The sequence below is a fragment of the Rhea americana genome, unplaced genomic scaffold (assembly GCF_003343005.1).
Source record: "Rhea americana isolate MKP2758 unplaced genomic scaffold, rheAme1 scaffold_97, whole genome shotgun sequence".
In the NCBI taxonomy this organism is placed as follows: domain Eukaryota; kingdom Metazoa; phylum Chordata; class Aves; order Rheiformes; family Rheidae; genus Rhea; species Rhea americana.
This window is the reverse complement of record NW_028187166.1, coordinates 3054929-3127017: the sequence shown is the minus strand read 5'-3', so window position 1 is coordinate 3127017 and position 72089 is coordinate 3054929. Positions and strand designations below refer to the sequence as shown.

The 72089-nt window shown below is 40.1% G+C and overlaps 2 protein-coding genes across 15 annotated transcripts in view; one reads left to right on the top strand and one right to left on the bottom strand.

The window, feature by feature from the left end:
- FNBP1 (formin binding protein 1) overlaps nucleotides 1-19817 on the bottom strand; it is a 99111-nt gene extending 79294 nt beyond the window's left edge. For all 14 annotated transcript variants that reach the window (XM_085325252.1, XM_085325260.1, XM_085325248.1 and 11 more), the window contains exon 1: nucleotides 19557-19817. In XM_085325252.1, coding sequence (XP_085181378.1) covers nucleotides 19557-19580 — 24 coding nt within the window. In that variant the 5' untranslated portion in view covers nucleotides 19581-19817. The remainder of the gene's footprint in view (nucleotides 1-19556) is intronic.
- Nucleotides 19818-25423: 5606 nt separating this feature from the next.
- Nucleotides 25424-67739, top strand: GPR107 (G protein-coupled receptor 107). The gene is made up of 18 exons (XM_085325381.1): nucleotides 25424-25562; nucleotides 30917-31042; nucleotides 31927-31977; nucleotides 32200-32288; nucleotides 33212-33378; nucleotides 35158-35192; nucleotides 35394-35450; nucleotides 36301-36411; nucleotides 37941-38074; nucleotides 38986-39061; nucleotides 40089-40162; nucleotides 40723-40840; nucleotides 41837-41967; nucleotides 44319-44362; nucleotides 52520-52569; nucleotides 53315-53398; nucleotides 54192-54316; nucleotides 61978-67739. The coding sequence occupies exons 1-18, from the start codon at nucleotides 25452-25454 to the stop codon at nucleotides 62072-62074; spliced, it is 1680 nt and encodes a 559-aa protein (XP_085181507.1). The 5' UTR covers nucleotides 25424-25451; the 3' UTR covers nucleotides 62075-67739.
- The last annotated feature ends 4350 nt before the right edge of the window (nucleotides 67740-72089 follow it).

Genomic DNA, 72089 nt, shown 5'->3' with positions numbered 1-72089 from the left:
TACCAAATAAACTACAGGCTGCAATACAAAAGAAGGTTTTCCCACACACATTTCACGTTTGCAATGGAGTCAATAGAATAGCATTCCTATAGCCAAGCCACGATGTTTTATGGATTATGATYGAGTCATCTGAGCTACTCATTCAASACAAGTTAAGATTCTAAGAAACATGAGAAAATTATAAGCATCTAAAAAGGTAAACTCCATTACGCTGAACAAACATTCATACAAACAATAAAAGATCACATGTCACTGAGCTTTGTAAAACAAGAGGAAGAAATAAACGGTTTCCATACTATAAACATGACATTGAAACAGAACTACACAGTTTTACAATGCAATTATCTCTACTATTCATAAATCTGAAATGCCAACTAACCCATTTGAAGCAAGTGACAGCAGCAGCAAAGATATTTCAGGTCTAAACAGCAGCCCCCTTTGTGTGCAATGCTGCCTATGCACCTAATAAAAAGAGTCCCTACTCTGAAGGAAAAATCCTCACTTTGACACCCTACTCTGAGCAGTCCCTACTCTCCAGTGGACTGCTTCACTAGACGAACCAGGCAGAAGCGGGAAACCGCAGCACAGCAGGTAAGACAAAGTGGTTTGCTGACAGTCACACAGATTCTGTAGAAAAGGCCACACTCTTGAGTCTCAATGGACAAAGTTCCAGTTCAGTATGTTAATGAAAATAAAACTACGRTTTCTAAAAAGTAAGTAGGGCATCTATTAACTGTAAAAGCCGCCCTAGCTTGGCCCTCTGCATTACCTCCAGCCTCTCAAAGTACGATAGCCAGAAAGTTTTATGGGAGCAAATCAACAATGAAATTCTCTTGTGACCAGTACAGAAGGACTTGACCTTAGCATCAGGAATAATAATTAATAATAATAATAAAGTTCCACTATCCTAAGTGAGCCATACAACATCCTTTCATCCTTCAGATAAGGATGACCTCCCTCCACAGGGATATTTTGCTCATATTCCAGACTCGCAATTCTAGCTGAGCAAAAAAATTCAGTTTGCTTGCTATTGTTGCATTTCCTAAAATAATCTTATGTTGTCAGGTTAGAAAACAAACCATGTGAATAGTTTATAACATGCTATAATAACAATAATGATAATATGATACAGACTCAGTGCCTTCACAATGCCTGAATAAATAAGCTTCTTCACAGCATCAGTGGGAATGATACCAGTATACAGCTTTTTAATACTAATAATATAGTTTTCAGARAGACATGAAAGAAGACATTCTAAATGATTTTAAGATAGTGCTCATCAGAGCTCATAGTAAAAGCCATATATTTCTGTCTCACCAATCTGATCATTTCTCTCCTCTGYCTCATCTCCTGGTACTGCACACTGGCCTAAGTCCAGTATTACTGAAATAAAGGACAGCACTAGAGTGTTTTTTAAAAAAAAATCTTAAATATCAAAGTAAATGCAGTTGCAACTGCTTTACATTCACTTCCCAATTTTGAACAGACTATCATTACTACTGATTCATAAATCTTGGACTGAAGGACTGATGCAACAGATAAAATCATGCTTTACCCATCTAGACAGCTTTCACTGCACTGTTTGGGCTCAATCTCTCAATAAAGACATCTATCTTAAGACTCCCCCCCCCCAAAAAAAAAAACACCACACTTTTGATTTAATATAAAAAGAGAAAGAATGATTTAGTTTCGCATCAGCTCCATTCTGGCATTTAAATACCAATTTACAAATTAAAATACTAGGTGAAGCAATGGAAAGTACATATTAAAATATCAGGTTGATTGTATTCAGTCTCACTAAAATGATGTTACATTAGTCAACCTAACTGTAAAGAGGRCTATGTTTTCAACATGAATCACAGACAATCCACTGAGATTAAATACATATTAAAAACACACAATAAATGTAATGCCACTGGCATTTAGGTAAAAAGCATTAATAGCAGTCTCATACAATAATAAGCCACACAATAAAATCTAGAGCACAATGAAACTCCAAGATCATTAATACTCCTAGGAAAAGATTCTTACTAACTTTGCGAAGCGTGGAATACACAACATTTTTCAAACACAAATCTCAAAATTCTTTCTAAAGCTGGCAAGGCTACAGCAGGCAGACAAGAATTTAAAACTCTTTTAAGGAGTTTAGAACTAACAAAGCTCTTGGTATTTTAGTGACATTGCAGACTCTTGTAACACTGAAGGCATTTAGAAGTGCTAGCAAATTAATATGCTGCACCAACTCATTTGGTGAACAATCTCATTCAGATCTTAAGCTGCTTGTCCTGTGTTCTGAATGTGTTAGCAGGCTGAAAAAATCTGAGGCACCACAAACGATTTCTGAAAGGGTGCTACAGTTTCTCAAGCGTAAAGCAGCTTGCTGTACTTTGGACTGATTGCAAGGACAATGATAAAAACCACAACCTCTTAAATACAAACAAAACCAAAGACCACCACATAAACCATGATGWTGTTAGTTAAAGTAATGACATGAACTAGGTAGGGTTCAATGTTAATTAAAGCTTCATAGTAAAAGCAATTGAGAGTTACTGATCAAGTTTTCAGTCAGTATCATAGCACAACATATTCTACAGAAATATTTATTAATGAAATGTTTTACTAAGACAATGTCACAGAAAAGAGTTACAACCACTGCAGCATCACTTGTACCTGCTGCTGTGCACAAAGMACATGTGGTAAAGTCTCATGAATAAAACTACACAGCTACACAGTCCTGGTTTCCACTCTTCTCATGTTCTAGTAAGATCAAGTAGATGACTATCACCCCCTCCTCCCCCAAACCAAAAAACAAACTACACACAAGAAATGGAATGCCAGCATTATAACGTGCTATTCATGTTTTCCTAACATAGCAATAACAAACCATAACATATCAAAAAGGATGGCAAACACAGCGTTGCTCTTTTCCAACCAGTATTGTGAGAGAAAATTTAACAAATGTTCACTTTACTTCCAGAAAGTAATGGATTCTCTATCTCCAAAAGTCTGTTTGGAACAAATAGTGCCCACAAATTATGTGCAAGCCTGTTACAAATTCACTTTTCCATAAGCCTGCTATTCAAAACAAGCAGCTGATAACATGGCAATAATGATGTATACAGCTGTTTCGCTTATAAAAAAAATACAGCAAATAGCTCAGGAGTAGACTGGCACCTTGCAAGAGAAGCATAAATTCAGGTCACCTTGTAGTTGTACTGTTCCAAAGGCAGAACAGGAAACAGCATCACGAGCAGCGTAAAATTTCAGTCACTTGGACTAATCGTTTTCCAAAGCAAGAGAAAATAACAGCCCATTTTCAGCACTACTCAACTAGAGTTGAGCTGTTGAGTCATGTGGTTCAACTAGAGGAGCCTGAGCACTGAAAGTTGGAGCTCTGCTTGTCCCATTCACCTGCAGAGGAAACAAACTGGCTTTCCGGTAATGTCCAAATGTGTATTCACAATGCAAGAGCCTATGAAGAGGGATGAARCAGTTTCCTACAATCCACTGTTTTTTAGCATGGTTGTGTAGGGTATGTCACAAGTATGCCTTTAAGGAGTAAATAATTAACTCTTTAAAATAAATAAATAWATAAAAATAAAAMCCAAAAAGCCCATACTCTATCCTCTATTAGGGGTGTGTGACTATTACCCACACGTAACTTYGAAAGTCTAGACCTGGACGGTTTTAGGTAGTTGCCATTACATATTGATATATTTCATTTTTTCAATGGTTCTTTATCTGAAGGGAATAAATTAATATATTGGATAAATAATTCTTTGAAATGCTTTAARTAATAGCATTAAGTAACACAGCCATTCTGCTACAAAGAAGCTGTCTGGGGAATCTATTTTCAATTGAAGACAATGCAATATAATAAATACGCTCTACTTTAACTTTGACTCAGCACAACAACTATTCACAAGCGTAGGATATTACAACAAGTTAGAACTTTTTAACAAATGTATTTGCAAGAGTATATTATTATTCTTCCCCAGACTGGAGGAGTTATCAGACAGATATGAGGTCTGAAACCTGCGTACCAGTTCCATATTTGTACGTGAAATGTGTTGCATCCTTCCAATCTTGCTCRTCTTTAACTCAGATCATACAGTCTGTAAGACAAGGCTCATCAATATTTGGATTACCCATTGCCTAGCACAACAAGAATGGGATCTCCAGCCACAACTACCATGATAACTCCCCCTAGGTTCATAACAAAAGGAAGTGGGACTTCTGGAATAGCACAACCCTTCAGCAAGTTCTCCTGCACAAAGCACATTTAACAGCTAAAAGGCTGTGCCAGAGACTATGGCAAGAATGCCTGACCTGCAGGCAGGTTCCAAATAAGAACTAATCACCTGCTCCACTTCCACGGCTTCTCCATGACACTCCTACTAGACTGCAAGTCCCATTGCTATCTTCCGTCGTGACAGAAAGTGCATCACTTGGATAACCAGAATAAAGGCACACTCAATAGAAAACAAGTGCCTGCCATAGGAACACTGTAAACATGCATCTCACTTGCAATCACAGTGCTGGCATGTGTGTCCCACTGTATTATTCAGCTCTCCGCATGCTTGCTTTTTTTGACCATGTGGTGGGTGCATATCCTATGAAGAGGCCAGATCTGCAAAATGCATAGTCATTGAATGACCAGAAATGATTTCACAAAGTAAGAAGAACTGCTGGCAGTTGCCATGAGCACTATGTAAATCCAATGACATGTTAAGAAAGGGATGGGAATACAGCATATTCAAATGCCTTGTCCGTGTGACCCACCAGGGACAAAAAGTTGAGCACCACTGAGCTAGGCAATACAAGTGAATATGCTTCTACAAGTTTGCACATGAATGTACGGCATGGAGAGGCCAATTTTAACAGCAAAATAAATCCTGCTTCAGCAATGTACTTATTAAAATAGGTGTCTAAACGCTACAAGCAATGACATCCTGTAAATTACACTGAGASGCACTGCTCAAAAGTCTTGCTAAATTCACTTCAAATTCATTTGCTATGGCAGTAAGGCTGTAATAGAGTATTTGGCATCATAGCAGAAGATATCAAAATCAAAGTGTTCTCACCTCTTGCATAAGAGGTGTCTAACTTTGAATACCACAGTTCATTTCAACAAACAAAACCTAAACAAAAAGGGAAAAAAAAACTTTAGTCTATTATACTGAAATGCTCCAAACCACAAATCAGCAACAGAAAAGACAACAACAAAARAAGTGACAATTTGCAATACTCACTTTCACTTATATATATAGCCTTCAAACTATAAAGGTGACTTGAGCTAACCTTTTGAGTAATGCAAAAGACACACACAAAAAAATAATGCCTTTGAGTATAAATAATCTACTGATGGAAAGCAAAACACAAGCGGGGGGATGACAATGGAAGACATTTAAAACAACTAGTCCTGCTGCAGAACACCAGAAAAAAGGAAATCTGTTCTCCCAGCGTTCAAGACTGAAGTGTAGGGCAAATACACATAGAATTGGAGGAGAACAGTTTCTTAATAAGGACACTGGACGCAAACGCTTTCGAAGAACATGCTTGAAATTAGGCTGAAGGTTCTGAACACTGCCCTGTCTGAACACTGCCCTGTCTTGCACAGATATTGATGCAAACAGAATGACAGATGTTCACAGAGCAGAGTCAGTATTACTAAATTAAGCACGATGATCTAAATTTCTAATTAACCTCAAAAAACACAAACAAAACAAAAAGCACAAAGACTCACAATGCAAACAGACAAAATAGATGCACAGGCTCTAAATAAAAAGCTTAGCCTTTCACTGTTTATCTGCCTTCAATAATTCAAATTACTCACGGGAATAAGGGCTAAAGAACAAGTTTCAGACCCCTTTTATGGTACAAAATTCAAGCTATTTCTAAAATAATAGATAAAACAGTAAAGGCAAGTAATCTAAGAAATGTTCTACAGAAGTGCAAATGTTTGGTGAAACAGCTATTTTGGTACTTATTATGATAAGGGCTTCATACTAGAAGTGACAGTTGTAGAAAAGTAAATAATAATCCCATGATTTTATCTTCTCTCTAAAATTAAAGTTATTCAAAATAACAATGGCTAAGATTCACTACACAAAATCCTAAAGGTAGATTTTTTTTCCRTGTCTTTGACAGCTTCTTTCCACCTTTATCATTCCTCTCCATTATGCTTTTCTATTTAGGCTGAAGAATAACGCCAATTTTAAACTCAAATGCTCCAAAACATAAACATGCAAGACAAAATATTAATCTTCAGAACGCTCATATCAGAAATGCTTAACCAGAAAGACATTTCAAGAAATAAGAGCGTCTATCATAGGCAAAAATGAATCAAGTCACTATCACAAGCATTTAGCAGTATCATCAGCCATTCAGAACAGTCATTCTCAGATTGAACTCCTCTGCAGGACCACTGACCAATGGCAACTCCAATCTCCATAAGTTGTGAAAGGAAAAGCCCATAGCCAAAGGGTGACAGCTACAACAAATCCACGTGACTTGTGGCACAACAGAGTCAAAGATCTCCAAAGCTTACGGTAGACTTACAGAATCCAACCTCGATATACAGCGGTTTTGTGGCAGAAAGTCTATCAATTCCTTGGTAATCCATTTCAATTCACTACTAAAATAAATAGAGTATGCCTTCCTCCTCTTCGCCTTTCATTCTTCCTCTTATCTATGCTTCACTTAATTCAGCTTTCATCCACTATATTTTGCTGCAACTTTGTTGTATTAAAGAGCACTCTGAACACAGGGGAAAAAGGRGAAAAAAAAAAAAAAAGCCTGTTTTCTGAAGAAAAATAAACAAGAACCTCCTGTCCAACCTTTGCCTTGCATGGATTAGAGTTACTGATCATACAGCAACCAGAGCATCTGGGCACTGTTCCCTGAATGTCCCATGACTCCCCAACTATTTTATAACCCAGAGATAGACCATTTGCTTGATGAACAGTTGAGTCATCCAAAAAATACGAAAGAGGATATTATATTGACTTGAATCTACCAGATGCTTTATCTGCCAAGCAGAGAAAGCAAGCTTGTCCCCTGAACCAGACTGATACAGGGGAGAGGAAAAAGAAGAAAACAAATGTTTACCCATGTATACAGAGGGCAAGGGGGAACAAAGAAAATTTCTCTTAACTTGACAAGAACATCCCCTCCCACAGCAAGGACAATGAGGTCCCTTCAGTGCTCTCAAATTGCCACAGTGACAGACCTATCTCTTAAAATAGCCTTTGGAGACCAATACATCTGGTCCAAAGGYTGACTTGAAACTGCTATTGCCCTCAGGCAAGAAAGGGAAAGTAAATAGCCTATTTTCTCACAAACTTTAAAGTTTAATCTATCTTTCCCTAAAACAGAATTTTTGACCGAATTCCATCTAGCYGGAATTTCACCTACCATAAACTGGTGGGCCATGAACATGTAGGGCCAAAGAAGTTTATTATGTTAGAATGCTTTAGTAGAACATCCCCAAACCAGAGGTCAATAGAAGACAAGCATGTATATATTTCTTCAAAGTGAAGCATCTGCCAATTTTCACCAAGGACATTATGTATGTCTTCACAGAAACTATTAATAAGAGTCACCCTCAATTATTTCAACTTTAATAAAGTCCTCAGGCCTTTTGGATATGTTTATTCTTTTATGGAAAGAATCTCAATATGCTGCAAGATGGAAAAATACTGCTTACCTGGTTTGTGCAAACTGAGGTGAAATGAGGCAAAGTGGCTAAGATCAAAGAGCAAGACAGAAGAAATAGCATATAGTCCCCCTCCCTTTTTTTTTCTTGTTTCCTTCTTTTTTTCTGAGTATTTGTATATGAATGATATTCATGATCAGCAGGAATACCCAATAAGGTTACGTGAATATTACAATTAAGTGCTYATATGCAAGAAATACATTGAATACAACTCAGCCGTATTGCTTTATTCCTCATGGAAGTTAATTCCTGGAAAAGCTAGATACAACTATGATTTTTTTATCCTTAAGAGACTCATTCATAATTGTAGACTCTAACTGCACACTGGCAGACACAACCTTAAAACTTTGGTTAATTAAATCATAATACAATATACATAGGGACCTAGACTTCCATAGTAGCAACTGTCATGTGCATTTCCTGGCTTTTCAAGAAGTTTAAATCTGCAAATTTAGTATTTGTGTCCTATCTATTTTTGGAAATGGAACACACATACAAAGGATAGAAAAAAAGTTATTAATGCAATGCCATGAATAGAACTATATACTTCATATATTTCTTTTCTTCCCTTAGAGAATCTGAGCATTAAGCACTGCAACACACAAAGATGATGTATTAGTCCCCTTCTGTAAGGGTGATTTGTGCCTATGGCTTCTTTCTTTGTTTTGGGTTCATTTTCTGATTATTTTTAAAATTCTCCTTATCCGGGAAAGCCTCTTGAAGTGCATTAGGGCTTACACACTAGTCCCAGACTGTTTAATTTAACCCTAATACCTTGAGGAAGCTTCAGAATGGATTGCTGCTATTCTGATTTAGGAATCAATCCCACCCCCAGCTGAGAAGGTTAGATGAACTTGCCCCCAGAGGGAAATCCATGTTGCTCCACTGATCAGCAATTTCCAAGCAGAGCACATTACAATGAACAAAAAAAAAAGTACTTAATTCTTATGTTCCAATTTTAAAATAGCATTCTGAATTTCTTCTACTTTGATTTTTTTTTTTTTTTTGAAACTTGCTCAACTCTTCCAGAAGCATGGCTTCTTCTCAAGTTTTTTACTACCCTGTCAATATTACAGGCTTTTTTCTGTTCCCAGCGGTTAACTTGCAAACAAACCACAAAGACACCATTACGCCAAGCCAATACCAGATTTGACATTCAAGTCAATGTAAATTTCTATGCCTATATGCATAAAACATCAACAAGTATACCACAAAAAAGTATTCTGATCTTTATGTAAATGGAATGCACTACTTTGCAACATTGTTCCTAAACATCAACTATTTCTATTGAACTACTAACAACCCCTCCCCAAAAATATTTTATGTTGTGAAGCATAGCGCAGATAAGGTTTGTTAGCCAGCACAACTTAACAGGCTCCTACAAAAATTAAATGGTGTCACTATATTTAAGCTTTCTATTCAGGACAAAGTATCTCCAAAGATCATCAACAAATACTCAGAACTCATCCAAAGATGCCTAAATTAGGTACACGTATTTCACAACAGCRTGCCTCTTGCAGAAATTGTCCTCCTCCAACCAGTACAACTTCCCTATTTCAAATCAATTATACTGAACCTCTAGAGGTTTTCAACAATTTTATATAATCATATGTAAGAGAAGTATTAGGATAAGGCAGACAAAAATCAGAGCAAARGCCAAAATGGGAAAGGAAAACAGTCCAGGGTCATCCAGACGATAAAGAGTTGGTGTTCGTAATTCCTACTGTGCTGTCCCAGGAACAGATGCATGCTTCTGGCCTTCCAGGATTGTTTGCTGGATTAGTTACTACTTTGCATCTCACAAGATTCATGGAGCCATACAGCCACAGGAACCTTACTTTGTCTTTAAATAGCTAGGTTCCAATCTTATCCCCCCCATTCCAAAAATAAGGCTGTAAATCCCCGGGGCACTGATTTAAATAGGAACCAAGTCACACATATCATGTGATATGCACTCTCATTACCTAAAGGATAGGCTGGTGCATTTGCCCAGCTTATAATTTTGGTTTTCAGGTAAAACATGCAGCAGTAATCTCTTCTCTATGTGTTGTATGGCTGGATCATCGGAAGTAGACTGCCCTCTACAAGGACCTTACATTCCCTTCTTGACCCGCTGATGACAGCAGCTTTGAGCAAAGCAACAATGAAATTACCAACCAATACATGCACTACTGAAGGGCTTGCTTAGAATTTTTCACATATCAAAAACTGAAGTAAAGCTTTGCTACAGAGTTTCTCAGCTATAATGATAGTTAAGAACATATGCCAGAAAGTACCCTCTGTGAAACACAGATCTGTCTCACTTTAAACAGCTGTAAGAAAACAAAGATTGCTGACCAGCACACAMAAAGCCCTTTCCTCTAACCCTTCTTTAGGCCTTTCCCATAACAATGCATGAGCAAGYGTATCTGACTGTTACGCTTGCAAGRGACAGGCAAGACAGGTGAAAATACATTTATGTAGTGCTATATCACAGTTCTCTGTTCATCCACTGCCAGTTTTCCTTTTACTACAGCAAAATCTTAGTTACATATTCTTTAATGAATGCCACTCCTATCATCCCCAAATGTGACAGATCAACAGTCCTCATGAGTGTACAAAATATTTCTCTTCCTCACTCAACCTTTGTTTGATAAAACACTTTCATTCACTTGCTGCTGCATGCCAATAATTTTTTCTTCTTTTTATAAATACAAGATAAATGTGTTAAAACAGCTTTTTTTGCATATGAGAAAATAGAGAGTGAAAAATACTATCTAAGTGCATTTTAAATCTATTTGCTAGACAATTCCTCAAAGCTTTGTGCACAGAATGAGTGGATTTAAAACAGCAGTGCACATGCTTCTGGATAAAGTTCTCATTTTGGGATCTGGTTAAATATTCTTCCACAGTGCGTAAAGATGCAAATTGCAACCACAGAAATCAATGTGTATACACTCAAACCAGTAAGTCAACTCTATTTAGGTATTACAGACAGAGAACAAGCTGCATAAAAATAGAAAGGCTACAAAGCCAAGCATGCAAAAGGACAGCCAGGTCCCTTCACTACTTGTCTCTTCTCTGTTTCTTATCTAATCTTCATCCTTTGCCCCACACTTCCTTCCGCTTGTGCACCCATTGCACTGCCTCTTGATCTCACCGTATTCTTGACTCAGCACTCCCAATGCCCTAATCCTATTGCACATCCCGTCTGCCAGCAAGTCACAATATCACCTAACTCTTCTGCTCTACCCAGAATCCAATCACCACATGCTTCCAGCTATGCTATCTCCTCACTACCCGTTCCCTGACCTTTTGGTCTAAACTCCCTTTCTCTTCCTGAATTCATTTCCACAATTTCCTTTGCTCAGTTAGTCCCAGTTTTCTCAYCCTCCCGGAGTTTACCACCAGGACCATGCCCCTTGCCAATGCCAGCTGTCTCTCCTCAAATGACTCCCCACTCCGATCATTCTTGGCACATCACTCCAATCTCAGGAAGGGATTCTAGACAACCAGTTCCACATCTCTGCAACCAGATCCCAGCCTAAGCTCTACTCCTCCTCCACCACATTGMGACTCCTGAATCAGTTAGTTCCCTCTCTGCTCTCAGCACCTCCTCCCCAGTTCATCACCCTTGGGTACACATAACAGGAGAAGAACCACTCCTAGTCTGTTCAGTTCCCTTACCCTTCCCTTGCTGGCCACTGCCACAGAAATATAATTGGCTGGATGGACCTTTAGTATGACTCAGTGCAACCATGCTTTTGGACTCCCTCTTCTTCTCCCCTGTGGTCCACTTTCTCCCAACGCTGGCCTGCACTATTTCTCTCTCACATAGCCCTGATCCTATTTCTGTGTAAATGTGTTCTAACCAGCTTCCTCCTCCACACAGCTGAGTGCCAGTAAAGTCATCTGTGGGAGCACAAGAGTTGTGCGACTCCACCCTGGCCTCAAGCAGCCATTATACAGAAAGTYTGCCTTCACTTTTGCAAGGACTAGACTGAAGCATGTTCAATTACTCCGTGGGTGACTATATAGCCTGGTCCCACACAAAAACCTCCAAGGCTGAAATGTACTCAGCACACACTGGTACTTCTGAGAATTTCATCACCAATGTCTCCACTGACTATGTGCAAAGCAGTATTTTTCCAAAGACTTACAAGTTTGCCTAATTTGGGCAGATYTTCTCAGGAACGGCAAAAAGCATATCCCTGTTCAAGAGCCATTGCCTGCCAAATTTCAAAACCTTGCTCCAATCAATGGGAGCACTATAGCCTTCCAGGAAGAGAGGCACCAGCATTCAGTGTGTACAAGACACCGCTCTTGATAACAGCTGAATAATCTTGACTACACTGAAATACAAAAGATGTGAGGCATGCACACAAAAAGGAAAACTTCAGCCTGAGCACTCCAACTTGAAAAAAAAAAAAGCTACAGAAAATAGCAAACTTCAATAAAAAGTGTTAAATTACTTTCATAATAAGACTACCATCTCTGACTAGAATACAGGTAGAGACAGAGAAAACTGTCCAAGGCACCCAATAAGCTATTTCTCAGAGTTGATGAGAGATGAGCAAAATATCCCAAAGTTCTGCTAATAAAAAGCAGTATTCGCAGTATCTCTGTAAAAAGACCATCATTCTCCTGTCCTATAGATAGTACTCTTATCTGTATATCCACAGACCCAGTAGAACGCAAGTAAAATTTTCAAATTATAAAATGAATGTTTTTTATCAGAGAAATTGTATCTGTTGCTCAGAGAAGAGCAACTGACCACCTTTCCCATTCAGATATATTAATACTACTAGCAGCGCTCATGCCCGCACCACTATTAAGTAAGGGCAGAATTTAACCTTATCTTAATATAGTATAGAACGCTGGAAAGAACCCCCTTTTACATTCCTATCATGTAAATTCTTAAAATTTTAAAACTTTCTTTTTATTTACATAGCAGAAACACACAAATACTAAGCAGAAATGTCCAAATTACACACATTTAATACAAAAAACCCAYCTGTGTTATTTCAGCAACAATAGCAATAATCCAATACAGCATTTCCTCAGGATTATGGACTGTCCAGATGACCATTTTAACTATACTACTCCATATTGTAAATAATCTAGAACTCTCATCTAGATTTTTTCCACCGCTGAACCMAAAGAGAAACCTTTGAAAAATGCCAACAAATCATTCTTAATAAACTTAATTAAGACATCAACCAGGTTAATAAGACCATGCAAACACCCAAAAAAGGGACTCATGCAAAAATCTCAGAGGGATCCAAACCACCCCAATATACCTGCTTGAGAAGCAGAAAGACTAACCCTGTCATATACCACATATACACGTATAGCATATAGGCACAACATATACAGTACTATTTCCTTTTTTGCACTTTACAGCCAAAACCATTGTTTGAAAATAACAATGATTGCAGTATGTTAAAGAGACAAAATCTCCTTTACTTTTGCCAATTTAACTACCTCATTGTAAAAAATAATGTAAAAAATAGAAAAGCAGACTTTCTGAGAAAGGAAAGAGGAGAAATTTCATCTGAAAAGCAAAAGATGTTGTTTGAAGGGGGAAGGTTTTTTAAAAATATTTATATGAATGCTAAGAAAACTCTCAGGGCARCTGGATTGATAGCTGGCTTAGATACATTTTATTTGAAATGCTGAAAGTGAATTTCCAAAAATTCATTAATAGGGTACCTTCCCAGTAATCAACAACAAAGACAAAAATGTAAAGCAGGTTGTTAGGCTACAGTGCAAAAATGGCTGCTGCTCTTCGTGTGGAGCATGGCTTTTGAAATTCTTTTTTAAAAGAATGTTTCACAACATGAGTAACACTAACTGGCTGCAAAGAGTCCAAGAAAGCATCATCTCATGTTTGACTACCTTCCCACATGGTTCACAGAAGTGGGGGATCTTGGGCAGCCACAATACAAATGGGAAGACTTTGTGACTGAAAAGGGAAAGAAGTACTCTGCAGTCTTGACTCATTCTGAAAGATCGTAAATCCCCTGCTCTTTAATGAATAGGTAGAAAACATAAGAATAGGCAAGTGACAGTATTACAGAAATCCTCTTTCTTAAAAGCATAGCAGACTGGTAAATTAAATTGCTCAGACATTCATACACTAAAGACCCCCTCAACTCCTTTAAAAACAAGAAGGGAATCTTTCTACTCAGTGTCTGGAATTACCAAGAGGGTGTACTCAGGGGACTCTCTCACATAACCTAKTTCTCTTACAACCCAGCTCCCACTTCAGGGAGCAACAGTGGAGTTCCCACACAACAGGTCCTCTTATTTATTTTTTTTTCCAGTTTTAAAAAATCAACTGCTTTAATGCTGTCATAGTCCTTTCCCTTAGCTTAAGTTCTAAAACACACATAGATACTTGTTGATACAGCCTGAAATACCACCCTGAGTTGGACAAATACATGAAGGTGTGCACTGCAGAATTAAGATACTGTATAATGATTTCTATAAATAATACACTCTCACTTAGTAGTAATGTGCATATACAGGTTGACCACTTAAAACAGTGTGCGATCCACTGCGGAATAAGAGCAAGAAGTTAGTGTCAGACGTTTTTGCTGCCTCAAAACCATCCAAACAACTATACAGTACTTAGCTAATGAAAAGTTTATTTTGCTTTGAAGTGCACATCTCTGGTATTCTGCATATGACTTTTACAAAGGGCCTCAGAATAAACTAGAAAGCCAAAATTATAARTGTGATGCATTTAACCCTGACCTCAATTTTTTTTTCAACCTCTCACTGTATTTGTTCTACAGGTAACTTACTCTGGGAGTACACTTCTGTGGTTGAAATTACAACCCCTTTGAAACACACAAAAATTTTAACACGCTGCCTAAATAGAAAACAAGATTCTACTAAATGCAGAGGAAAAGGAGTCAGGGATGCTAAATTCTGCCTCTAAGAGCTGTCTGAATGATGCCAAATAGGTTGTAACAATTTAGAGTCTGAGTCTGAGCTGGTATTAAAGCTCACTTTTTCAAAGGGCATTTGACATCACTTAGAAAAAGATTTTCTAGGTTGCAAATAGTTCATCCAATGATCTTTTCAAAATTAGGCGCATCACCTTAAAGAAAACCCTCTCACCACTCGTAATTCAGCATACAAAATTGAATACWTCTAATCTGTGTCCTCCTCACATCAGAGATCAGTTTCTTCTCCTTTCAGAGAAGAAACAGGTACCACCACAGGAATTGCATGTATGTTTGTCTACTGGAGCATACACATCATGGGGAGAGAAYGGACCAAAGATTTAATTTTATGTAATGAACTATAGTGGTGCATATAATAAAAGTAGATGTTGGCTTAAGAAAAGAATCAATACATCAAATCTAGATCCAGCTCTGTAGATTCTCTTATAAGGAAGAAGCTGACAAGAACAGAGCTTTCCTTGAAGATCACTTTTGACTACTGAGCCCAGATAACTACACTATGTAATACCATCAAGGGCAAAACCACCTATGTACTCTAGTTTCAAAACGCGAGTCATGACTATATGTAATACCCATACCTTCTAAGTATTATTAAAGAACAATGGTACATTCAAGCAAATTTAGGAAATTTAAGATTACAGCTGCTTAAAGGCAAATTCTGTTGGTGAAATAAAGATGTAAGTACTGAAAGAGGAAACRCTATCAGTTACAGATAGGAAGTAGGCTTTCAAGTTCTCTGTTGCACCAGTGTTTCACTGTCTGACAATGAGCACACAGTCAACAGAACATAGTCTACAATAATTTCATTTAATATTGTGAATTAAGGCATTACTAATATTGAAAATACTCTCTATATTTTTCCCGGTTTAGAAACAATTCACATTTATAAATGGAAATGAACTTCACATAACATACCCACAAAATGCATTCTTCATACTAAAGCATCTCTGAACACTCTACAAACACAAGGCATAGCCCTCAAAATACCAGTCACGTGGAGAGTTAGCCAGCTGCGCCCTTTACTTAAGGTGGCAGCTTAAGTCCTTCGCAAATACAGAATACTCACCTTCTAAACTGGTTGAAAGGACAGCTGGTTGCACACATCCAGTATTTTACAAAGCTCAAAGGAGATTTTGATTAAATCATGTTTTCCCCCCTCCTCAGCTCTTGACCTCTTCTTCATATTCAGAGTTAAACAAAACAAAAAAAACCACAGCATCTGCACCTCTGAAACATTCATAACAAAAAGATGAATCTCCCCACATTTAATCATTTTATTGATGCTGTATAATAGTGTTCGCCTGAAGAGCAAGTTTCTCCACAGAGAAAGGACCACTTAACCACAAATTTATATGTAGGTCCCTCAAAATGCACACAGTATGAAAAGTAATCACCAAGGAAGCTCATTTCTTTCTACACCAACTACATGGCCACAACCTTTTCTATTCAAGAGACAAAGACTCAAGTGCTGAGGTTAGTTTCAGCTTAGTTTGCTATGCAGTTCCTCCTACCACTTGTTTCACACTAAAGGACACTGGTAGGAAGTCCATGAAATCATACTTATGTTTTACTAGCTGAAGGACCATTCAGAACTGTTGATGTGCCATACTCATACCCATGTTTTTTCCTCATTACCTAATAGAGAAAAAAGTCAAGGAGATGCTTCTATAGTCTCCTGTCCCAAACGGATAGTTAACTGAAGTTTAGTAGGGTCTGTATATTAGTATACGTAACTTTTACCTACTACTTACATGAAGAGAAGCCTTTAGTAAACTACCAATTTCAAGCAGTATATTACTACCAATTTCAGGACTCAAATATGAAATACATATCTATAGATATTATTATCCTACCCATTAGTCCCTACAGCTGACAGCTACTCTTGAACTGGGGTGAAAAACAGAGAGAGTGAGTCCTATGACTGTACTTTCTCCTTCACTCACCACCTCTCCCTCTAGAGTGTTTCAAGTACAGTAGGCAGCAACACTTCTGCAGGGACTAGGCAAACTGCACAAACAGCATAGCACACAGAGCAGCCACTGCTATCCTGTACAACCCTTACATGCTTACATACAGGAGCAACCTTGCAAACAGACAGTTACACGAGACCTTCAGGTTTTGCTCTGTAACACTGGCTTACTTGAAGGCCTCAGATGATCTCATTATCCTGAGCATTTAACCTGATACTGGATATAAATGCAGCAACAGTATCTCTAATACATTTAGTTGTTTGGGTCCATTTATACTCACAGGGGTAATCCTCACATGAAACTCAGAATGGAAGTTGAGATTTTACTTGAATCACAGCAGGAACTTCAGATTCGCAAAGCAGAGAAACAGAATATGCTCACAACACAGCACACAGCTACAAATCTGTCCTGGGAACAGCTTACATATTGCTGAAGAGATTTTATTTCTTCTAAAGTGCAAGGCTTTCGGCAATCAGATTTTTTTTTGCAGGAATAAGCAGAAATCCTACATAAATCCACGTGTACTAATGTTCTGTATGTTTTAAAGAACAAWCTTGATTTTACATTTCCTTGGTTAACTTTAAAGAGGTGAACCACAAACACATACCTGGTCTGGTACACCAACACAAGCAACACTAACCTTTCCGCTACATTTCAAGTTTCTAAACTAGGTTTGGAAACACTTGTTACTGTCTCAACTTTCAATTCATCGAATGATTGCATAAAATCACATACATGTAACATCATAAAATATGCATTTGTCCTTAAAATTCCTGCTTTTAAATGTGCAGTCCCTGACTACTTAAATAAGTATTAAGRTAAATATAAACTGAATTTTGTTTAAAGAACACTATCACTAACGAACAGCAGTGGCATATATTAAATACAGGCTGTTTGTGTGATTTCTTTTGCTGTGAAGGGGAGAACATAGAGAGAAATCAGTTTTTTGGCCAGATATCCAAGGCACTAGACACTAACACATTTTTTGAAGCTCTGCCTAATATGAAATAATGCAGCTCCTACTAATTTTGCATCTAGAATCATTCAATCTGGATGCTCAATCCTTTTCCCTGGTAACCTGCTATACTTTTCAAAGTACACTGAAGATATGAAAAATGGCATTGTGGTTCTGCTGAAAACACAAAATGCAGTACTTCACCAACAAAAACTCTGAAAAAAGAAACTGTTACAAAATCAGTTCATAACTGTTACAGAATACAAATATATAACTGCAGACACACCTGCATAGGCTACATAGAATAGAAATGCCTATTTATAAGCACTGCTCTGCCCATTTGTTCTCATGCAAAAACTTCTTAGTATTGTTTGCACAGCCTTAAGAACGTAAAAATAACTTTTAAGTCGTTTTTGAGAATTCAGAACTTATTTTTCTATTAAAAAGCGTTGTAAGGACTCGTACTCATTACTTCGATTGCATTCAGATTATTKAATCTTCCCCCTTCCAAACAACTAAGATACAGAAAAAGGCAACAGCAGGTTTTTCCCATAAAATTTTCCATGCAGTAGAGGTGTGTAGGGGAGTTTAAATACTGATAAATCAACATAGTATCGCTGCAATTTTTTAAACAATATAAATCAYCTTGCTTTCTCTGGAACATACAGCATTTGCTCCTGAATTTATTGTCCAGTTCTCACCAACTCCAACTATAACTCGAGTATAATGTCACATCAAAACGGGATGTTAACTTAACTGATTGTCAGGACAGGCCAGTAACACATCTGGGAAACACAGCAACTAGTACACCTTAAATAACCATTTTTATACTGAGACAGTTTAGAAGCTTAAATACGTTCACATCCTAAATCGCACTGAATATCATTATAAATACCYGAATGTAAGACTGAAATACTGCAGTACCTTGCAAATTCAGATGACACTCCATCACCCATTTTTCACTTCCCCATTCAAAACACTATTGCCGTTTCCCTATTTCCCCCAACTCACAGATCTGYCCAAAGAATTTTAAGTGCCCCCTCATGAATTTATTGGCCACGTGCACAGTTTCCAATCCATTATTACAAGCCCTCTATAATAGGTTTTGCTCCATGCTCCACCATCATGCTGCCAAACATGGCTGCATCACGTCCTCTTTGTGATTGAGTATATATTTCTCTTTTGCCTTTTAAGATTTCTACCTGCCTACACGGGTTTTCTCAGATTAGCAAGGGACCGTTTAAAAATTATTATCGTTCTACTTCTCATCCCTTTTCACTGATATTTTACAGTAATGTTTCAGTGTAAACCAAACACATTTTTACTTCCCAGGTTCRCTTCAAGTACGACCAAGGAGCCTACACGTTTAAACCCTCTTCACCTTGAAAACCTGTTTATTTACACACAACAGAAAACTAATAAAAACGTCCTTCCTACAAAAGAAGTGTGCAGAGGAAAAAGAAAAAAAAGCAAGGAAAGGAAATTTTATCATAYGGCTTTTCTCCCCTGCAGCTCCCTCTCCTGAAATTGGACCCCCTTGTATATAAATCCACCTCTGAACCTCTCCTCCAGCCTCTTGCCGAAGCCACACACGCACGCACGCTCCAGCCGTTGCTTGGAAGCCTCTCTGCCGTCTAGAATTGCAACTCTTTGTTTCTGCGCGGCTGAGTATTTATTTCACTGAAGGAAATAAATAAGCCCCGGGTGAGAACTCCCTGCGGCCGCCGCACGTAAAACTTTCGGGGAAGGGCAGACCCCGCGGAGAGGCAGCCCTCCCGCGCCGAAAGCCTCCCTCAGGGCGCCGCAGCCCCGGGGGCGCCGGGCGCCTTCCCGCGGTGCCGCCGCCGCCGCCCCGCCGCGCGGACCGTTATGACACGGGGCGGGCGGGCGCGGCGCTCCGCGGCAACGGCCGCAACGGCTTCCCGGCGGCGGCGGCGCCCCGCGCCCGCCCGCTCACTCACCCACAGCTCCGTGCCCCAGCTCATGGCTCTCGCGGCGGCGCCGAGGGCCGGCGCTGAGGGAAGGGCGAGTCGGGGGCGCTCGGGGTCTCGCTCTTTTTCTGTCGCTCTCTCCTCCCCGCTGCGCCCGGGCTTCCTTCCCCGTCGCTCCCCGCGCTGCGGGTGCCGAGCCGGGCCCCGGCGGAGCGGTGCGATGCGGAGCGCAGCGCGACGGGGCCGGCCGCTGCTCACCGCCGCTCCCGCCTCATCGCGCCGCAAAATGGCCCGAGCAGCGCCGCGCGGGGGGGGGCGCTTGACAGCTCCCGCGCACTGCGCAGGCGCGGCCCGAGGCCGGGAGCGGGGAGGGAGCGCACTGCGCAGGCGCGGCCGCGCACCGGCAGCTCCCCGCCCCCGGCCAGCCTCCCCCGTTTCTTGCGGCTCTCACAGCTGCTCCCCACTGTGTTTGCTATTATTATTATTTTTTAAGCAAATGTTCGTGTTTTGACCATTTAGAGGGCGGCAACTGCCCAAGTGGAGGTGTTAAAAAAAAAAAAAAAAGAAAGAAAAAACCCACCCCACTATTACCACTATTAAAACTGACTGCAGGAATCTAGTTAGTCCTTCAAACTAGGAAATAACCCAAATCCAGCAATGTTAAATCCACCATCTGTCACCGATGCAGACAACAAGCACACAGAAAAAATAATCAAATTATCTGCCTTTATACCAAAGTGGGATATTGTAGCAATTACATGGGCCTTGCAGAACATGGTTCACCTTCTTGCCAGAGATGTAAGATTTATTTTGTGCTCATCTTCCTCTGCAACAGTATTTATTTGAGCTGCGTCACCTAATCTGATTTTATGTTCCTGCTTTTCAACTACAAGAAATTTTAAAAGGGCTTTAGATTGCTATCTTATATTTATTGCTGCATCTGTTCATGAAAGATTCATAATTGGAAAAAAAAATTATTCACCAGAGGAACAAAACTATCTGCTTATGGAGGACTGGGATCCCTGTGATGTCAAAAGACAGCCCTTGCTGTAGCAGCTGGTCACTGCTTAGATTTAAACTTTAAATTAATGCAGTCCTCCTTTCACTCCCTAACTCTTRGATATAAACCTACATGAGAAAGAACAAGAAGAGACCGACTTAGGAAGCAATTCTAACATTTAGAACAATAGTAAAGGCAAATGTTTTGTTAATTACTGCACTGCATTTATTTTTATCCTAGTTAGTTCAATTGATTTGAACATAACAGTAGAATGCTGCTCTTCAYACAGTTACCTTTGAAAGGAGGCAGAGAGCAGGCGATGCTTTTGGTCATCCTTGAAAGTTACTACTTTTAAGGACCAACTTCATAACAATTCAAAGACACACAGTTCAATTTATTTTTGTGCAGTACTCCTTCCTGCTATTGCCAACACATTTAAATATTTGAGCCTGCCATGCTGCCTTAAGCACAACCACAGTCTTCAAAGGCCTTATACTTCCACAGACTCTCAGAGAAGGAATGCCAAAGCCCACTGTCCTTAGATGTCTGTCCATCCAGAAGAACTCATTGCAAAACCAGACAACATAGTGGTATTGGAACATTTTGAGAACTTAATCCATAAATGCTTGAATAAAAAGAGGATGTGGAGACGAAACACAGTATCATCTGAGGCAAATTTGCTCTGGAATTTCCTTTTGCACAAAGAGCTGGGAGGGGAACAAGGCAAACCTGTTACACCAGCATGGGCAGGGTAACTTGTCCACACCAAAAGAAGATAAAAAACACTTAACTAGTTATGGAAAGATAAAGGACAGAAATGCAACAGTCTTAATAATGAAATGCAACAGTCTTAATGATGATGGCATAGTAGAATCAGCCATCAGAAAAACAAACAATCAAAAAAACCCCAACAAAGCTATTAAAATTTGTGTGGACAGGCCTTACTATTTTTCAAGGCACAAACCAAGTAAAAATCAAGTATTTCTAGAAAGAGACTTTTCACTATTTTTGTCATTATTACTTAGTCTGCAACTCTCAAAGACAGTGACTGCCACCTACATTATTACTTTAATTTGTACAGTACCAAAACCTGCAGGGCCTGCTCTTTGGTTAGTCCCTAATTACAAATATAATTAACACTGATGTGAGCATGTGAGCGTTACAAGTCCTTTATACTGAAATATAAAGCTAGAAGTCTCAGTAGGTCCCAGCCCCAAAAGAGTAGTTCAAAATGGCACTTAGAAAATAGATTATCAGTCTCTCCATTACTTAATTTGCAGAATCCAAATCAGAGCAATACAGAAGRTAGCAGTTTTCCCTCAATTGCAGTGAGAGCAGAAGCTTTTGGATCTGTTACCACAGTATGTGCCTATTCCTATAAATTCTGTGTTTATCTTTTCTGTAGTTACCACTCAGAGGAGTCCCAGGGGTAGACCTTAAGACCAAGCAGAAGCAATTCACTTCCTAGAAGATCAGGATTTTGTTGATTCTCTCACGTGATGATGACCAGATAGAATGGTTTCTAAATAATTTAGCAGCCAGGGAAGATAAAATAAATTTCTGAGTTATAGCTCAAGCTAATCCTTTTTTCTCTAGGCTAGTTTACTCAGTATACAAGGCAAAAAAAAAATCCAAAATTTCAAACCACTACAAGCATTTCTAACTTCCAGGATTCAAGAGGAAGAGAACACACCTTTTCCCTCCTAGAGTCATCACCCTCACAGCTGCTTCCCTTTAACTTTTATAACTCTGCCCAGATTATCCACATCTAAATCAGGAATATAGGCTTTGCTAGTAACCTCTCATGCAGTGGGACTGAAACAGCCYTAGGAAAGGAAGACAACACCCCTTTCCCTAAAGCCATCACTATTACAGCTGCTTCCTTTCTGCTGTTATAATACCACCCAGGTTATTCACATACACAGCATGGGATCTTTGTTTTCTCGATATGCCCTGTCAGAGCCCTGAAGGTGCTAATAGGCTTTAATGGCCTGAGAGCCTCACCCGGAGCCTCCACCCACCTAGGAGCCCCATTTAAGCTCAGGCTTGAGCCTTAAGCCTTTCTGTGGGCTATGTTGTAAGAGCACTACTCCCTGGCTCAGTTATAGGTGTGTGACTGCCTAGCTGTAGGTCCTGTTGATCTGCACTCTGACCTGCAGACTGACTTTCTATGAAGACCCTGGACATGCTTCATCACTGCAGACCCATCTGGTAATCACTAGACTGTGTCTGATTCTGGTTGCTTTCAACAGGTCTCATCTTGATCTGTGGGCTGAATTCTTAGCTCAGCCTTGGACCTGCCTCATCACCATGACCTTGCTTGTTAATTAAGGCTCTTTGCAGACCCTTGCTGGTATCTCTGCCCCACTTGCCTTGCTCACAACCTGCAGCACTAGGCCCTGACTGGGGAGGCCCCTACCTTGCTAGCTGTGTTACAGCGCTCAGTTACTTGTCCCTTACAGAGCAATGCTTCGTAATATATCTTGGCTCAATGAGTACATCAGTATTTTGATATTCAATGTACTTTACTTCTAACTGAGCTGTATCTGTAGACTATACATGTGCCAAGATTTTCCTAATGCTTCTGATGCCTTCCATGCAATCTCAATAGTYGAGCCTCCCACCTGCCTGAAATGCACTTCTAACAATTCTGTGAAGGGTCCTAATGAAATGCTCAATTAGACATGAACAAAACAATGGAGGAATAAAGGAAAAAGGCAAACCTATCCTGAATGGCTAAATGCAGCTCCAAATAACTACCTGCTAGGAAGCCTATTTAGAGCRAAGTAAAGCTTGTCTGGAAGCTTCAATAAACCATATTAAGGTAAATATGAGAGCTGCTGATATAGCATGCTTGTTACATACATAGATCAGTTTGTATATTGGTAGGAATATAAATTTATAGATGTTTTTATATATTTAGAAAAATGCATAGGCAAAGAAAGTAAACATGTTGCGAATTCTAAGGTTCAGATCATCTAGCCTAGGTGAGTAGGGTCTGCAAGTTACTACAATATATATCTTAATAGTTGGTGAGGAGTTGCATGAGAAAAATAGAGGTCTTCAGACAGTTTCTAATCTGTGGCATAAAACTCCTGATCGTTCTTAGCAAGCGTATTCACTCAGAGAAGCTCTTCAACTGAGCCAGTCTCCAAAGCTATAGCAGAAAGCCTCATGCCATTTGACCAATAAAGTAGGACTGAAACTTAGAACTGGAGCAAGGCATGAAAACCTGCACTGCTGCTACGCCTGCAAGTAACTATCCACGGGAGTCATAAGCCTGTAGGGGCTCGTAGGCTGGTCTGTGAACAGGAATTATATTCATTACAATATAAAAATATTAATTGCAAGAAAATACCTGGATCAGAGGTATCTTTTCAAAACAATCTCATGTTCATAATTATGTAGACTTCATACAATCTGTGCTGTGAAGATAAGGTCAGCACAAGGCTTGAGGCTGAAAGGACATCTAGCGGCCACTAAAAGTTACTAGCTGGTGACAAAATTCTATCAGAAAAACCTATGTTGTGTTTTTTGTTGCTTCCAGATATTTTCTGATATCAGTTCAGGTTTCTTAAGAGTGATATCAAGATTTCTGTCTTTATTAAGCGTATCAAAGGAAAAGGGGGAGGGAGCAAAATTTTAAGAGATAACACCTCTGTACAAAGATGTGACCTTTTGCTTATTATAAAGGTCAAGACTATCGATTTTTCTCAACCTGTTCACCCTTTCCTCTATTTTACTACCCACTCATTCCAATCTAGTAGCTCACTAGGATCTATATGGAGAAACTTGCACAGCTGCTACTCCATACACTGAAGGGGAAAATCAGAATCCTTGAGTTTTAGGAGCTGGTGTGTCCTACAGAACTTTCTTTTGAAGAATTATATTTATTTACATTGGTAGTTTCATATATATATATTTATATATATAAAGGTTGATAGTTTCAAAAAACGTTTAGCAATGTCTTAGCTTAAAAAAACATTTTAATTGCCCTTTTCATGCCCCATTTGCTTCTTGTGTTACCATCAATTTGAGGAGCAGAAGCTACTGAAGATAGGCTCTATTTGTTTGTTCTTTAATTCTAAATGGGACTACAGTTACCACTTTCAAATACTTTTCAAACAGATCAATAGTTTCAAACCCATTCTAGTAAGGAAGCAGAAAACCCTTTCATTTATGACTTTTTTTGGGGGGGTGGGATTCACGTTTAAAATTAGTATTGTAAATCCAGCTTTAAACAGAAAGGTGGTATTTCTTCAGTTGTGTGGAGTGACTCTCAGACATCTGCTCTCACCAAAGCTCTAGGTGAGAAGCCCGAAGGGGCTGGCCTATCCACTGCTGAGCTAGAAGCCACAAACYTAGACCTACCTACAAAGTATCAGCTGTTGCATGGCAAAAGACTAAAGCGCRCAGGGCTGTGGCCTTCAGCTGGAACTGGGCAAGCTCTGCAAGTGCCTCCCGCTGGACTGGGGCCTCGCTGGAGCCTCCGCAGAGCAGACCCCGTGCAGGCCTGTGTGTGTGTCTGCAGTGCTGCCCCTTTGCAAGGACGGCGAGCGGGGAGGCCGAGGGCCGCCCTCGGRGGTGTGTGAGCAGGGACACGGAGGGCGGCTGCCACGGTCCCCCCTTCCCTGAGGTGACAGGGCCTCCCCGGGGGGCAGCACCGGGGCAGGGCGGTGCCGCAGCAGTGCCCATGTCGAGCACGCCCCGGAGCGGGGAAACGGCCGGGGAGGCCCCAAACTGGCGCTGACTGGTCCCAGCCGGCGGTGACAGACCCCGAACCGGCGGCGGCTGGTCCCAACCGGCAGCGTCAGGGCAGACGGCGCGGCCCCGCCCCCCGCCCCGGCCGCGGGTCACGTGGCCCCTCCCCGCCCCCTTTGACCCCGGAAGTGGGGCGGGAAGAGGATGCTGATGCTGGAATAAACATGGCGGCCCGCGGCGGCGGCGCTCCGCTGTGGCGGGTCGCGGCCGTGCTGGGGCTGGCGCTGCTCTGGGCGGGCCGCGCTGCTGCCCGCGTCCATCACCTCACCCTCAAAGTAAGGCCTGCGCAGGCCCCGCCGCCTCGCCCCCCGGCAGCGCGGGTCTTCCCCCGCCCCGCCCCGGGCCGCGGCGGGGCTGCGCYGGGCTTCGCCCACCCCCTGGGCCGGGGCCTCTGCCTTCACCTGCCGCCTGYCTCCGGCGCCCGGCTCCTCCTGCGGCTCGTTGAGCCCTCAGCCCGCCCTGCCGTTTGGTTCTGCTGCTTCTGCTATCCTTCCCCCTCGTGTCCTCTTATATGCATCTCGTCCCCTGCTTTTGCACCTGTCTGTTTCTTAGTCCTGAGGAAAAGTGTGGAAGTTCCCCAGAAACGCAGTGGCTCAGGGGTGCAGATCCTTTGTGCCCCGCTGATAGCGAGAGGGAAAGCTCTGTGGTGAAGAAGATGTCGTGCTTGTTTGTAAGGGTGGCGGGAGGCTTTTGGATGAGTTCTGGGCTTGCTTTGAACCTGTGTCCTGTAGTTGTCTTTCAGTCCTGATGCTGGTTACACAGCCCTGGAGGACAAAATGACTTGTTTTACCAAAGTGCTTTATTTGTGGTAATCAAGTGATAATTAGAGCTGGAATCAGATACTGATGTTGACAGTTTTCTTAAAATGTACYGCTTCTGGTGGTACCTTGAATATGCTGGTCTTGTATCTGTGGTTAAGAAAAAGTAGTTATTCAGGGTGCTTGAGGTGTAGTGGTACAGATGGTGGCAAAGACCTGCAACTCTGGACTGCTGCTGCCTGTTGCRTTTTTGATGAAAAGCTGCGCCCTGGTTATGAACTGAGCCCTTTGGGGTGATGCTTGTCAAGGGTTTCTCTATAGTTCATGAAGCACTCTGTGGACCTTTCACCATAGGAGTGTTGTTTTGTTTGTTTGTTTTTGTCACTGACGGGAGCTATTTTGTTAATAGAAACACCAGAAACTAATAAAAGTTGTATACACTTTTCCTAGTAGTTTAGGGAGGGTGTGAAAACTTTCTAGGAGCCCCTCTTCAGCCTTTGGAATGYAGTGACCAACAGGAAAACATCCATGATTTGTCTCTAGGGAAGTTTCCAGAGTATGTAATTGCCTAATGCACAGCTGCGTGAATGTTATTTTACTTCAGAAAAAGAAAACTCCCCTCCAAAGCAATAAATTAAGAGAGTTGTACTAGTTATGTTATTGTTTTGAGGAACTTGTGACCAATAGCTGAATGCTGGAAGAATTTCTCTTGAGGTTATACCCTTCCTTTCTATTAAAAAAAGAAAAAAAAAATCCAGATGGCCTTGAGCAAATGTTCTCAGCAGCAAACGTGGCTTCTAGTTCCTGTCATGGTATCTYTTAACTACCTAAAGTGGTTGCTAAACCTAGTTTGCTGATTTTTGTAATTAGTGGAATTGGGATATGGATTTAGCTTTGCAAGTATTTTGTGAGTTATAGCACTGACTTAACAGACACCRAGGAAAGTAAAAGTGCTTAATGCCTTTGTCAACCTGCTGTATAAACATGAGTTTAATTGTCAGAGTGCAGTCTCTCCATTTCTATTGCATATGCTGGTTTATAGTGTTTGTGTAAACATCAACCTCCAACAACYTACCCTTTTACAAGGAAATCTCCATTCCAGTGTTCTTGCTATTGGCTCCTTGCTTTTAAGTATGTTTTGATGCTGTGCCAAGCTACAGGCCTCGGCTTTGAGTGTGTGTTTGATTTTAGGCTTCCTCAAACAAGCCGTTATTGTTAAGTTAGTTGGAAAAGCCTTGTTCTCSAGTCTTTGTAATTAACATGCTAAGGTGAAACTTTCTTTTCTGTTGGCAAAAAGCAAGCCAAAATCTGAGTAGTTTGRGTGGTTTCTTGTTCTAAAAATAACTTTTTTTGTATGTTTTAATAAACATGGAAAATGATTTATTTCTCCAAGGGGAAAAAATGATTTATTTGAATCTTGCTGTTAGACTAACATGTCATCAAGGAAGATTTTTCCTGGGTAGCCTGTGTTATCAGCTTCATTAATTGAATGTGGTGTCCTTAAAATAAATAAGAGACTTTTTTTTTTTTTTTTTTAAGGAGTTTTAGAAGACTCACGGTAATTTCCAGAGGTTTCCAGAAATAACTGTCACTCCAACTGTTTCTTTTAACAAAATATGGAGTATGCTGATTATGATCTTTAGGCTTCTTAAACAGTTTGGATTTTCCTGTGCTGTAAAATATTTCACTATTATATTATGGAACTGCCTGATAATGCGACAGTGTCTTGCGCTGCATAGACAGGAGTCACTTAACCAAGCAGCAACTTTATGTCTTAACAGTCAAATGATAYAATATGGGGCCTTATCTTTTGCATAATTGCAGGGACAAACTGCTTCAGAGAATGGGGAAGTTGATCTAAATGAGGCCTTTGTCAGAAAAGCAGTTAAACTTAATGCTAGTGAGTAGTTGAACTTGCAGGTTTCCAGTGATTTGTCAAGGGGAACTATCCAAGTGTAGCAGTTTGTGGTGTTAGCTTGATTGAAATGCGGTATCTTTGTTTATTGGCTTCCAAGGGGGAGAGGTAAAACCTCTCACTTTGTGACATTGCCAAGATTGCCATTTCATGTTAAATTATTATTTGGAGGCTATTTTTAAGTTATGTATTATGTTTTTTTTCTGCTCATAAATGCTTCTGGCCTTTTTATGTTGGTAGGTCTCAGGCTTCAGTTGCTCAAGTTTGAAAGAGTTTTAAAATCATCTGTACTGGTTTTACATAAATACATCATAAAATTCTAACTTCTTTCTAGTATATAGGAAAATTTAGTCCATGTAATAAGCATTATCAGTTAAAACTATCACATTACTAATGTGCTCCCAATTGGATCTTKACTAAAATGTCAAAGAAAGTGATTTCTCTGCCCATCCTGGACTATGGGCCTGAGATACTATTTTTCTTTAATCTCATTGAGAGAGTGTAGGATCACTTTTCATCCTAAAGGAGTGAAAGAATCAGGGAAAATTTTTATGAAAAATAACTGACCATTTCCTGTATGGGTCTGAATGTAATCTGTTAGTGATCAGTCCCAGATCCTCTGTTCTTACAGAGGCAGRCTTAGTTGTTGAATGCATCCTGCATAAATTAAAATTCAGCATATGCTAACAGCTCAGTATTTCTGCTTCTCTGTACTGGTTCACATCTTTGCTGTAAATGTAGATCAAATTCTTCTGAACTAAGAAGCTGAGTGATTATAAATAAARGCCAGATTTTTCCAACCTGTTAAGCCTCTTGTGAGAGTGAGACAATTATTAGCAAGGCAACATCTTGAAGCTGTCAATATGTGGAGCAATAGAGGCTCTTGGAGGGAGTGTTGCTGCTTGTCCAYAAGCAGTGGCTGTGTGTGGGATCATGTAAAGCTGAAGGATTTGTGAACTAAATCTGTAAACACTAAGCACTTAAAGCTGTGATAAAACCAGGGAAGAAAGTGTATGAATTGTCTTGAATATCTCTTGGTGGGGAGCATATTAGTGAACCTGTGTAGTATATGATCTTGAACTATATAGCTTTTGCAAGTACTTTGAGTGAAGCAGCTGACTCTGGTTATGTTTACAAGGTGTAAAACTCTAAATGGCAGGATAGCACTAATCCCCACAGCCTCCGTCAGCCAGGCAGGTGCCTCTTTGTCCAGATGTGATTAACATATACCTGCCGTAGTATCTAAAGAGCTAGTATTAATTCTACAGTTTGAACGAGAAATTATTTTGATAGCACTACTGAATGAACCAGATGGACTCTTGTTTCAAAGATGTAAATGACCCAGAACCYAGAGAGAGTGCAGCTCTGTTAAACAAAACATCTGCTGTGAGCCGTGTGTCACCAACATTTTTTTCTCCTCTGAGCATTAAGGGAACCGTCTGGTTATTTACAAGGTGAACTTAATTCTATTAGGACTATCTCTTATTACAGCTAGACTACAGGTTAGTTGTGTCAGGATTAATGTTCTACAGTTAAGGTCTGTGATATGTATTATGTTATGTATAGGGAAAATTTGATGGAGAATTATCAAAATTAATACTGGGGATGAGGGAAGAGAAGATACAGCTTACTATTGGAGTTAGCTTAGTCTTCTAGTACCTGGTCCAGAATAGTCTGTTTACATTTAGCAGTTGTTTTCTCTGCTTAGAGTATTCTGTAATCCAGGTATTTCTTCCTTTATAAAAATTATGACACTYAACAGAAGCTTGATACTGCAGGTATTCGGTATATTCTTTCTGGTGAAGGAAAAAGATCTTTTGACTTTCACCTGTAACAGGTGCGAAATAGAGATAGCAAGTTTAAGCGACTTGTAAAAGTGCTTTAGCTTGAGTTTTAAATATGCTTTTAAGTTTTTTTTTGTTCTGCTCCTTTCCTTCCCATTAATGATCCTGTAGAATTGAGGGCCCAAATATGTACCTACTTGTTGATTGTATGAATGCCAAGTAGCAAAGGTATGACCTTTCTTCATCTGATATGGCAACTCTGTGTGTAACCTTTAGTGCTTTTCATGTGAGATCCCTCATGGCCTGTGCAGCAGGTGGGGATTTTTGCTCTTCTAAAAGCACAGTGTACTTGATCCCTTTTCATGCCTTGTGCAGCTAATAAGGGATCAATTTCTGCAGTACTTCCATCTGAGAAGGTGGGAAACTACACCACAACCAAAATGGGGAGTAGGTGAGGCAACTGGATTTCTAATGTTACAGCAAAACTAACCCAAGCTTTTGTTTGTTTATCCTGTTTACAAGAGTGCACTTAGTTACATTCAAGTGATAAGTAAAGGCTTTGCTCAAAATCCTTTGGAGGAAACAGACTACATAAGGAATCTGTCCCATGTTGTACACAGTTTTCCATATGTTAGGTGCTTAACAATCCAAGCATTGATCCTGCCTAAAATATGAGATCTCATGGAGTGGTAATACACTGTGATATTTGTTACAATAGCCAAAACTCACTCTCGATTTGATAAGTGCGTTGTAGTCAACTATTTCTTCTTTAGTCTGCCAGTGTCAGTTGCTAGGTTTCRAAGAGTGTCTGCCTTGATTCATCTGCAGTTCCCTCTTTTTTGAAGCAATACTCTATTTAATCAATAGTGCCAGAAGTTTARCCTTCTTCAGACTCTTTTCTTTTGTCTCTATCAGGAGTATAGCCAGGTAATTAACAAAGACGTATTTAAAATTTTTGTCCAAGTTATTGGAAGAGTTGATTGCTTCCTGTGAAGTAGTTGGATATGTCTTACAGTATTCTAAAGAAATTTGCTCTTGGGTTGCTCGGATAGATGTTTTGAGTGATACTTAAATGTCAGTCTCTTGTCCTCTCTTCCTCCTTAATTGCTGCTGCAGGTGACTGTGTAAGTAACTGTATGTAACTGTTGTAAACTATCTTTCTTTTCTCTTAGGATGATGTGAGGCAGAAAGTGCACCTGAATACATTTGGCTTCTTCAAGAATGGTTTCATGAAAGTCAATGTCAGCAATCTTTCACTGAAGCCACCTGCAGGCTCTGATGACAAGAGTAGCTCAGCAGTAAGTTACTTCATAAGCCCAAAGTCTGTAGTAAGCTTCCTGTAAAATTGCCTTTACACTGGTTGTTTTAACTTACTTGAGGTGTTAGCTCTTAACTGGTGCTGCAGTTGGCTCTATTTSCCATTGTTAGCCATTTGCTAGGATATGTTTATTGTCAGCTTTATCCTTGRGTGCTACCTGTTCTATTTTAAGGAGAATCTTTAATTTATCAGATTCTCTACTGAACTYGCCTGAGGAGTCTATGCCTATATATAGCCTGTATTATTTAATATTTATAGGTTACCTAAGCAGTCCTGTGGTGTGGGATGATCATACTGGTGTCMTGTTGTATTCCAATACAACTTGTAACCATTATTTTAACAGGTTCCTAGTACAGTGGTTGTCCTCTGATTTTTTTTTTAGATAACTTTTACATTATTGAGTACATAGCGTATTGTATTAGTGATTTTTAATAAAGATACTGAAATACCAGGGTAAAACAGATCTATGTTCTTATTTCTATGCATATGTCTACTTTTATTACAAAACATATTATTTTTTTCCTCAAGCAAGAACATTAGGAAGAGAAATAAAATAACAAAGCTGCAAGGAACCAGTTCAAGGAGGAACCTGGACTGGTTTGAGCTGAGCTCTAGGTTCATTGGATTTGAGCCAGATGTACTTTTTATTCTTAGTTGATATGAATGAAGCAGTGACTTTGTTGCATTGGAATAATGTTCTCTGTCTAATTAAGCAGTGAGACAAATATCTGGTTTCTTCCTTAAACATAAGTTAGTTTGTTTCAAGAGCAGTATCTTCAACTCTTTCAATGGTGGCTTGACTTCTGGTATTGGGAGGATCTGAGCTATTTGAATTTGATAGATTCTTCTTAATTTGCCTTTTAGGTAGGATTCAGTTTGGATCGAACAAGGAATGATGGATTCTCTACTTACCTGGTAAGAATAAAGCATGTGGACTTTCTTYGCTAAACTGGAGACATCTTGTAGTCTGCCTTACTCCAGGAATGGTAGGAAAGAAAAAAGGGCTATAAACCTGAGAATTTTATTAAGGATGATTCAGTTTTATAGCTTGCTAGAACAGTAACCTCTGCCAGCGAATGAGCATGCCTCATTTGTTAACAGGAGGGCACTCAAAAAATGTTTTGGTTACGTTGCCAGGATGAAGAAGTGGATTACTGTATTTTGAAAAAGAAACCAGAGCAAGATGTTTCAGTTGTAATCTTACTTCTGGACTTCAAAAAGGAAGTGTGAGTAAATAACGTACACTATCTTTAGGTTATTTTTGTAGTTGAAGATTGATAAGTCCTTTTTTTTTTTTTAGGAGCTTGGAAAGCTGCTGTGCATGTAGTTTTATTCTTAACAGGTTATGTGAGAGTAGGGTACAGATGACAGTGAAAAAAAATCTAGGATATAAAGTGGTTCAAGAATGCTTGTTGTATGTTGGAKGGATAAGGGAACATAGGACATGAGTTATGCCCTAACAATTACTGCTGAAGACATGAACTTGAAGTCCCAGGTTGCATCTGCAGCTCTTGTTGTGAACATGCTGTTTGATTCCTTGTCTTGGGTTACTTCTTTTGTGGAAGTACCTTCAAGGCTAACAGCTTTATTTGAGTTTATGTGAAAACAATGTTCCTGGTTATCAAAGGTAAAGAAACTTACTTTTCTTTGGCTTTGCATGTATTTGACATAATTGTGTAGTGTCACTTCTACAGTCGTCAGTTGAACAGCAGGCTGCTGTAAGTCATGGTCTGGTGTTTTTCCTCTTCTCAGTGGTAAAAGAGGAACTCAAGACACTTAACTGTATTGTTTTGAAGACTAAGCAAGGTAATATTTATACTGTTTACACTTAACTTCCCTATGCATGAAATGGATGAAGTTGGGCTCCTAATTTCAGACTTGAAATTACCCCCTGACGACTGCTTAATTCTTACACTGATCAAACAGATCTCGCAGGATATCTATCTTAATGGTACTCAGGAGAGGAAACACTCAAACTTATTTCCCCTAGCAGCGTCCTTTTTTTTTTTTTTTTTTTTTTTTTTTTCCCTAAGGTAGTATTTTAATAAGAAGTTGTTTTTTTCCTTTGCTGAGAATTTGTGGATTATGACAGCCTCTTTAAGGATGTTGATTTACTTTCATTTTGTTCAAAAACTCTTTGTTCATTTAGTGTGAAAGTACGGTTCTCTGCAGAAGCTGCTGCCCTGTTACCTAAAATTTCATTCGTGTCTGAGGAAAATGTTACTGCCTTGATTACCAAGGCTCCCAAAACTACCAAACAGAGCAGTGATTCTAGCAAAACTTCTGTTGAGACGAAACAAAATCCAACCAGTGAAGGTAAGTCTGCTAAACCTGACCTGTATGTTCTCTCACTGCTAGTTTTTGGTTGATGTGCATCCAAGTGTGCTGTGGTCAGGTTCCAGGGTCCCTTTAAGCTACAGTTTGACATACAGTCCTGTGTATACCTGTACATGGCATTACTCTTCAGGCTAGTCTGTCATATTTGGTGAAGTGCAATGTGTATATTCAYTTCCGTTCATTCAGTAAAGGCCTAACAAGATGGTCAGAGACCTATGGTATGTGACCTATGAGGAGGGGTTGAGATAACTGTTTCTTTTCTCTGATGAAAAGAAGGCTATGGGGGAATTTTATAGCAGCATACAACTACTCAAAAGAAGAGTTAGATGAGCGGTGGAGCCAAGCTCTTCAGTAGTGCCAAGCTGCAACCTTTGGCTGTACCCACTTTGTTAAGTTTTGGGTAACTCAGGATGTTAGGAAAAACGTCATTCCCTAGGTTGTTATTACACTACTGTAGCAGGTCACACATGGAAGTTGTAAAATCTCCATCTTTTGGCGGTTTTAAACACTTGGCTAAACAAAGCCAGCACCAGCCTGATCTAGCATTGACAGTAGTCCTGCTTTGAGTGTGAGGCTGAATTAGAGACCTGTACAGGTCCTTTTCAACTAACATTTCTGAGTCTGATCTTCCTTATCTAAAGAGAGTCAAAATCAAGTCTGTCACTTAAAAGTTATGGGGAGGGAAAAGCAGCTATACCAATAACCTTTTGTGGAGGCGTGCATCTTTGACTTGCAGACCAGCAGAGGAAACAATTTGATAATCTTTGATCTGATGGGATTAGCTCTAAACGATTCCTGTTATCCCTTCCTGGAAGAGTTCAGTAATGTAGCAGTCTGATCTGAAATGGGGTTTGAAGCATCTGTCTTACTGTGTCATGTTCACAAGCTTTGATGTAAGGGAAAATAGAGTATGCTTTCTCATTTTGTACAGCTGTTCTAACAAGTCAAGAGCTAAAGCTGCCTGTCACTGAAGATAATTGATTTGCAAATCTGACAGGTCTGTTTTTGCTTTTTCATGCATTAGGAAGTATAGTATTCACATTGACAGTGTGCTGACATACAAGAGCCAAGAGCAAAGCTTAAGTCTTGAGCTTTTGCATCTCAGTAGGATGGAATGACCTTATGTCTGGAAAGCTTCTTATAGGGTTTGTTGAAGTGAGGCTATGAACTTTATATACTGCTTAATCAAAGTCTACCCATCAACCTAAATTCTTCAAGTTCAGAACAGATCTTGACTGASCAAGTCACTTTTTCTTTTCTTTTCTTTTCTTTTTTTTATTATTATTACTGGGGCCTTGCTTAGAAGAGCTAACTTTTTCCTTTCCAAGGGCTTCCATGTGTTTGTCAGGACATGTGTTAATGTGCAGATTAACATTTCTCAGTAATAACATTAAAAGTCATACAGCTGTGGACTAAAACAAAATGGCAGCCTGCATCTGATGTAGGGCACACTTCCATGTTGCTTTTATTGTGGTTGAATGTAATGGAAAGATTCCTTGGCTAAGGATTTGTGGAAAGTGTAATAGTAGGGAAGCCTATTTTAGCATTCATTCTGAATTAATCCTCAAATGCAGTTGAGGGAAGAGTCCTGGGAGAGTAAGGAGGTACTGGGGAAGAATTGCTGTTAATGATTATCTAGGAAACTGCCACGCAGAGAAGAGTAGGAGGGCTTTAGTATTAGTAATTTAGGAAAGCTGGTAGGCTGTAAGAATGTCCAAGCACAAACACTAAATGTGCCATGAATGCTTTTATCTCTAGATAAGAAGTCCAAACGAAGTACAACATCCTCTCAGGTAAGAGAGAGTATCTGCTTTTCTCTTTCAGAAAGCCTGTGGGAATGTTCCAATATAATCCCTGGCCAGGAAATGGTCATGCCACTCCTTGTTCTCGCCTCCAGTGTAAATGTACAGAGTAGTTTTGRTTGTCTGAATGGTGTAAGTAGAGGTAGTATTACCTGCTTAAAAATCTAAAAGTTTGTCTCTTCCTTTTCCCAGAGCATAGTAGAACAAGCACATCCTGTTCACAATGATAGAGGAACTTTTTCATTTCAGGTATGATTTCTGTTAATGTCTAAATGTCTAGTCTGAATATGTTCAGACAGTTCCCTCACTGTGCTGTTTACTGAAAAGGCCTGCAGCTCCCTATTGTAATCCCTGTTTTCTTAGTATAGGTGTGTCTGACAGTTCAGTACGCTTTTCCGATGGATTCTTGGGAGCGTAAATGCTAGAAAGCTCATTGCTTGTAAAGTGCGGAGGCCGTTTTAGACTGCYTGTTGTATGGTGCAGTCCCACCAAACATCATGATCTATGACTCCCAGCGTATTGGTTTACTGCGATGCAGCTAGTATATTCAGAATTCTAACAACAAATAGCTGAAACCTGACCTGATGATTCACTTAAGGGGTGATACTCTTCTGTGTGAAATGAGATTAATGCTTTGCTTCAGCATATTGGTTCAGTTGGGGTATTTGGTTAACACAACGAACATTGAATGTGTTTAGTGTCACAGAGTTCACGTAGCTCTGAATGTTCGTATAGTTGGGGAAAGAGCAGAATAGCTGCTGATGTTTTAGGGAAAATACTATGATCAAAATAATGTTATGTTTCACCATGTTAAATATAGGACACTTGTTATCTTTTGTCTATGGTGAAGTAATTAAAACATAGATGTCTAAAGGTCTTACATTACCAGCTTGAACAATTAGAATKAGGTGTAATGACCCTACATCTGAAATAGAGACATACCAGCAGGTATGCCAGTAGCCTCATAATGATATTGTTGCTGAAAGGATCCARCTGACACAAAATGACTGACCTTTCAAGTTCCAGTGGAGACAGCTTCTTATCAAGGCARCCCCCTTGTGAATGATAAAAATACTGACTTTCCTATTCCTTTTTTCAGTTTTTTTTCAACATCAGTTCTGATAACCAAGAAGGTCTCTACAGCCTGTATTTCCATAAATGTGTTGGCAATGATGGGCAGACTAATAATCAACAGCTATTTAGTCTTGATGTGAGTATAGCTTCTAAAGTGTAATTAACTTGTTCATTTTCAGTTCCAGCTTGTATACAGAACACACTGTAGACGAGTGTATGTGGAGTGGGAAATGATTCAGAACTGTGAGTTTAATCTCTGTAGTGACATTTCTRAAGAAAGCAAATACAGTAAGAAGAATTAAGATACTAGTTTTAGAGAAATGTGTAGAAATTTGAAGCCTGCATGTAGGCTGGATTCAGTCAAGTTGTGACTTTGTGCTGTAGTGCGGTTGGATCTTAAACAGCTGTTTGTGTTTTGCTGCTCTTAGAGAAACCTTTTTTTTTTCCCCCCTTGGCACAATTGCCAATATTAAACTTGCTGCTTCAGTCTAAATTATTGGTCTTCATGAATTCAGAATCACATTGTCAATTCACTGTCATTGCTTTTTCTGATCTAATTTAAGATGCATTTGATATTGTTAAATGCAGCCTTTTGAAAGCTATACATTACAGCATGCATCCTTTTTTTCTTTTGAAGCAACTTGAGAGGAGTCCAAGGGTTCAGTCCAATGCTGTCTTAAGCCTCAATRCATTAGAACTCTCATTTTCATTTCCTTGTGCTCAAACCAGCTTTCGTGCTGCTGGGTAGTGAGCTATTCTGARATGAATCTCATTGACCAAGGTAACTTTCAGGCCCCCTGAACTGCTCTTTACTTGGTTGTGGTGATGSTAGTGCTAAGGAAAGGTGAGGGAATGTGTAGAGAGTAGAATTTTGCAGCCCTAGCTTAACTCAGCCTAAACTCCTGGAAAGTTGCTCCCTAAGGTTATGTATTGAAAAGGCTAAGTTTGTTTCATTTGCTGTTTTGTTGCTTTTGTCTATCGAAGAAATGGGAAAGGAAAGAAAASCTAGATAACTAGCCTGCTTGGTTTTATCTAATGAATAGTTTCATTGTTGAAAGTTGATCTTGATAGATTTAGTGCACTTAGCATGTATARAGAAATAGTTTAGGGGCATAAATAAAATGTTAAATAAAGCTTCTCTTTTTTGAGTCACAGGGTAATAGGCTTGCAGCAGAGTGCTTTCTATCTCCTCACAAATGAAGAAATCCATSATAGTAAAGCTAAGAGTGAGTTCTTACAGCTATGTAGGCTCTCTTCACATCACGAATCAGGACTATGATTAAAAAAGAAAAACCTGCCTGTTTATGCAAGGTTGTAGATGATATTTTTGAATCAAATGTGGTTGAACTCTGAAGTTTAGTATACAGACCAAGTGTTATTTGGGAAAACTCACTTTGGCTTTCTAGATTATGTTCTATAACTCAAGTACCAGAAGGAACCTCTGTCCATTCTGCTTTTCAAGGAAACTGTTATAGGAATAACTTGCAAAATGTTTTGAGATTCTTCAGGATGAAAAATTGCTTTTTTTTTTTTTTTGAGTCTCATAAGTTACAGCTTCAGGGAAGTTAATTTTAAAAGAGTGAATTTGATTGTTGAACTGTAATTGTTAACTCAATGCTTTAGTAAAATATTTTCAACTGTACATATAACATCTTTAATATTCAGATAGAAATTACGGAAAAGAATCCTGAAAGCTACCTCTCAGCGGGTGAGATCCCACTGCCAAAACTTTACATTTCTATGGCTCTCTTCTTTTTCTTGTCTGGGACTGTGTGGATCCACATACTTCGTAAACGCAGGTAAACAAACCACTTCTGTGAGAGCAGAAGCATGAACTTAGTTCAATAGACTTTACTTGGTCCTTTTATTGTGCACCATTCACTGTCAGACTATGTTACCTGAAACTCCAAGTTTGAGTCAATCTTGTATGTTTAATCCATACAGTTTCTAGTTAAAAAGCAAGTACTTCAATCAATATAATTTTTGCAGACCATTTTTACAAAGTTAAGTCCAATGTTAAAGAAATTGTGGTGTACATATTCAAATATATTGTGAAGAAAACTGAACAGGGAACTCCTGTAATCAGTGACAAGGAGAATGTTGTTAGAAAGTAGTGCTCAGTAACAACGGGAACTTAATCAAATTCATGTGGAGGATGGTAGCTTACAACAGTGGGGAGTCATAAAAAAATGATTGTTGAAAGCAGTAGGATTTTCTAAGTGAAAACTGCACTTTTTAATAGTTTAAAATGTAGCATCAGAAGCCAGAAACTCCTAGGATTTCATTTTAACTTTACCTCTGACTTTAGTCTGAAGTTCTCTTTGAGATTTGGTTATCTGATGATCTGAAGTTTGGTTGGTGGCCTGATATAGTGATTTAGGAAAGGGGTTATCCATTTGAATCATCTGTAAGTTTTTCTAAAAATAGTTCTAAAAATGGCTTCTAAAAATATGATCTAAGTTTATAGGATATTCTTATGAATTGCTATTTTTAAGTTAAGCTAAGTGTTAAAGTCCTGTAAGATATCTAGCTGAAATGTTCAGGATGCTGCAAAAATTGACTGCAGCATTCAGTAAAGAAAATCTCTTTCCTCTAGTAGTTAGCTCAGCCTGGGAGTTACTGTTTGGCACTTCTAGATGATAAAGAAATACCCATGTGAAACTAAGATATTTTAATGCTAGCTCTTTAATTGATACCTTTTTCTTCCCAGAAATGATGTGTTTAAGATTCACTGGCTAATGGCAGCCCTTCCTTTCACAAAATCTCTGTCCTTAGTGTTCCATGCGGTATGTATGTATTCTCTGCCTCAAGTTGCTCAGCTGGAAAGTAGAAAATTGGTATCCAGGGCATGCTGTTTTAGAGAAATCTGTATCATAGCAGGAGTGTGTGTAGTGTCTTTTCTACTGAAGCTTTAGTACTGAACATCTGCTGTTCAGTGGAAATGATTCAGTTTTCATCAGCAAATTCTGACTCTGAAATACAAATTCTCACTCTGAAATACAAGTGAAATCATGGCCTGAAGCGGTGTGGCAGCAGGCATATATGTGAGGGTTGGATGAGTTCTATGAGTTGTAATGCTTCAGCCATTTGAGGTCAGCCTGAAGACTTGAGTTATGGTGCTGCTTGCAGCTACATGGCTGATGGTAAGTACTAGTGAATGGAGACCTTGATGAATGTCTGAAATTCAAGRCCATTACCTTAGATGACGTATTATGCCGTACCATAACAGACATAACATTACAAGCTTTAATGCATTCGATACCCACAGTCTCTATTGAATTGTATTGACTCTGCCTTTCTACTGGAAAGATCTCATACGATAATGRCAAGCGTGTAGTCTTGTCACGTTCATGCCAACCGTGATCTCCACCATCAAGTTCATGCTGTGATAGTTGCCGTAAACTTGAAGTTGTTAACATTTTTGGATATGGTTTCCAGTGAAGGTAAAAGCAGAAGGCCTCTAGGTACCTAATGCAAATGAGTTTAAAAAATGAATAAAATTGATATGAATTAAGTTGAATGCAACTGATCAGCTATAATGAAGTGTGGGAGCTGTGTAGGAAGGATGTAGATTGTATAAAAGGTACATTCACTAACACTTTGGAAATAAAACAAATGGGAAGTGTCTCATTGCTGCTAAACAAAATTAGAGCAAGTTGGGAGGATGTACTCTGAGATGTAACAGAACTGAGTTTGTACACACTGATGGAAACTGAAACTTGAAATGGCTCTCAGAGCACACTTATTTTATGATGGGTGGAGTGAAACACGAAAAGTTTTTATAAGATGCAACATTCTATTTTCTGCTTCCAGATCGACTATCACTACATTTCTTCTCAGGGATTTCCTATTGAAGGCTGGGCTGTTGTGTATTACATCACTCACCTGTAAGTATGTCAGAACAATGTTTTGATAGATTCAAAGAATGRAACTGATTCCCCCCCGCCCCCAGCTTTGTCACAAGCTGGGAAATTGCTGATTCTTTGGCACTATGGTCTGAGTGACAAGACAACAATCAGCTCTGTGTGAAGGGGAAAGCTCTACTTAAAGAGGGCAGCTGCAGACAATTGGCAGTTATGTGGGTGAAGGAGTAAAAGGAGAAGAAATGCTTTGCTTTTCTTTGTTCATGCTAATATTCAAGTGTCTGATTTGTTTATGGTGTGAATGGTGAGAGGGTGCAGCTGCCAGTGTTTTTCCCATTTCACTGTGGGGAAGTGGATGATGTCCTCAGGAAAAGATTGCATATATTGACAATTGTGAATGAAATCTAATATTGCTATGATACACAGTTGTAAGTGAGTACATCTGCTTCACTGTTGTAGGATAGTAACTCCTCAAAGTTGTGGACTGCGGTGCAGTTGTTTTGGTTAGTGGCTTTAGATGACCTGGGAAGAGGAAGGAGTGTGATGAAATAAGTCTCTCACTGTGGTATCTGCTTCTCTTTCAGACTGAAGGGTGCTCTTCTGTTCATTACTATTGCCCTCATTGGCACAGGCTGGGCTTTCATTAAGCACATCCTTTCAGATAAAGACAAAAAAATTTTCATGATTGTCATCCCACTTCAGGTGAGGACCAAGTTGTGTCAGTACTTGTTGTCTTGTAGGAGAACTGCTTGTGGAAACTGTAAAAGCAGTGAACCTGAAACAGTATACCATACAGTTACTACTTTCATAAACCTGTCAGCCTTTACTGCGTAAGTTAGTTTCTTGCTCTTTCACTGCTCCCCAAGAAATTCTATTTCTATAATTATCCTGCTCTTCTCCCCAGATTGAGTATGTGATAAYAGTGATCAGATGGTGTCAGCAAATCAACAAGTAGCTGTAAGATAGATACATTCATGCTGGGGAAAACTTGGGCTGCAAAATAGTCTTAAGGTACTAAGCAGAGACATCAGATGAAAGCTGTCACTTCTGAAATGCTTGCTCAGTGGGATTAAAGAAAGGGGAAAACAGACTTACAGGTCTATTGGGTCCGAGAGAAATATTCCCAGGATCTTCAAATGATTAGTGCCTGTCTCCTACTCCAGGACCAGAGGTAAATAGGAGGACGGTATTGTATTTGTTGTGGTRTGTGGAACAGAGTTTCTGCCTTTCAGAATAGTCTCTTCCCCACCTGCAAAAACAGAAGTACATACTTAGTGTTTGGAGTCCTTATAGAACTGGGGTAGGGAGTACAAAACACTGTCAATGACCAAACTGAATTATTTCCTCAATTTAGAATAATGTGTTTAGTCTGTTATCTGTGTATATGCGGAATCCTACTTCTGTATTTTAATAAATAGCTTTTGTTTCTTTTATCTCTACTGATGCAGTAGCTTCAGCGCWGTATATAGCAGAAAGGACTACTTTTAAATGTCAGCAGAAATAAATTCCGATCTTTTTTTCTGTGAGTCTTGTGGAGATACTGCTGAAAATRTGATTTTGACCTAGAGGTGTAGAATTATTACTGATGTTACTGAATGGGCTCTTGCAAGGATGAGGCAGCTTTTCRTGAATTGGCAGCCCATATCTAGTCTCTTCTAGGAAAGCTTCTGCARCTTTTAAACACCTCTTGTCCTGTAGGTACTGGCAAATGTGGCATACATTATCATAGAGTCAACAGAAGAGGGAACAACTGAATATGGACTGTGGAAAGAAATTCTCTTCCTGGTAGATTTGCTATGTTGTGGAGCCATTCTTTTTCCAGTGGTATGGTGAGTCACTGTATATAACGCATGGTTGCTGAGCCCTGATGGCTAGGGCTGTTCCTGAACTGATGGATACTGGCTGCTAGTTAGAGGTTAAGGAACTGCTGAAGCAAAGAAAAAKCTTAATCCTTTGTGGAGTTGAATATTCCATTAGACTCCTAAAAATGTATTAATCTTAATCCTTTTTTTTAATCTTGTGTTGTGGAAGACAGTTTATTTGGAAATGAGCAGGCTGTCATCTTCAGTTAAAAATTTTATAGAGAGCTTATAATGGGTATCAAATCTTTTGTGCTTAGGTGCAATTTCCATGAAGGCTGGTAGGCAACCATATGATGATTCCTGAGAAATAACCTGCTTTTTTGCCCTTTTTCATCACTTGGTGGTGCTTATTTATTCTGTTAGAATGCTAAAGGAAGCAATAAAGGCTGAAAGCATACAAACACCGTTAGCTATCCTCTCTAGCTTAGAGACTCCTGGCATATTTAAGGCTGAGGAGTATCAGTGGACCAATGCACGAAAAGATTCTAAACCTTTGAAAGTGGAAAYAGAACTGAAAAAAACAGGGACTTGATAAGTTAGAGTGATGTAAAAAGTGTGGACAAGGCAGTGCAAACAGACCATAGGTGCTTTTGAGAACTGGAACTTTTCAGAAGTGCTGGATCTCTTGCATTGAGAACTGGAGTGTTGCTTTGCTGAATGAGTTTGGAAACTTACCTACTAAGTGCTAAAACAGTAGTACTGTCTATGGCTGATGCTGCCTTCAACCAGAAGCTGCGTATTTACTTGACCATTAGAAGAAATAATCCGAGAGGGAATGCTTCCYTGCCTTTCATTCCACTCTGCTTGGCAAGAAAAAGCATTGGTTATATARAACTCCACCAAAACGTAGATAATTTGGATAAATGCTATTATTAGTTCTTGCCAGTTAGTCAGAATACTTATCTTCTAAATTCATTTTTTTAGTCTTAATTGAGTAAACAGCTGGATTTAAAGGRGGCAGTGTCCAAGCTACTCTAGTTCATAAAAACAGGGTATTCTTATTTTTCTTGCAGTATCTCATTTTTCTGTAATGCAGAAGGAATATAAATTCCTTGTCTAGTAAACATGTCATCACTCTAGTGTGGAACTGTTTCATAATGCATGTATATGTGTGTATATATTTGCATTATTTTGTTGTGTGTGTATATATTTACACACATACAAATATATAAAAATAGAGCAATATATATTATATACTTATAAATTCACATATTTATTTTATTGTATTTGCATATATTGCATTGTAGTACATATGTTATATTTGATATATAGTTGTATGTTTATGTGTGTGTGCATATATGTTTATAAAAATGTATATATTGCTCAGTAAGCTTCAGCTTGACTTGGTAGGGTGGTTCAGTTGGACTTGCCTTCGCATTTGACCTTTGTGTGAAGACCAAACTACACAAAGCCTTAGTGGCCTTCTGCCAAGGTTGTGAAATGTCCTCCAAGACACTTGCATGGCAGTACCCCTTTCCTTCTTCCCCCACTCCTGTGGAAACACTGCAGTTCTTCTGGAACTGAGGACATTTGGGTGTGATATACAGGAATACTAATTTTCATTATAGAGAGCTTTTTCCTTCCTGTGATAAAAGGAATGTTACAGTGACAGTTCTTACTGTGTAATGCCCCATATATCCTGTCTAGTGATAAGCTGGTGCAAACTTGCCCTCCAGAAAGCAGCAGCATCTAAAGGACAAATGCTTTTGGGCAAACTGTCCTGTAACTGTTTATATTGTGCAACTGGTATTTCTGCATTTACATAAACTGGCAATGAAGACTAGGACATAAATCCTGACCCTCTTTCATCTGGATAGTCCTGCTACAGCTGGTGGGATGACTCATGTGAGCAAGGTGACAGAGACATGGCCCTTGAAAATCCATTCCTGCAGAGCAGCTTCTATTACATAAGCTGCCTATGTAGACATGTAAGCTGTAATCAACTATTTAAATGAAAAGCGCTTAAAAGAGCTGTAAGATGCCAAATGCTTGGCAGAACTTTGAATACTAGCTCAGCTTACTTGAACTAGTGGAAATCATTATGCTGGAAAATGCCCCAGTTTTTCACTCTGCTCCYTCACTCCCACAGAGCTTTCTGTAGGCTGAAGTAGGCTTTAGCGGTCTGCTTTTTTTAATCACACATGCAGATAACTGCCTGACTTGAGGAGATGGTGGTGATACATATACAGAGCTAAACGCATTAATTAGGAACAAAACCTAAGCACAACAAGCTAACAAAACTGTCAGATTTCTAGAGGCTTGTGGTGAAAAGGGAGCGCTAAAATTATAGTTAACCTACCCCCTTTTTTATTTCTTAGGTCAATAAGACACTTACAGGAGGCTTCAGCAACAGATGGAAAAGGCAAGTAATATAATTTTCTGGGCTGTTTTATGCTGCATGCCATGAAATGTTGCCAAAATTTCAAGCACATTATATTGATTTAAAATATGTAAACTAATATATAAATCTATTCTATTGTCACATGCTTATTTTCCTGAGTGGGCTTGTATGAGTGGCTTTTGGAAGAGGACCCTTTTCATGCATTGCCTTGACTGTTGTAACCCATACATAGAAATCAGTCTTTGGTACTTGCACAGCCCTCAATACTTTTGAGCTAGACATGACATCTAGAGCAAATCTTCTGACAGCTTTGCCTCTGTTCTCAGACTCAAATGTTCAGAAGCAGAACTGGAAATGAATTCCAGAATTGCTATGTACTAGTTGATCCAGACCATCTTATTTAGAGTTCTTCAGAAATCTGTCCCTATCAGGAAGGAAGGAATTAACCCTTATTATGAAACAAAACATAAATTGGCACACACTTCTTGGCCTGTATGTTTGTACAGCAGCTTAAGGGATTGCTTGGGTACCAGTGAGTTAGTGTTTAATGTAGCAGTGAGAAATGATATGATGGGTGGGAAGTCAAGCCAAATACAGCTTCTATAGTTTCTACTTTTCTGCCTCATCCTCTCACTTCWGAAATAGCTCCTCAGCTGTTGGTTTGCAGTTGGCTGCAGATTCAATCTATGAAGCGTAGCACTGACTTCCTTGGAAGTGAGCAGCCTYTTTAGTATTCTGCATTTGATGGCTGACTGTTCTTGAAAGCTTTATTTGGAGAAGGTCCTTTGGCTCATCCTTTCTGTTCAAACCCAGTCTTATCCTTTAACTTCTGTCTCTCCTTCCTGGAGATGGCCTCTTAGCTCTAGATATTCCAGCCATTCCTTGGCTTCTGGTGAGACACTTGCATTTTAGTGCAGGTTACATCTCTGATCTATTGGATGAAGTGTAAGGTTGGGTACAGAGCTCAGCTCTGTACGGACCACAGATTAGGGCTCTTTTTCCCCATTGTGAAACTGAACAGTACTTAAAGATGAGCCCAACACTTCTGAGTTCTAGACTGGAAAAAAGTATTAATTATTACTGGATACTAATGTGAAAGAGGTTACTATTGATAATCTAACAAGAATGTTGTTACTGATCCAGTGACTTTCACAGATTAATTTGGTTTATTTTATCCTGGATTATGTTTACACTTACTACTGTTACAATGTCTGCTTAAACCTGAAACTTCTTTGAAGCAGTCACTTTCTTCCATCCAATCCACTAAGGATTTCACATATGTAAGGCCTGATCCTTGACTAAAGCCATTGTGTGCCGACTACAATACAAATGGCTCRATCTTCATGTAACTAAAGTAGACCTGCTGTGTGGCAATGGGTTCTGTGCCTCTTCCCAGTGCTGAGAATTCAGTTTCTAGTGCATATAACCAAGCCAGAAAACCACTGGCTCTTTGTGGCCTTAAGGTGATCATACAGTCTTGCACTTGACAATTCTTATCACAAGATGGTGCTATGGAGTTTGCTTAATTTCAAAGCATACTGACAGAAGGAGGCAAGTTAAGGTTGCCAGCGTCAGGGATGTTCACCATTAAAGGTGCTTGATCTGTCCACTTTTTTTTTTTTTTTGGTGATGGGCAGAATCCAGATCTGAGTAAACCCAAGCCTGCTGCTGCCCTCTCATTCTGAAGGATGTATTGTAGTGTATAATGGTGGTAAGAGAAAAGGTGGTCTGAGAAGAAATAGACTTATCTTTATAGCTAGTCAGTTACTAGGACTGTTCCCTAGTTCTGTTTTGCATGGATAATGATGCTCTTGCTTGATTGCAAAGATTCTGCAAGTTCAATAATTGTGTGTTGAGGGACCTTATGCTGCGCTAATAATAAAGGAGTAGCTAAGGAAAATAAGTGTTCCAGGTAAAACTGTGTAGACTGGCATCAAACGGTGGCCAAGACGGTCACAAAGCTGGGGCTGGCTTGTCAGACACAGTGTTCTTAAGGTATTTAGAGGCTACTTATAGGAGCCCATGAAAAGCAAGCGAACAAGATTGTGGTAACAGAAGCAGAAGATTGCCTGTTGGTGTCACCCTGCTAGTRTGCCTGGTTGAGAAAACTGAAGATGATTTGATTTGCACTGTAATAAGGTAAAATCATTCCAGTTAGGTTTATAAGTGGATAGTTTTGACTGGAGCCATATGCTTCTAATTCTGTAGACGTCTTTTTGAGGCCCTGTTCTGCAGTGGGTACTACTCATGTAGTAGTCTCTAACCTTTTCACCTCTCTTACCTTTTCACAAGGAAAATATGACTAGCAGAAACTCYTAAGTTTACCAGCATTTGTTTTTCTCCCACAAATGACAGTGGTTTTCTCTTTACATGGTGACAGCTAGTGGATCCTTTTACACACAGTTTAATTGCTGTACTGCCTACCCTGTGATTAGAACTTACTGAATCATGCATCTACAAATACAGTCCTAGTCAGATTGCCTGTTGTGTGCCAGGATTTATTGTCTGTTATTGCCTCAGAGGTTGCTTTTCTATTTCTCTCACACAGACTTCATTAACTTATAGAGTGGCCTGGGGAGTTGTGTGCTATAAATTCAGTAGCTGTTTTTCCTGGCACTGGGTCTTCTGGTGATTTCCTCGCTGGTGAGGAAGACCGGGGAAAATGACTTCCTCGTGTCCTTCAGAAGTGCCAGCTGCAGGACTTCACAGCTCAATATCCTGGTGGTGTTTCCTGACTGTCTATCTTGTTCTCTTTCAGCCACTTTATAACCTGTCTATTAGCCAGCATCCCTCTGGGTTAAGCGCAGCTATGAGTGCGGACTGACTAGAATAGAAATGAAGTAATAGGCTGGCCTGACTACTAGTCTTTTAATCTCCATTGTAGCTAGTGCAAGGACCTACAGCAAGCACAGCTATGTGCAGTTATTTAAAAGGCTTGTTAGAGATAGCAGTGATTTGGAGTCACTAGGTAATGTTCATTTAAACTTGATTTTAGATGATTTTCTGAAGTGGGAAAGCTAGAGGGATGGACCTAAAGCTATAACCTATCCAGGAAGACCTTACATGCACAGATACTATGCTAGTAAAATACAGGCATGTGTTTGATCTGCCTGGTTGTTTGCTTTCTTTTCTTTTTCTTTTTTCTTTYGAGGTGATTTTTAGCSTAACTAAAATCTCTGACCTGTAMAGGCTCATTATCCTGCAGAGCAATGCGTGTAAATATCCCATTTAATTTTTTTTAAACTCGTCACCTTCAGACTTAAGTACCTAGCTGCACCTCTCCTGGTCTGTCACTAGATCTCCTTTCAGTTAGGAGTGTGTTGACTGCCTGTTTCTAGATCTGCATTTCAGATTTCTAGACCTTGCTTAAGGTTGACTTAAGAGAATCAACCTTGCAAACTAGGAAGTATTTGGTTGGAAGGTTGCTAAATCTGGTCTAAAGGTGTCATGAGAAAAGAGAGRGGGGATATAGTTTAGTAAACTTATTTTTGTTTGAAACTCAGGTTCCTATTCACTGTACCTCTCAAGTAACCTCCTCTTACATATAATGTCATCTGTTGCTTGAGGGAGGAATGGAAAGCTGGAAGTGCCACCACAGTGTGTGTGTGGTTTTTTTTTGTTTTGTTTGTTTTTTTTTTTCCTACCCACATCTCTGTGTATATGAGCAAAGATGTGAAACTTGGTGCAGCCTGGTCACGAACAATTAGTAATTCTCTTGAAGCACTGCAGCATGTCAGCAGTACTGGGGAAATACATTGCAGTGTATAGCTCCCAGGCAGCATTCTCTGTATACTGTGCAGTGGGCAAATGATTTAAAGCTTTCATGTTTGCCCCCATGTCATGAAAAATCATTCTATGTATTCAATGTTTTCCCTTTTCTGCACCATGAAAACGCTGTAAACAAAGAGCCCAGTCCTGTGTGGTGCAGATACAACCTCTGTGTAGCTGAGCTCAGCAGATGCTGGAGGTGATGGCTCTGTGGAGACCAGTGCTAAAACACCTCTGCAGCTTTTCGAGGAGGAGGAAGTTGTGCAGTGATATGTACTGCTCCAGGCAGTACATGGACATCTCGAACCTTGAGATAAAGCTTAGTGATTTAAATATCCAGACCTCAATAGATTGCACTGGGAAGATGCAATTTGAGAAATGGASACCTATTATGTTCCAGTGTATTGCTTCTAGGTATCCCAGATAGCTATACAGAGTTGACATAGCAATTGCTATTGATAATTCTGCCTGTAAGAATTTATTTTGACTGTGATGGGGAACTTCTGTGCCAAATGGCTAATGTGTTTCAGAAGATTTAAGGTTAACCAGTTGTCCTCTTGCATGTGARAAGGTGTGAGATCTTACTTGCCCAGCGTAAGAGAGCTATTTTATCTGTTGGCTTGACCTTTCTTTTTATGGTACCAGAATGCTTTTAAGAGTACTGTAGAGAGTATAGGCCATGTTTTTGTGGTCTAGTCTTGTAGTTGCCTTTTGAAGTCTAAATCCACATATGTCTTCATTCTTAAATTTTTTTTTTAACTTACGTTTATTATTTGCTAATGGCAAGGTTTGAATCTCAAATGCACTAGTCAGTGTAGCGTGCAGKGCAGGAGTATTTTTAGTTGTATTCTAGGGTGTTCATTCTAGATGTATTATGGTTTGTCCTTATATACTATATTGTCTGGATTTGAGCTCCCTGTGCCCTCAGCTGCAGTCTTCTTGTTATTACATATATATACTGAAAAGGTCGGATTTATCCATCAAACTACTGTTTACTTGTGGGTGGGGATTTAGCTGATGGTCTGACCTTCTTTTTACTCATCTTCTAAGCCGTCTCAGCATTTTAAATTGGCATACTTGGCATCTCAAAAACAGACTGGCTTCCAAAACTTTGTGGTATGCCATGTTTTGATTAATGCAGGTCAAGCTGTTGCAAGTACAGGCTATTTAAGTAAATGGAGAGGACAACTGAGAGAAACAAGGTACAAATGTTACAAACCAAGGAATCAAACCTTCCTCAGAAGATGACTTATCTTTTTAAWTACTGTGAAAGAGGTGGAGCACAAGTAAGCATTTGTTTGTGAAACTTTTGGTAGAGTTCTTTCTACCCTACAGTTAAGTACTGATCCTTTAAAGGAGGATTATCATGTGCACAACAAACTTGCTAAGCCTTTACTACGTGTTGTGATTGCTGCTGTGTTATCACAGTTTACAGATTGAGTCTGCAAGTGATTCAAGTTGTGAATGACAGCTGCTGGCCTAGCCTCTCTGTGAGTGTTGCTCTGTCTGAACTGCCAGGCTAGGTGAACCTAAGTTTTAAATTGTTCAGCATAGCAAGACTCAACTGCTACTGTTTGGGGCGCATTCAGCCTGTAAAAAGGCAAGTCATGAGCTGCTGATTTCAAGCAATGGTGATTTTAGRCTCTACCTAGAATTGTGTGTTACAAGTTTAAGGTGTTCAGAGAAACAGAATTTTGTAGGTGCACTTYAGCGCTGAGGCTAGTGTCTGACAGTGGGGGAAGTATTGCTGAAACTGAGGCAGGAGGAGGAAGATGCCTAGTTGAGGTAACTGAGTAACAGCCTCTGGAGCTGGCCCTTCAGTCTTTCTACTTGGTGTTTTTCTGTCTCTCTTCCTCCTCTTACCCTTTTCTTCCACRCTGAACCATTCTTGATGTCTAGATGTAGATTTGCCAACCTATGACTGCTGTATTGGTTATCATGATGAGTAGGTGAGATTTCTGAGCTGTGCTCAGTCAGCTGAGTGGTGGTATTGTGGCATTTCAGCTGGCAGCCAGATCTCAGGCTTCACTATCCTTTCCTCCTATGCACTGCATGAATCAGAAAGAAATGACTCTGCAGTTCACTTAGTTGACTGTAAAGCACTGGTGGACTGGCAGTTTGAATCATAGTTGTTGARCTGGTGCTACTTTAAGCCTGGGAATCCTCATGGCCTGTTACGGGACCAGTTGGTGGTGGTCCTTCAGAAAATGCATGCATTGAGTTTAAAATAGGTCTGTCTATGTATCTATGTACAATCCTGTATGAGGTAAATCATAGATCTTTGTGATCACGCTGTGTGTAGTTGATTTTTAAATAAGACAATGCTACTTTTTCTACTTCAATATCTAATGAATTTGTCTTGCATATTTACATGCTTTTGTCTTTCTCAAACTATATTATGAAAAACTTTAAATATTCAGTTGTCTGATAGGAGATTAGTCCCATGCAAAACCCTAAGTTTCTGCAATTTAAATATGAGAAATGGGCTTCTGGGAGGTGGGAAAATGAGGGAGAAGCAGCTAAACCAATGTCTCAGAGCTGACTTACTACTAAGAATTTGGTTAGATTATTGTTCTTGCAATTATAGGTCTTGGCATCTCTTGCCTAATGAAAAGCTCTTTGAACTCGATGTCTTGTACTCCACAGACGCAAGATGAGAGCTTGGGCAGGGATTTCTGGAGTCCGGGACTATGTACTGCATAGTAGATGCTATTCTATATTTAGTGATTCATACAGCAGTCCAAAAGGTAGTACCCTCTCAAAATTAAGACCCAATGTTGCTGTCATATTGTTTGTGCCATAAGATTTACACGCGTACACTTGTACTCACATGCACATTTGGTGTTCTTTCACAGAAAAAGTTATCTTTTCTTGGGTGTTGGCACTGCTTTCTCTTRCTGATGTGCTCTGTACTCAGTCAGAGATTAAACATACCATTTGATAGAAAGTGTAGGAGTTTCTAACCATTCCTAAATCAAAACCTCTCAAATAGTTTAGTTCTGTTGACCTGTCAGTTATGTGTCCTGTGTTGGTCAGGTGCTGTTATGTTACGTCTGCTGGAGGAGGATTTATATCTATTCTATGGTTTCATAGTTTACCTTCTGTGATCTGTGGGAACTGTTGTAAGTTTGGAGAAGTGACTCTCGATTTTTTAGATAGCACAAAGTAGGCTTAGAGTAATGTCTTTATTTGCTGTAATTTATGTAGTSGGAATCTTTAGCACAGTTTCTCTTGCAAGTGGTTCATTTGACCCTTTTCATATGAAAAGTTYCAATGTTCTTATCACAGAAAATGAAGCATCTTCTAGCTATTACTCCTCATCCTTGTGCATAATTCAATATTTTGCACTGTTGTGAATTTGGAAGACTTTATTTGAAAAAAACACAGCCTTTTACAAATCTTTTTTTCTTTCTTTTTTTTTGGGGGGGGGGGATGATTTCTTTGAGGGAGTGTAGGTAAACTTAAGCACAATGTGTTGCACTTCTACACGCGATAAAATTGTAAGGAGGGTTTGGAGGCAATACCATAATYATGTGCCGGTATTTTCTGACTGGCAACTTGTGTTCACTGGCTCTAAATATATTGTTTCTCTGTATGCTGTCAACATATCTTGGACTCTTGGACACCTGTTTTCACAAAAAACACCAGGGGTCCACATTTGTAATTCTGCTGCACCTGTAAAAACTGACTTTCAAACCAGAATTGACAGCTGTTCCATCTGTTGTTGACCTCTGCTTGTTCCCATCAGTAAATGCTGTGCTCCTCAAGAGCTGATRTAATCTGTCCAATAAATGCAGGTTAGTCTGAGGCCTTAGCTTACATAGTTTGACTGAAATGCATGCATTTGCCATAAGAACTGTTTAGTATGCTTTCCYATTTCACTTGTAAATTATGACTGAGGTATGAATGATAGAGGACACTGCTTAGGTGCTGAAATACTTCTGCYGCCGTTCAACAAGATGTGATAGTTCTCCAAGCCTTGATTACCTCCTAGAAAATTGCTGTCTTCTGTTGAGTACTTCCTGACCTGTTCTGTGTCTTTAGCTTCTCGGAGGTAAAGWGAAGTGCCAGGGCTTGTGGCAGGAGTGAATCAGCAGTATATAGTCGGCTATATACAGATAAGCATTAGATAAAAGCTCTCTACTGCAGAATATACGCATGTAAAACTTATCATAAAGATGGTCTCATTGAGTTAACTTTTGAGAGAATTCACACCACTCTAGGAACTGTCCACTGTGAAGATAGGCCAGACTAGCATATCTCAGAGCATCCAACAGTTTGTGGGACAAAGCTTCTAACCTGGAATTACTCGAGTTCTAATTCTGACCACTTGTCTTTGTTATAGACAAGCATCAAAAACTGCCTCGTTTTAACAAATTTTCTAATGAGACTTTTGTGTTCTCTTGGCAGCTGCCATTAACCTAGCAAAGCTGAAGCTTTTCAGGCATTACTATGTTATGGTAAGTAAGAAACCTCTATATATGTAGAGAGAGCACTTTTAAGCCTTTCAAGCATTTTGATGGATTAATTGTTGGAAGCTACTGTAATTGGTGGATGGAGTGGAGATGTTCCTAGTTCAGTGATAGTGCTGTGCTTTGATATCATGGTTGGCTGGCTTAGAATTCTCAAAGTAACTTCTGTTCTATACCTAGTGGTTGCATCCTTGTGGCTCTCCTTAAACTGGTTTCAACTATTTGTACTACTTACTAATTTCCTCTGGAGACAGCTTGAGCTCCCATCTGAATTGATGGGCTTGAATACCACGCTATAAACTTGCTAAAAACTAAACTTTGGATCAAATGGTGCCTTGAGATGCAGGCATGCAGTTTCTGATGAGGTCACTGGGAGCTATGAGCATACTTCCCAAGAGAGCATAGCCTTCCTAATGGTTTCCAGCAGCCTCATTTCAGACTCTCTTATAAGTGGTAACAGTAATAAATTACAATTCTGATTCTCAAATTCTATAAGATCCTAATACTTAGGGCCAGAAGACACTTTAAATATTAGTGAGTTTGAGTCCTCTGAGTGTTCAACAAGCAGCAAAGCCTTTGGTCTAGATCTTCTATGTTTATCAAGAAGTATAATAAGGCTAATCTGACATAATGTGTTGTCTGGGAATTGTTTGAGCTATTCCTCTGGAAAAAGAGGATCTGCAAGGATGATGCTATTGGTCTTGCACATGCTTTGTCCTTTTCCCTCCCACAGATTGTGTGTTACATCTACTTCACGCGGATCATTGCAATTCTCATAAAGATTGCTGTTCCATTCCAGTGGAAATGGCTGTACCAGGTATTTGCCAGTAAAGGAACATACATCCATCCCGTGAATTTTAATTCCTCTATAATCTTTAAGTGTAACTGCACAAAAAAAATTCTATAATTTGTTCTACAGGTTAATAGAACTTCTGAAAGTGCAGTGGAGTACCCTGGCTCCTGATTTTTAGCACTAATGCCCATAGGGTGGCAGGAATATATTTAGTTTCATGTTTGTCCAGCAAGGCTGCTGGATTGTACATGAGATGTCTGAAGTAATTGCTTTATTGATTTTAGTCTTTCAATTTAAAAATGTCTGAAGGAAACTAATCAAGAACATACAAAGGAGAAAAAAATTAGCTAGGTTTGCTCTGTGTAATTGAGGCCCCAGGGAGCCAGTGAAATAGGCTTTTGCTTTTCCATTTACAGGCTTTATTTGCCTAGTGACTTTTAAATACTTGGTTTCTTAACGTATAAACCAAGTAACTATGCAGGGAGTCTTTGGAATACGTTAACTATTGGAAGTACCAAAAAACTTAGATGTACGTATTTCTCATTTAAAAGCCAAGCCTTTCCTTAGCTATTTAAAAGCTCTAGAATGATGGCTAGAATTGTAACTATATTTAAAGTGACAGGGAAAGCTGAAAGAACAAAGCTTTGACAGCCTTTAGCCTAGGATTAATGATAACAGGATGGGAATTGCTTTGTTCATTTCTGCCATGGTACAGGCTTCKTGACCATTAAATCTTGAATCTTATGAATGAGGAGAAATGCTTTATGACCATGAAAGATTACAAGAATAAACTTCAATTTTGTGTTTTTACTTACAGTTGCTAGATGAAATGGCTACACTTGTGTTCTTTGTCCTCACCGGGTACAAGTTCCGTCCAGCATCAGACAACCCTTATCTACAGCTCTCTCAAGATGATGAGGATGATTTGGAAATGGAAGCTGTGTAAGAGCACTCCACCACACACACTTTTTTAACCTCTTCACTTACTTTTCTCAAAGTAATGCTTAAAACCAGCTTACTTTATGTCTCTAAGAAGCCTTTCTTCCAAAAAGATTAGTATCTGCTATCATGTTTAAAGTCTGAGGCATCTGTTAAACAACCAGAGACCTGTGATACCAATAGGAAAAACCTGAGCTCAGTATTGCAGTAGTGTGCAATAAGCTGATGAAACATTTCATGGGCCGAGTAAATGCCAAGTTAAGCAGCTTTTCTGTTTAATCTATGGTGTTGATCATTAGCAAATCTTATGAATTGTCATTAGTGCTATATGTTTGGCATGCTTGAAAATAAGTCCTTATGCCTTAAACAAAACAAAACATAAAACAACTTAGCAATCTACAAAATATAAATGTTCCAGTGTGTTCTGTTTTAAAAAGACCTTTTAAATGTGAGCAGCACATTAAGGTCAGTACTTCAGCAATGTTTTTTTTGCTGGGATCTTGTGGACTTGACCAGAGGGTGAATATAGGCACCCTTATGTTACTCTTGGTCCACTATGTGCTTGCTTATGGGTTTGTGTCATACTAGTGATGCTTGTTGGCTACCTTTAAGGCCCTGATTGTCAGGGGTAACAGTATGACTCATGCAAGGTGGTGTCACTGTTGCCTTTTTGTGGGAAATTGCCTTATGGTGTAAGAACCACAGTAAGTCACTGCCCCTTTTTATATTTGGTTCGCTCTTGATGATTATGTAGAGAAGAGATTTGAGGCTGGCTGAAGAGGATTTTAAAAGCTAGCCCACTGCCTCCAGCTTCACCCAGAATGAGGAATAACTTCAGTTCCTGAGAGATCCCCAATTCCAGTGGATGTAGAGTTGCTTAAATTCCAAAAAGAAGACCAAGACTTGCTAGCCTGGGTTACTGCAGTTCTCTCTGGTGTTTTCTGTGTGATCAGTGGTAGGAGCTTTTGGGGTTCCTGCTGGCATAGTGTCCTGAGATTTTTGTACGGGTGTTTGTTTCTTTGCAGCCACTAAGCACTGCACCATTCATCTGCAGAACAACTAGAGTGTGATGTAAGGTCCCTCCCCCCTTGAAGCTGAGCTTGTAGCTTTGTAGAAACCATCTTAAGCAACTTTAAGCTGAAGAGATATTTTCTTTTTTTACTAATATTCCTCACTATTCTATTTCTTGCTACTAAACAATAAGGTACCACAAGCACTGAGAGCTGAGTTAGTCTGGAGAAAGCATGGACTGGGACTCAAACACCCCCCCTTTCTTTGCACTGACTTTTTTCTGAGGATTTAGAAAGTGAGTAGCATTTCTGAACCTGTAATGGAAGCTGCCCTGAGAAATTCAGCATGCTGAAAGTATTGAGTACACTTTTAATTACCACAGAGTTGGTTGCCTTAATAGGAACAGAGCTAACCTAAATCTCTTTAGCAGTTATGCATTTCATGCATAATTGTAATTCATGTAGAATACAGCGTGAAGGGCTATGTGAGGAGTTTAATTCTCAGAAATGTCTTTGGAAACAAAGATCATCTTGCCAAGTGCTGGATTTTTATTTTTGTTTTGGGTCCATAAACTAATCTGGTATCACAAGCTGAATCCAACTAGTAGGCAATGACTTTAAAATCACTGTCACCTGAAGGTGTTTAGATGGCTTGTACAGGAAGTTGCTTTCAGTTTGGGTGCTGGTAAACAAATATCCACATTAGGAAGGCGCTGCCTGAACTAGAAGATGTAGCAGGATTTGTGATTGCACAAAAGTGAATTTTTTTTCTCCTTGGGAGATTGCCTAGTAGAGTGCTTTTCAACTCTGCATTGTATACTCAAGGAATTTTTACTTGTGTATTTTTTTTTTTCTAGGGCTATTAATCTGGTAACTTTCAGATGTGGTGAATTCACTAAGAATTCATTAAATTTAAGAGAATCTGCTATGAATAAGCCAGAACTAAGCTATTTACATATTGCCTTAGCAAAAGAGAGCTTACTTGAAATTTGAGGATCAGAATTCCTTGTGAGCTTTTTTCCTAGTAAGGCGTTTTGCTCTTTGCCTTGAGAGTTTCTGTTGTTGTGCCTTGTGGGTTGTTCCCATAGCCTTGCTGGGATTCTTCCCATCTGATTCACTGTCAGTTTTACTCCATTTGGACACTTGGCAGGGGGCATTCTGTGGAAGAGTCCTGTTCTTCCTTCCCCAGCTGTATCAGGGAGGTTAAGTTCACACATATTTGAAAAGCATGGTGTGTACACATTCAGTGATAGGTGAAGCACTGCAGTTAGTATATTAAATTTCTTGTTGACATGGTCTTGCTGGTTCTGTTTTTGCTCTTATAAATATTGAATGTTGTTTTTGTGGGGAAAAATATCAGGGCTTATTTGAGCAAGTGACTAAGTGCCTGACAGCATCCTGACTAACAATTGTTTGAGTGTGTGTTTTGTTTCTCATGTTATAAAGTACTTGTTTTCAGAGGCTATGGCAGAAATTAAAAGCTTGCAAAATTCAGACTTCATGGTATTCTGCTATGTCTGATTTCCAGGTTGATGTTTTACAGATGAAATGCAAAGCACTTTACTTCATGATTGTTTTCCTCTCCCAGAGGGTTTTTGTTAAAATTAGGGTTTTTTAAAACACTTGCTGCAGAAGCATTCATTTTCTTCAGAACTGGCTTCTATGAGCAAGTGGAAGGGAGAGCTGAGGTCATGAAGCCTGTTATTCAGGCTTGCTTAAATTTCCTAGCAAAAATAGGGTGTTTTAAATGCAGCTCTCTAGTTTATGTCTGCCTTCAGAGTACAAACTATACAAAACTGTCTGGCAGTAAATGTAAATATTGGTAAGGACAGTGTGGAAGTCTGTAGCATTTCAAGAAAAATCCAAAGACTAGATGTCTGTGACAAAGGCAGCATAATGTACAGATCTTCCTTCTGTCAGCTCATGTAACTCAAATTAAGATCAGTGAAAGTAACTTGTAACAAATTTTCAAAATTTTCTGTTTTACACTAACAAGCCTCTGTCTTATGAGAAAGCATCCACAGCTATTATAGATCTCTCTTCCCAGTTATGCTAGACTATAGAAATTCTCCTGGTGGAGAGGAGAGTGTGACTAACCCTGAACTAAGGCTCAGTCTGTTCTTTTTCAAGTAGGGTCAATAGCCATTCATCAACAAAGTGGCTTTCTGTGTATCCTGTGCTGGGCAGCTTCTCGAGCCTGTTCTGTCTGTATGTGGGCACATCGCTGACACTTTGTTAGATTAAAGTACTCTGTTTGAAAGGGTGCAGCTGCACTTGGCAGAAAGGGCTGCCAGGCTTCCAGCCCTAATGTCACTTTTGTAGCATGAACACTAAAATATAAACAGTACAGTAGATGGGGTGGGTGAGGAAGGGGGAAAAGGAAGCAGTTTGGGTTTTATTCCTGTGGTGGTTATTCTATTAGCTTAATGAGTGTTACTTTAAATGTCAGGTACCAATGTGTTCTGCTACGAGTCTGGGTTGAGATTATGTTCAGACACGCTTGTAGGTGCAGATATTCTCACTCAAGGAAGGATTACAGGAAAAGCCATTAATGGTTATGTTTTTGATTCAGTAAATCTTAGGGTGCATGGAGACTAAWTTTTGGGTTTTTTTAACACTCAAAGCAGCCCCAACATAGTTACTGATGTGGTGACACTGACCTACGTTAGCCTTATGTCTTGATCTGGAGTTTCTCTTTGCATTACGAGGCAACCTATTCTGTGCTGAGACTCGAGGTCCTAGTTGGTTGCTTTTCTGTACTTTGTCTCAGGTTGTGCTTCATGGCAGATTGATTCATGATGTTCTCTGCTGGAAGTGATTTTCTTCACCTTAACTCATCTTTCCCATGCTGAGATCAGTTTCTTTTGTTCAATAGCGGATCAGTTTTCACTCCAGTTTGCAATATCAGAGATGTAACTTGTGAAGGTTGGCTGCTGTCTGCCTTCCAGTGTTTCCTGTTGGATTATAAAACAGGAGAAAAAAAAGACAGTTGAGAGGCACCACTATGGAAGACTGAAAATGCTTCTGGATATTTAGCAATCCCTTGATGCCTTGTATTTAATGAAAAACAGTCAAAACTACTGAATTTCCAAAGCATGTACAACTATTCAGTGGAGTGTTCAAGGGACTGCTTTTCTGCCTCATTTATGACAGGTTTTTTGACCCCTTTGACAGCCACAAAAATTCTCTTGAGAGACAAAATTAGTGAAAAGGATTCATTGTATTTTAGCTGTTATTTTATGGGCTAGAAATGCAGATTGGTGAACTGCAATTGAGGAATATTTACTTGCAGTGTTTCAGGTCAGAACTGAAGTTCTGTAACTGCTCAGGGAACTAGAATGAGAATTGCAGTGCTTGATAGTGCTGTTATCCTTACTTCACTGCATACTAACATTGTCTAAGCTGATTTAGGGAGGGAAAGGAACTGCCCATTGTATGGGAGCAATGTTAGAAAACAGGGCCTCAAGAGCTACACTGTTTGCTGGTCATGAGACCAGATCAATGCTCATTAGACAGATGGTCTTCAGCTCTCACTGTGGAGGAATCCACCCCCTCCATGGAGTCTTTCCCAGTGCTTTGCTAGTGTGGACTGTGTGGTAACAACTGATATGACTTTACCTGGCTGCGATTTCAGTAGGTAGTTGTTCGTCCTGTCCTGCTGTGGGCAGATAGTTCATGTTACTGCAGTAACCTCTGATTGTTTGTCTTCTGGGTGTATAATGAGTTTTCAGTTGTACTAATGTGCAGTGCTAAAATCTAGACCACATGCCAGGTGGGATCCTGCTAGCCATGAGTCAAGTGTTAGGATGACTTTGATGCCATGCAAGACACCTATTAACATATCCCAGTAATTCTGCTGGCGTGGTAGTGGCTCACTTTGTAGTCCATTGTAATCTTTAGATCTTCTCTGAAGAATTGATACTTAGCCCTTTGTTCTGTTCTGTAAGTACRAAGTTAATTATTTCTGAGGAGTAAACTTTGTAGCTGTCTTTCTGAATTGTCCCATATTTTTTCAGACCATTACTCCAATCTGCCAGGATCTTTCTGCATTCTAGTCCTGTTCTCAAATATGTAGCTCTTTATCTTTTGCAGATTTAATAAGTTCTCTATTCCATTACCCAGGTAATTACTGAAAATATTGAGCAGAAGTGAACCGAGGACAGACCTCTTTGGAATAATGCTTAATGGTCTTTCATTTTGACAGTAAACCATTAAGCACATCTCAATATATGCTTTTCCAATTAGCTATGCATCTGCTTATGACACTTTTGTCTGGCCCATACTTCCCTAGATTACTTAGGAAAATGTCATATGTGACGGTGGGAAAACCTCTGTGAACAGAGAAGACTTATGAGATCTACTACATGTTTTCTGTCCTAGAAAGCTTGACATATTTTTTTTCTGACAAATCTATTTACTGTTTACTACTTCCTTCTTTCTCCTTTAAGCAGTCTGCTTCCTTTTTCTTTTTCTCCCTTTCTAAATTTTGATAGAGAATAAAGTTATTACTTGGTCTGTACTTTTCTATTGCTTTGTCTCTTCTCTTAAACATTAGATCATCTAGWCCCACTCTGTCTGAACCACTGGCGATCCCAATACTGCCACTAGTACAGAGCCACTGGATATACTGATTTTTTGGGATAGGGTATTTCTACAGTAGGTGAACACAAGCTGATATCTGATGTGAAACTAAAGGCATTATCAGAAGAGTGTATCTAAGATTATTTCTTCTCTTGAGTGATGCTGTGAAGGTACTGCTAGCTAGCGTGATCAAGTAAAACAATCTTGCATGGAAAACAGCAGGTGAAAGCACATGCAGAATGAAAGCTGCATCTTAAAACTGTCCAGTTTTATGCTTCCAGGCATTCCTTGTGAATGCGTTGAGCTATTGGCATTCTTACGTGGCTTTCAGTGTCCAAAATAATCTCTGCAGTACATTGTAAGAAAGAATGCTAGTATGGAATGAGAATCATATTATGCAAAAGAATGAAAACAAATGGGTTATATATGCAGATAGTCTGTTTTATTTAGCAATAGAGAAAGGTATTGGGCGGAAGGGCTTTTTGGGTAGCCAGGGTAGTTCTGAGGGTAGCGATACTGTTCTAACTGGATAAACGGATCAGTCTGCCTGATGTTTGGACAGTATTATGAGGCTTTATAGTTCAATGGTCAGATTGCTATGACAAATCTAGGCTTGGATTAGTGTAAAAGGGACGATCTCTCTATTCTGTTATCTTACTGTTCATTGAGTAGGGTTGCTATTAACACGACTCAGTGTGCATTAAGCTAATAAAGTTGTCTTGGGACAGTGTCCACTGTGTATTTGTATAATAAATTAGACCTATTAAAAGCATAACAAATACAGAAGAAAATATTTAATGCACAGAACTAAGGATGTTCAGTTATACAGGAAATGTTTTTAAGCAGRTTGCTCAAACTTCAGTAAAAGCCAGCTGGTGTCAGTTTAACCAGACTCCCATGCTCTTTTCTCTAAAGTGCGAATAGTGATAATGCTTATTCTCTTGCAGACTTTCTAATCATAGAATCAGTAGGGTTGGAAAGGACCTCTGGAGATCATCTAGTCCACCCCCCTGCTCAAGCAGGGTCACCTAGAGCATGTTAGACAGGGTTGCAGCAGGTGAGCTTTGAATATCTCCAGAGAAAGAGACTCCACAMCCTCTCTGGGCAACCTGTTTCAGTGCTCTGTCACTCTCAATGAAGAGATTCCTGCTGTGCTRCTRAGGCTTTCCCCAGCATTAGAAGAGGGAACTGAAACATGCTGTGGTTTCATGTGAAGAAACTTGGAAGCTGAATGCAGTTTAGACCTTGTCTATTAGCAGTTGGTCTTTGTCTTTTCGTCACCACCATAAGAGGCTTTAACTAAGGAGCTGCATTCAAGTAGAGATACAAATGTATTAATCTTCTAAACATTTGTTTTCATGCTATAGTTTCTTCTTGCCCTGATCCTCCTGTGCAGGATCCTTGTATGCAGCCTGCTACTTTTGCTTTTTTAGATCTATTGGATTGGTTGTGGGTGACTACTTCTAGAGGCAGCTTGAGGTTAAAGCAGTGTGGCGTGGTTACTCTGGGCATACTGGTCAATAAGCATGAGCTGTTTTTTTTAAACACACTGTAGTTCATTGTGATCCGAATCCTGTAAAGTCTGAGTGGATTAACAGCAGTCTTTGGTGAAGCTCGGCAACTAGATCAGCCAGTTCTGGTGGTAGTTCTCACTGCCTAGGCAGCTCTACCAGAGCCTGGCACACCCAGTTGCTCAGGACATTACTCTTTTCTCATTACCAAGAATGAAGGGTAGGCCCTGTATCACTGCTGTGGTACCTAGTCTTGAACAGGAAGTGATAAGCTGGTCTACATAGGTCTGTCTCAATGTTAATGATGGTTGGAGAGGGCCTCAAGGCTCTCAAGGACAGCTGTCTTGCTCCCAGCTCCCATCAGTGTTGTGTCCAAGATGATACCTGTCCTGTAAAATGGTAGCAGTGGAAGAGATGGAACTTCAAGACCGCTAGCTCTGAGTAAAGAGAAGTTTGAAGGAAGTGTTATGAATGTGTGCAGGAACACAAGCCTGGCATATTGGTGAAACGAATGTCATAGTTGAAATTCTGTTCTCTGAAATGGTGTTTTTTTTTCCTCTAGGGTGACAACTTCTGGAGTAATGGAGGGCATGAAGAAGGTCAAGAAAGTGGTGAATGGTTCAGCAGAGCCACGGGGAGAATGGGAGAGCACGGCATGATGGACTGGACTGGACTAAGGCAGCACTTTTGGAGAAACTTTTTTAATTTATTGATATTACTCTCAGTGGAAAGGGAGCAAATGGCACCTCCCAACACTGAAACTGCAGAGTGGGGTATGTCTATGGGGAGCAAAGCAGTGCAAAAAATCTAACTATTCCTCTGATCRTAAGAAAATAGGATCTCTTGGTACCTGCAAGGAGTGTGAAGCTTTCCTAGGGATTTTGGGTAGCTTTTTTTTATTATTATTTTTATTTTTTTACCCCCCCCTCCCCCCCTCTTTCTGGGTCAGTTAGGTATTCTAGATTGTTTGCAATTGCATTCTTCAGAATGTGTTATACTAATGTGAAGAGAGACCTTCAGTGTGTATGTAAAGTATATATTTTATATAATGCATATATATATATATATATATACACACATGCTATGTAACATGTATACTGGGAATTACAAAATGTCACAGAAGACAGGAAAAAAAGAGGTGCAAGTATTTCTTTGCTTTATGAACTTTCCTTTTGGCTTGGACAAAACATTGAAAAACAAATAGGAAACAACTGCAGAGAGACTAAATRGGGTATTGGATCAGATGACTTTTGCCGCTCCTCGTATCAGTAGGAGAATTGGTAAGTGTCTTGTCTAATCTGTGCAGGCATCCACTTGAATGCGTCAGGTTTTCAAATGTGTTGCTATACAGGAAGCAAGCAGCTGTACTCTATCAAAAGCACTAGCCCATAGTACAATAAGTGTTGGTGTAAATTCTCCACTGTTAATGGAGTTGCTCTTGATTCACACCCACCTGACAAGAAATACACAAGGGATGTAAGATTGCTTGCTTTTTAGGAGTCTGCCATGCTATCTTAAACATTGAATTTCAAGCTGTGACTTGGAGCACTTTCATCTGCATTATGAAATATTTTTGAGATTTCRAAAGCACACTCCTTTCTGGCACCGTATAAACAGTGCCTGAATCTCCACCAGAATTCTGTCTGGCAAACCTACTACAGGGTAAATCTTTGGTTCACCTTCATCTCTGCCTCTCTGGATGGCTACTTGTACCTCTCTGGCTATGTAAGGTTAGTGATAATGCTGTCTGAGATGAGCTGAATTGGTCAAAATGGAATTGTCAAAACCAGGAGACTGCAGCTCCCAGTTATAAATGGTTTTGTCAGGAAAGGAGAGGGTTGTGACCAGAGCGCACACAATATCTGGCAATATGGAAGTCTTAATGATTAGCTGCAAATTCACAGTGGAGTTTTCAGAGACATGTTACAAATACCATGTATGCTTTACCTCTAGTGCTCTGGTATTGCTGGGAAGGCARACCAGTGCCTCTAGCTATAGCAGTTAGGCATAGCAAGTGATTAATTTTTGGGAGGCTGGAGTTGTTCACTGATGTAACAGGGGATAAGCTTTAAGAAAAAGAAAAATCAAGTATGACTCATTGACCCACTGAAGCCTTAATCTTCATGTAGAAACTTAGACATATATGGTGCTGTCAAGCAGAGTGCTTCTGTCAGTGTGACAGGGATAGACAGCATCAAATAGCTTCCAGATGTGCCATCATCTCTTACTAGCTCATTAGGAATTGTTCTTTTTGTCTGAAGGGTCTAGATCTCAGAGTAACTGATGAGAGCATTTTTCATTGCTTTAAGTTTAGAAGAGGATATGTCTGTGGAATGCTGAACCACTTCTTTCTCAGTCTTGAGCAGGGATTCTAAAGCTCTTAAATGAGCAGTCTGCACTTGTTCAGGACTTGCTGTTTTAAGAGCAATGTTGCTTCTTCCTGTTGCCACTTCTCTTCCCTAGTGTTGATTCTACTGATCATGGAAATGGTAGAAGTGAAACTATTTGCTTTGATACCTGGAATTGGCTTCTTTTCAAGGGAAAAACATGAGAATAGCCCTCTTTTCTCAATACAAAATCCTCTGTTTTCCTTTTCAGCTGTAACAGCATAATAATCATAGTAGTGATGGTTTAACTTCTGGTGTCCTTGTCTTGCAAAGACACAGCTTTAGTGGGAATAGAGTGCCTATGCTACTAGAAAGGCTGTTATGTGATCTATGAGACTTCTAGACCTTCTGTATGAAGAATTCTTCTGCATATTAAGTAGCTGAGATGTGAGGAGCTGGAGTGTAAACAAACATGTAGGCAGTCCCAGCTCATCCTACACTTAATACCTGAAAAACTGATCCTCACATTCTTTCCCCATGGAAAATATCATTATTTGCATCCAAAGGGCTACTCATACAGGGTGTAAATTCTGTTCAGAGTGRTCCACTGGAGACTTGAAGTCTGTTGGCAGTCAAGTAGGTAAGGCATAAGGATTTCCTGTCAGGAGCAGAAGTGCAATAACACATCCTTAATCCAGACAAGATGGTGTCATAGAAACTGCTAATACATTTTATGAATGAGGTGTGAAATTCTAATGGATGCAACTCTTCACCCACAGAGCATCAGTGGCTGTGCTGGGATCCCAGTATGTGCCACTGAGCTGGTTCCAAACAGCTGGCTATTCCATACCTCAGCATCAGTGGAGCTGCTGAGGTGGCCAGTGCTTTTTACCTTAGTCTCAGGTTTCTTTTTTATATGTGTTTTTTTGCTAAAATTGTGTACAGTGTAGGTTTACCTACTGAATCTCTGACTCCCTAGTCAAAGGCCAAGAAATGAGTGTTTTCTATTACCTTGTCACAAAAAGCCATGATAGGACTTTTAAAAGCATTTTTAGAGGAAGGTGTTTCCATGTTCAGACCTGAGGTTAAATGGTCAACTATACAACCAACTTCAGCTGACATTTGATGTTGGATGCTAACCAGCAGTGCAGCAGTAACTAGCAACTAAGTTGCTAAGTAACTAAGCATTAGTAAGGGAAAGAAAATATGGGTTTTAGGGTGAAAAAAAGTGGTAGAAGGTTCTTACTGCAGCCATTTCAAAAAAAATTCCCCTTGTTGTATAGCAGTCCTAGGTGCATTCTTTTTTTTAACGTAGTTTTTAGGGTTGGGTAGTGGCTGGGACGTTGGAGGGTGGAGAGGATGGCTGCAGTTGCTCTCCTCACAGTGGAGCACGTGCTGCCCCGGGAAGCACCGAAGGGAGGGCTGCTTTCTCCCTCGTCATGTCTGCATGACTAGCGAGCGCATGGCTATTTCTATTGCTAGTGAACAGCAGCAACTTAGGAGCTCACTGGCAGGATAATTGCAGTGCTTCCTTTCAAATGCTGACTGCTGTATGTCTCGTAGGAAGCTTTACCCTTTCATGGAGAGGGAAGGTAGAAGAGCTGCTTGTGGCTGTACAGATCGCTCTGGGATACAGGCTGTCAAGCTTTCCTATCTTTGCCTTTTACTGAGATGAATGACCAAAAYGATCACTGCAAGTACACAGCAGTAAAACTGACAGGAGTCCTGGGAAGGCAGGTTTGGTGCAATTCAGAATAAATGGTTATGAATGCCAGTTACACGTGTCTGCTGCTATGGAGTATTCGGCACCCTCTGCAGACTAAAATGACATCAGTTCACTCTTCAGTTGCAGTGCAGCTTATGCCCCAATAAATCCCTACTGATGAAATGCAAATGCCACTGATACGCTCCTCCTTACTGCTGTAACTGTTCAGCAAGCTGTCTTCCACAGAAAACCTCCTTGCAGTGCAAATGCCAGGCTCTTGCATTCTTCAGGCTTGAAAATGTTTTTCTTGATGGTTTATCAGGAGACATTAAAAGAAAACAAGACATAATGGGGTCATCCAGAACATTGCTGCTGCTGCTTCCTCAGAATGCAGCAGATCTAGCTGAAGATGACACATACTGTCCTATTAAGCTACTCTTTCATGTTGCCATCTAACGCAGCGTGTCATGATCTGTGCAGTGCATTGTTCAGTGTTTCTCTCCAGCTGAGTGCCCTGTTCCTGGATTTCCATTCTGGCATACCCTGGGAGCATGTTGTAAAAATTTGCTGCATTGCAGTATTTTGTCTTGGAGCTAGTAGCATGGAAGATGTATTTTTCTAAGCTAGGTGGACTCTGTAAAGTAAGCATGCATCTACCAAGTATCCTTAAGCACTGTAACATTCTTTCTGACCATGAAAGGGCACATCTTGACCAACTCCTGTGTGCACACTTAGAGGCCAGTGGCAGATTATTAATATATTAACTCTTCTCTTTCCTTCTGGTATGCCTCTCATAGGGAAGAGGAATGCAGTCTGGCCAAGGACTTACAGTTGGACAAGTCTTCTGTTGTCCATTTTAGAATTTATTGGTTGCATTTGAAGCAAATACTGGGTATTTGTGGGCTCTGTTGAGCTCAATGAGAGCTGAAGTTGCATAGCTCTTAAAGAAAAAAAAATGCAGATATTGAAGGAAGGAAACCCTTACTCCTTAAGTCTACATGGTTTGTCTCCTTCAGCTTGACCTGTAACAATAGCTAACAGACTGCAGTTAAATTAAAGCAAATGTGTTTTGTTGGTTCTGCATTGTGACTTCCATGTCAATCATAAAATGTTTCTCCATTTTTTTCACCTTTATTAAAAGAGCATGGTGATGTGGTCTACAGTAGCTGGAAGGTGCAGGAACATTTGAGACTTTATAGGAGCTACATTCTAAAATCTGTAACCTCATGTGTAACTTCAGTAACCTGAATGTTTCATGAAAACTGAGGTGGTGTTCCCCAGAGGTGCTTGACCACTGTTTCATTGTGTTCCCTGGGGCTGATTGCTGGAAAATACTATCTAAAATTGATTAATCTGGCTTTTCTTGTAGCCACTGGCTATGATGCTGTTTTGACTTATTTATCACTTTTACCCAGCAATATTGAAAGCTGTGCACTTTCTCCCTTGTAGTTTCTTGCCTGGATATAGCAATAGTCTTGTAAGAGCTCCACATGGTACATGCTTAAGGTGGCTGAAACAGGATTTAAGAAAAATGCTATTGAGATACCTTCTCTTTACATGTAGAGTGAAGGTACCAGAAGAAAAGTGGCTGAGAAAATAGTCACTCCTTGTATGTTGACTGGCTCAAGAATCCATTTATGTTTGGACTGCAGCAATCCTGTAGGAAGGACAATTCCTAATAAATATTTCCCTGTGGGATTTCACTCTGTGTTCTGCTCTGTGTAATGAAGTAGAGCCTGACCTCCACGGTATYGGAGGCACTTCCTCCGGTAGCTAGGATACTAGAGCATTGGGGTGGTACCTGTTCTGTTAAAACAGAGGATGGGTTTGAATGGCTTTCCTTTCCCCTCAATACCTATTAATAATTAATTCTAGATCTTTTTGTGTCATTAAGCTGCTTTAGGGCACCTTGTACAATGTAGCTTTGGGATTCATTTAGTAAATGACCTCCAAAAGAACTCAAAGAGACTTTTCTGTACATAGAGATCTGCTCAAGGGTTTTTGGTGGCCTGTAAATATCCTATTCTTTAGTTCACGTTCAGATGCGCAAATGGATTTTTTCAGTATTTTTTTAACTTTATTAAATGAACAGCAAACAGTATTTGAAGAGAAGCAAAATAGATGCAAATCAGGATGGTCTGTGTAGCTTGGTTTCCCTGCTGTGATGCAAATATGTAAAATAAAAATTGACTAGAAAAAAAATAATGCATCTTGTTGTTTTCTGCTTCTGAATTGCCAGTGACCAAGTTGCCCCRTGGACTCCAAAGTCTGTATTTCCCCATGCCTGATTTCCATTAGCAATTCACATCTGCATCCTGAATTCCAGGCCAAATCATGAAAATTTTGTGTACCTGTCATTTACAAAAAAAMCCCTTCCTTTCAGTTACCCTTTTGAGTTCACTGAGGTGACTTTTTTGTGAGCTGTGAGACCTGTAGTACTATAGCTAGTTCTTGTAGGTACCTAGCTCCTCTCTTAGTTTTGTAAGTCATATACTTCAGCAGTGGTTTCCATGCTCTCAGATGAATAGTGACATGTCTCATAGCCTTGTTTCGCACAGCCTTGCGGTTTTGGGCAGGTGCATCCAGGGTTCTCTACTGCTAGCTGGCACGAGGGTCTCCTCATTCCACACGGCTTGGTGTTGACTTGCTGTGCAATGACAAGGAGCCAGCATTTTGAGCTTTGGAGACCAGGTGTAAATTAAGAGTAGAAGCTGGTATTTTAGATAATGCCCTCTGTGGATCTGGTTCGCTGTCTCCATGGAAGTCTGAAGTACYGCCTTAGTGAAAGGGGCTAGTCCTTGACCTGTTTGTTTTGGGCTAGACTGARGGTGATTTGGAGCTTTTGTAGGTGGTGGTTTCCTGAGGTGTCGTGACCTAACCATGCATTTCAGATCTGCAAACTGGTTGTGATGGCAGGAATGAAGTATTTTGGAGGATTTTTGTGAAGTGCTTTTCTTAATGTCCCTCTCTCTGMAGCATGTGCCCTTTGTCACAAACTAAAATGTTTCTTGCATTTTAACTTAGTTCTTWACTTACCACGGAGGGGTAGTGCTAAAAATGGAGTGCTTTCTCTACCCTGAAAACCTAAGCAGCCAGTTCTGCATTGCCTGGAGCCTTTGGGTGGGTGGTGTTTTTGCCATGAAACTGAGCTGTAAGWAGTACATGTTTTTTGGACTTAGTAACAACCTAAACATTCTGCTTTAGAATAAATATACCTCATGTGGTGAAGGTGATGGCCAGTTCCTCCATTGGGGTAGTCCATGTCTATTTTATGKAGGTAGTTCTTGAATATCCCATTTCTCCATACTTGAATATCTACTGACCTTTGTGTCTCTTGTATAATTGACTTTAAAACAAGCCCACCTAACGTGATAGCAGCCAAGCTTGTCCCTGCCGCAAGTATACAGAGCTCCAGGAAAGTTGGTTGCAGTTGGCCAAAAATCATTCAGATGTAAAGACAATGTTAGGGTAGGGGTGTGTAAAGTGGGACTTAACTGTGGAAGGAGTCCCTTCAGCTCAAGACCTGGTGTAGGTTATGAGTGAAGAACCCCGGTTTCCCTGTCTGCCCGCCCGGCAGGGGGGAGGTGAAAATGAACTGCAACAGTGATCCTAAGAGATAACGTGTTACAAGTAGGGATCATCTGCTAGACTTGCACAGCAAATAAAAATCCTGAAGAGCCCTAACAAGCCTTTCCTGAATGTGCAATGTTTGGATGTAAATTTGTATGCTCATGTTCACAGAGGTAACATTCCCCCCTTGAGGGATTTGTCACCTCGTGCCTGAAACTCTGAGCTGTCGTGATCGCTTGCCGCTCCTTGTTGTGGTCTAGCCTGTGTGCTGTCAGCTCTCTTGCTTTAGTGAGATTGTCTTCATGACTGTAAAGAACTGCCCTATCTTTAAATCTTGCCTGTACYTTCTTTTAGCTTCTGACTGACAAACTCTAATGAGCAGGAGCGTGTTGGAGTGCCCTATATAGTGAGTGGTCAATAAAAACCAAATTACTTTGTACAGAAGAGGTAATAACACAGCTGGTAGAGGCACAGCTGATCCTGATGCTAGGTCCTCAGTGAGGAGCCCAAGGCTTTCCTGTGTTAGATTGTAACAAATGCATGTCATCCACTTGTTCTTCCCCACTCCCTTCCATGGTCAATAATGTAATTTGGGGTGACCTTGCTTTGTCTTTACTGTCCTGTGAGATGGCTGAGACAGTGCATGAGATGACTCTTGTACTGCAGGGAAAAAAATAAACAGGCATGCAAGGTAGGGCTGTTACAGTGATGGTAAGTGAGCACAGGTGAAAATCAAAATGGAGTGGAAGGCTTAAAGCTCCTTTTCCTGCTCCCCCCTTGGGATGAATGTGCTGAGCTGGGCAAGAGGCTTCCAGGATCTTCAGTGAGAGGATCCCCTACAGCAGGGGGGATATATGAATATCAAGTTATTCATCAAATATATGAATAGGGTTTTTCTCRCAGAAGAAACTGCACTGAGTTGCTGATCTTCTCTACCATCTTTGGTTGCAAGCTGTTTTTGTAGGGTGGCCCAGTAYCCCATTGGCAGCCTACTAGCTGACAAATGCATGTGCTCATGCCACTCTTGCTGGCAGCTGTAAAAACCAGTTGTTTATGCCTCAGCTGCAGCATGGCTGAAAACACCTCTGCTCCCCGCGAGCTCCTCTGGATTGCTTTGTTCCTCATGAGCTCTGGGAGGTCTAAAGAAATCCCACAGCTGGCATGGCTGCAGTAAGCATTGATCTGCCTCTCCTGGGAGAAGCCAGGCTTGTTTGTGGTGGGATGGGTCTCACTGGGAGACTGTAGCCAAATCAGAGGGASTACAAAGAGCAGCCGCAGTGACTGAGGCAAGAGAGAATTGGGCTGCAATAGGAGATTACAAGAATTAAAGCTGTAAGCTTGACTCAGTGATGCTTAAAGAGAGCCRAGAAGACATAGCGTTCTGCAAAATGGCTGCATGTGGGGAAATAGCAGAAAATGGGTGGGAAATTAATTAGTGTGGTTCAAGGCCTAAGATGTGGAGAGGTGAGATGAAATGAAAGAAGGGGAAAACAAGATGTCAGGAGAAGCCTTCTGCYGGTGCATTTGGTTTGGCTGCAAAACAGTCTCCCTGGAGAAATGGAGGAAGCTCTCTGTTTCAGATAATGAACACTAGCCTGGACAAATCACTACTAAATATACTGTGGAGAACAGTCCTACATCCCCTGTGAGCTGGAATAAGTGTCTGCCTTGGTCCTTTTGCATCTGCTTATCTCTATATGGAGTATGTTGCACATGAAATTTCTGGTTTGGGGGTTCATTCTGGTTTTACCTTTAAACTTTGCACATGCCTTGAGTCAACTCAGCTGCTACCTAGGCAGGACACCAATGTGATATGTTCAAATGAAGCTGATGTGTGTTCCCTAATCTGGTAAATCAGGGCTTTAATTGTTGCAAAAGCTGAGCAGGAATATCTACTGGGATCTACCAATCCCACGATGCCTGCGTATTGCTATGAATCAGAGCAGTCTTGTGAGAAGCAACAGTGCAACCTGCTAAGGCACTGAAAAACAGGCACAAGTAGGTTTTTTTTTTCCTTTTTTTGGCCTTTTTTTTTTTTAATTCAACAGTTGTAGGGTGGGACTTGGGGGAGGAAAGCCTTGGTTGGGCAGAAGTCACTGCTGCCAGTGCACATTGCTCACAAAGCTTACTAAAGAGGCTTGTGTCTCATCTTAAAACCAGACTGGGTCAGTAGTGACCAGCCCGACAGGCAGCCAGCAGGTTCGTTGCACGGCCGCGCTGCGAGCATGATGCACACGCAGTAGACGGGCTCCACACACCGATATGCTGCTGATCTAATGTGACTCATAAGTAATCTTTGAAAGAAGCTGACTTCTGTTGGGTTCATGGCATGAAGCCCACCACAACTGTTCCGCGGCACTGTCTGTGAATGCTCTCAACCAAGGATTTAATGGACAAGGACACTGAACTACCTTCAGTGTGGRGATCTGGGCAGGAAAGCAGACAGCTGGCAGGCTTCTTCCCTGTATTCTGAAGGCTCTTTTTTTTTTTCTTTTCTTATTTTTAATAATAAAAAAAGAAGCTTTGCTGTGCTCTGAATCCCCATTTTGCACTTTTAAGGTCACTTAAGCAAGATTTTTGTGGGGCGGGGGGAGGAGGGGGTAAAGGCATCTACTGAAGCTGGTCAGTAGAATCGGAGCTCAAGTGGCCTCTCAGCACGCTGCCTGCTGAGATGCACTGCATGGGGAACAGCCTGTCCAGCCTCTTCCAGCCCTGGCTGTCCTGGTGAGCGGTGCAAGCAGCCTTGGCTGCAAAAAACTGCAGTTACCTTTACAACTGTGATCTTATCTCATGCAGATACACTTGCGCAGCATGTATTTGTTGTCATTTCAAAGAGTCTCTCATTTTCCATCTTCATGAATGTGCTGCCTGGCTTATCAAGTCTTATTTGAAGGCTYAGGGCAGTTAGGATGGGCTGCGGTTCCTTTCTGCAGGATGAGTGCGGCAGAAGCAGAAAGGAGAGCGCTTCCCCAGTCGCCAGCTGTGATTTGTGATGTGCCATGGAGCACTCACCACCTCCTCCCGCTTGGCTTTGAAAGATGGGCAAACCAGAGAAGAGCTGATTAGTTCACC

Coding starts and splice junctions, on each gene's coding strand:
- GPR107 (XM_085325381.1), top strand. CDS start 25,452: ATGGCGGCCCGCGGCGGCGGCGCTCCGCTGTGGCGGGTCGCGGCCGTG. Junction 32,289..33,211: donor CTGGACTTCAAAAAGGAAGT/GTGAGTAAATAA, acceptor TTGTTCATTTAG/TGTGAAAGTACGGTTCTCTG. Junction 39,062..40,088: donor TGTCCTTAGTGTTCCATGCG/GTATGTATGTAT, acceptor TTCTGCTTCCAG/ATCGACTATCACTACATTTC.